The sequence below is a fragment of the Oncorhynchus kisutch genome, linkage group LG30 (assembly GCF_002021735.2).
Source record: "Oncorhynchus kisutch isolate 150728-3 linkage group LG30, Okis_V2, whole genome shotgun sequence".
NCBI classification, from domain to species: domain Eukaryota; kingdom Metazoa; phylum Chordata; class Actinopteri; order Salmoniformes; family Salmonidae; genus Oncorhynchus; species Oncorhynchus kisutch.
The window spans coordinates 21,781,992-21,854,080 of NC_034203.2; the positions used below are offsets into that span (position 1 = coordinate 21,781,992).

The following is a 72,089-nucleotide window of genomic DNA, read 5'->3' on the forward strand; positions in this document are numbered from 1 at the left end:
TGTTTTGACTCCATACTTCAAGGTGTCCCTGCAGTCGACCAGGAGTTGTTCCAGGTTCTCGGGCTGGTCTGGGAGCTCCAGACTGAAGCCCTCCAGGCCCTCTCTGAGTTGGTGAGGGTGGTGGAAGTCCAGGACTTTGGAGCTCCGTCTGAACGACTTGCAGACATAGCTGAGGAGAATGTTCACCAGCTCTTGGAAGAAACTTTTGGTTGTGTCCTCACCACTGAGAGCAGGGAGTAGATCTAACCATAAAGGGACACATTCAGGGCTAATTTTTTCAATGGTAGGAATTGCTCCCAACTTGCAATAGTTTGTAGGAGCACCAGAAAACGAAATTCATTTAAATTGCAGCCAAGTTGTGCATATAGAACATTTCTGGGATTTTTTATTTCAGCTAATGAAACATGGGACCAACACTTTACATGTTGCGTTTATATTTTTGTTCAGTGTGTGTATGTATATATATATATATATATATATACACATACATATAGGGTGCATTCTGAAAGTATTCAGACCCCTTGACCTTTTTTCAAATTTTGTTACGTTACAGCCTTATTCTAAAATGGATTTCATTATTTTCCCCCCTTCAATCGACACACACAATCCCATAATGACAAACCAAAAACAGTTTTAAATTTTTTTAGAACATTTCTTAGAAATAAAAAACAAAAATACCTTATTTATAAAAGTATTTAGACCCTTTGCTATGAGACACGAAATTGAGCTCAGGTGCGGCCTGTTTCAATTGATCATCCTTGAGATGTTTCTACAACTTGATTGTAGTCCACCTGTGGTAAATTCCACCCCTTTATGTTAATGTAGTCATATATGCAAATACTCCCAGTGTATTCATGCAAAAGTAGCAAAAATAATTTTCTTTATTTTAACACAAAATATTTAAAAAAAAGAGCTGATACCATTAGAAAATGTACATATGAGTGCATCCTAAGAAAAAAAGTGAGACTTTACAATATATTGAATACCTGAATTCCCATCAAAATCCCTGAACTCCAGTCATTATATATGTATATGTCAGTAAAATGTTTGTGATATAATTCAGTCAATATTTGATGGATTTTAAAATGTTTACACGTTTGGAGTATCTTCATCCATTGTAAAACTGTTGCATTAATTATAATTGTTTTTTTAAAAATGAACAAACATCATCTCAACAACCTAGTGGTTGATTTCTCCCTAACCATCAAAATAGAGCCTTGAATCTCATAGTGACGTACCTGACTGTCAACATTGGTCATCTAGCTAGCCAGCAGGGTTGCAATTACAGATAGAACAATTAGACAGATATTTCACCACATGTTTGTTTCCACTTACTACCAAATACGGATACTTAACAGAGTAGGCGTTCCCTAACGAAAATATGCGCTAGCTCGTGCTTGGCTCTGCCCACTATGACTCATTTGTTAACGTTTGAAACGACAGGCTGTGGACTATCTTGTTTTTATAAAGATCTTTGGTTGCATCGGTTTCCATTGGATTAGACCAGAGTTTGCTACACTGGCAAACTATATAACGCAGGTTAGGTAGTGAATGACGATGGATACACAAGCAAATGGTACAGAACTCTTAACAAAATCATATTTTGACATTGTAGTGGCTATTTCTGTTTTGTTTTTTTGCTTAGTGACATTTAGAATATCATCTTTGTGGATTTATTTATGTACCGTATTCAGGTTTCAGTATGAGAAATCATTGAAGTCCCACATTCCACTGAGATACTGCGAGGATCTGCGCAGTCGCGGAAACGGAGCCTCACAAATAAAACTTCTGGTCACAGATTAGGAACCACGCAGTATCTCGCGGGAATTTGGGATTTTGTCAGTCATTTTTCATACCGAAACCGGATTAGATACATAAATGCCCACATATGATGTTGGGCTGTTTTTATTTTATTTTTACCTTTGCTGTAGATGCAACTGAAGTCCTTGGTTATGCTGCAGGTGTTATCAATTGCTGTCTGTGGAGGGTTGATGTCAGATGAGCTTCTGTGTTGTTTACTCTCTGCCAAAACCTGCCCACCTGGTTTAGCATGTTCAATTATGCTTTCTGGAACAATTAAACCCGGAGTACATGATGATCCAATACAATATTGACATGTCTATATTGTCATGTGGAATTCTTTGAATTTTAACATTAGGCCTGTATCCAATATATTTTTATTTATTTAACTAGGCAAGTCAGTTAAGAACAAATTTACAATGACAGTCTACACCCCTGGACAAACCTTCCCTTAACGACACTGGGCCAATTGTGCACCGTCCTATGACACTCCCAATCACGGCCAGTTGTGACACAGCCTGGGAACTAACCAGGGTCTGTAGTGATGCCTTAGACCGCTGCGCCACTCGAGTGGTCTATATGTTGGATATGTTTTTTTTTGCATATCATGTGAATCTAACATATTATTCAAAAAGATACGCTACCATTAATAAGTTGTCATACTTACAGTTATCATAAATGAACATTTGCCATGCCATTCAAAATACATGAAGAGTATAGCTAGAAAAAGGAGTTATTTGACATTTTTAGCCCCCCCCCCAACATGACATAACCCATAGAGATACCATACAGATACATCTAAATAATTTATATGCTCATTTGACTCTGACCTGGTAGATGCAAGTAATCCATAATGTGTCCACATATGATTGAGTTCTGGGAGTGAAGTTCGTCCAGTATCTCACTGTTCCACTGCTGCCCCTCCATGAGATGCACCTGGAATGGTTTTGTGGAATATATAACCCCCTGGAGGAACTAGGCGTGGTGGTGGGCGCATTATGACAAAAGGCTATTCAACCTGAATGAAACAATGCTATTCCAAAAACCTTTGAGAATGAGAGCCTCCCCAAAATGTTTCTGACAATCACTAGCTACCACATCAATTCATTATGATCTCTTCTGTCTTTTTTTGTCCTTTTGTGTGTAATTATTTGGCTCAAAATATGTTTGTGTGTGCTACTCAACCCGCATACAGCACTCTGAAGGATCAAAAAAGACTTGTGAATGTTACCTGCATTTGGTCTGAGGACACCTTTGAAATATTTCATTAAAACTGGCAACTGGATTTATAGGACAGCAAAATTGTTATTATTGCTTTGTGAGAATACATGACTCCCTGTCAAAATAAAGGTTAAACAAAATGAGCTCCCACTCCTCCCACATGCTGACCTTTGACATCACCTACTAAGGAAATGACCTTGAAGACAGCATTATTGGCAGTTAAATGCAACAACCTTTCATGGCATTCAGTGTTTACATAGCCTTTAAAGTAGACATTCACTTTTTAACTTCATGATTTAGGCTATACGGTAGTAACGTGTGGCGTCATGTAATATTTTGCTTTCAAATTACAGCTCCATACACTTTTCAGGTGATTATCAACTATATATAACCATTTCAAGTTAGTGGTAAAGCATTATCTTTGCATATGAAAAGTCCAAGGACTGCCTTAGAAAGCTCTAATTTAAGTACATTTTATTTTTGCAAACTTCAGGACTTAGGATAGGCTACTGCAATAACTGTGGAAGGCAGGTTACAGAACTGTATCTACTGCCGCTATGTAGAGGGATAATTTGACTGTGCTCGTGTGTCCTATTTAGACAACCTGGTGAACTGGTTTGGTTGGTATGTCAGTACTTGCAAGAACTTGAAAACGTTTTGTGGGCTGACATGCATTCTGTAACTCACGACTGCTTCTTCAACTAAAAACTTCAACCTGGACTAAGCCCATAAGATTGTCTTAAGATATTTTCAGCAACGTCATGCAGGAACTTCTCCTTAGGCTGCTGAGCGATAAAGATCTAGAGGTCAACATCCTTGCCAGTCCATACCAGATACAGGTTTGCTCATTATCTAAGCTTCGTTATTTTTTTTTGTTCAGTGACAAAAATGGTTTCTTGTACTTTATCCTTATAGTCATACACAGGGTCTTGAAGGACACGGGCACACACAACACACACAGGGCAGGACATGACCAAGTAGTCTTGACTTTTTCAGTATGAGTGATTTAATGAAAATTACTGAATCACACACTGCCTTGACAAATGTCTTCTCTCTAATAGGGTAGATGGTGCCAGACATGGATTTAACTAAGTACAACACAACTGTAAAGAGGAGGGGAGGCGAGACCAAGAGCAGGAAATATCTGTGAGTCTCTCTCTGGATGTGCAATGGTTCCCTAATCTGCATACTCATACTGAGGGAACAAGACGATTTGTGGTTTGACATCTTGTGCCTGTCATTGACACAACAGACCAAACTCATGATTATGGAACCCGTCTCACAACAAAACCTCATGTTAGAATGTCAGATCTGTCTGAACTGCTACAATTTGCGGCACAGGCCCAAGCTCTTGGACTGCCAACACACCTGCTGCTCTGTGTGCTTGACCCAGATGAAGATGAGCCTGAGTGAGCTGCGCTGCCCCTGGTGTCGCTCTGTCACCACCCTGCCACTTGGGGTCTCCGTCTCCCAGCTCCCAGATGACCCCGACATTATGGCCGTCATCTCTGTCCCATCCCCCCCAAAATACACACCTGTCTTCTTCAAACAGCTGCTTAGTAACACCTGCTACCTGTCTATAGACCACCAAGAGAGGGCCACAGTGTCTGGTGAACATTCAGGTAGGCACCTGCAGGCTGGGCAGACAAAGGAGATGTCTCCAGTGCCTGTGTCTGACGAGGGAAGCCCAGGGTTGGGGGAGGAACATGGGGAGAGCGAGCAAGGTTGTTGTAAGAGCTCGTTCACGACCAGGGCAGGCTTAGTGGTTCTTCTGGGTTTTGTCCTACTCTTACTTGTGTACATTGTACTGTACAACATGAAATGCATTTACAAACGGTTCACCATGATATCCTGTGCCTAAAAGACTGGATACTAATAAGCTGTTTGGAATCTTTCTATCTCACTCCCAAAAATGACTGGACATTGTATAGTATTCAGGCTATTTCTTAACCAGAGATAGTGCTGTCTTACTGAGGGAAGAAATGGTTGTTATACTTTGTTTTAGGAATGTGTACAGTTATAATGATGAATTTGGATTTTTCAAAGGATTTTTCATGTTGTTGTGCAATAAAGAGTTAAAACAATATAACCAATCACCATCATTCCAGCTTCTCTATTGTGATTCATTCAAAAAAGAAACACAAAATCCTACTTGTGTTCATTCATATGAAAAACATAAAAACTGACCCATTTTAGAGCTCATGATTGGATTTGTTCAAGTCTTCCCTTTTACCTACAGATGGTAGTGATGGACTTTTTAGTGAAATTTTACTCTGAATTTTAGGCAACACACAATGACGGCAATATGATTAAACACTTTAATAACCCTTCAGTTGATACAATTACTAAATTACAGCGTCAACTGTTGCCTACTCAACACTAATATTTTGAAATGTTTGAAAATATCAAACTTGAGAAATTATATATAAAAAAATTCAGATATACAGTACATTCAGAAAGTATTCAGACCCCTTGACCTTTTCCACATTTTGTTACATTACAGCCTTGTTCTAAAATGGATTCAAATGTTTTGATTCCACATCAATCTACACACAATACCCCGTAATGACAAAGCAAAAACAGGTTGTAGACATTTTAGCAAATGTATTAAAAATAAAAATGGAGCTATCACATTTACATAAGTATTCAGACCCTTTACTCAGTACTTTGTTGAAGCACCTTTGGCAGGGATTACAACCTCAAGTCTTCTTAGGTATGAAGCTACAAGCTTGACACACATGTTTTTAGGTCTCTCCAGAGATGTTCGAGTGGGTTCAAGTCCGGGCTCTGGCTGGGCGACTCAAGGACATTCAGAGACTTTTCCCGAAGCCACTCCTGCGTTGTCGTGGCTGTGTGCTTAGGGTTCTTGTCCTGTTGGAAGGTGAACCTTCACCCCAGTCTGAGGTCCGGAGCGCTCTGGAGCAGGTTTTCCTCAAGCATCTCTCTGTACTTTGCTCCTTTCATCTTTCATCTCCTTCCGTCTGACCACTCTACCATAAAGGCCTAATTGGTGGAGTGCTGCAGAGATGATTGTGCTTCTGGAACGTTCTCCCCTCTCCACAGAGGAACTCTGGAGCTATGTTTGAGTGACCATTGTGTTCTTGGTCACCTTCTTGACCAAGGCCCTTCTCCCCTGATTGCTCAGTTTGGCCTGGCGGCCAGCTCTTGGAAAAGTATTGAGGGTTCCAAACTTCTTCCAATTAAGAATGATGGAGGCCACTGTGTTCTTGGGGACTTTCAATGCTGCAGAAATGTTTTGGTATCCTTCCCCAGAGCTGTGCTACAACACAATCCTGTTTCGGAGCTCTACGGACAATTCCTTCAACCTCATGGCTTGGTTTTTGGCTGACATGTACTGTCAACTGTGGGACCTATATACCTACATGTGTGTGCCTTTCCAAATCATGTCCAATCAATAGAATTTACCACAGGTGGACTCCAATAAAGTTGTAGAGACATCTCAAGCATGATCAATGAAAACAGTATTCACCTGAGCTCAGTTTCGAGTCTCATAGCGAAAGGTCTGAATACTTATGTAAAGAAGGTATTTCTGTTTGTATATTCTCATAAATTTACAAACATTTCTAACAAACTGTTTTTCCTTTGTCATTGTGGGATATTGTGTATAGATTGATGTGGAAAACAATTATTCAATCAGTTTTAGAATAAGGCTGTAACGTAACAAAATGTGAAAAAAGTCAAGGGGTCTGAATACTTTCCAAATGCACTATATAGGCTACAATATTGTTGTACACAAATAAAATGAATGTAGAAATGAACTGGCTACATTATAAAAATTCCCTGATACTCTGGAATAGAAAAATCATATTTGTATATATTTTTACATAAGAAGGACTGTAATTACACAACAAAACATTTAGAGATATATTTAGTTTTCTGATTGTTTTTACCCTTTTCCCTCTAAATGCATGATTTACATTTAATCTGAGCCACAATCTGATTCATAAAGTGGTCTCAAACCTGATTCACAAATCGGTTTCAGTCCTGATGCAGATGTCATGACCAAGAGAAGCGATCTCCTCCAACAGGTAGTCCACATCCTCGGTCTGTGTGGCTGGGTTGGAGAAGACACATCGGAAGAAGTTAACTTTGTCTCCGAGCGGCTGATAGCCAATCATGGCCATCCCCTGCTCCATCATCTTGGCTTTGATCTTTGGTGCCACCTTAGAAACCAAACAGTTATTTAGCTTTATAGAGTATGAACAGAAGTCAATGTGCTGCTGCTAGTAATGAAGGATTACATATACAGTATCTAATGGATAAAGAACCACAAAGGTTGAATTAAGACGCATCTAATATATCACTAACATTAGAGATCCAAGGTGTAGCATTACCTCATGGAGTCTCCTGTTCCTCTCAGGACCTGGTGACATGTTCCTCAGACTTGGTGGGATGTACCAGAAGCACACGTTGCTGTGTTCAGGCTGCATGGGGATGTATCACAGATAAAAGGCTTACAACGATTCACCTCACTGAGGAATTATTCAATAACTACAAGGGACTTTAAAAAACAGACTTACTTCGCTTTTGAAGACCAGTTCAAAGTCTGGTCTTTGTTTGAGATTGTCAAACAAGTGCTCAGCATTTTCCAAACATTTATTGACCTGTGATTCAAAGCCTTCTGAACCCTAAGAAGAGAAATATATATATATAAAGCACTATAAATGTATCAAGGTGGGAATGAAGTTAGTTTTATTTACCAGTTGATAAATAAATATATAAAATCCATATGAGTATGTTACATACCTTGGCCTTCCACATGAGCCAGAGCTTGAAGACATCAACATGCCTGCCACACTGAATGGTCTTGTCTCCGGTGTCATAAGAGGTGTCGTAGTGCTTGTCAGTTTGGAAAAGGTATTCAGCACACATCTGATTGCAGTCTTTCAAGAGGCCCTGTGAGTGAGAAACCACTGACTACATTATGCATGTGTATTTCGGAATGCGTGCAAATTGTAATTCAGGGTGGAATGTTTTGGTAGTCTTGATTTTTTTATATTCATAGCGTTAGACTACACACCCTTTTCTTCACCAGTATGGCTGAGCATTGCAGCGGAGCACCCATCATTTTATGAGGGTTCCAAGTCACAGACCAGGCTCTGTAATAAACAGAATTCAAATAGACCTGCATGTAAGATCCAATCAAGGCAGAACTGTTGAAGGTCAATTCCATTTCAATTGTGAATGGAAACAGTATCCCCAAAATGTAATTGATCCTGGCTGTATGGTAGAGTGAAATTCAGAAATCTATTATCTTTTCGGAGAGCTGTAAATGTTGGGTGTCCTTAAGTCTCTGTTCTCTCTGGTTACAGTACCTACCGTTCAATCCCTTGTAGTTTCACACGGTGCCGCTTGGACATCAACAGTCCTCCGCCCCAGGCTGCCTGTTAAGAAATAAAGAGAATTTTACTCTAACTACAATCTTGTCTTTATATATAACAAATTCTTATGGGGACAGTTTCCCAGACACAAATTATGCTTAGTACTGGACTAAAGCATGCCCAATTAAAATATGTCCGAAATAAGTGTCTAAATGTGTGTCCGGTAAGCCATGATGGATGTTATAAGGTAAATACATCAACATGCAGCCAGAGTCCATGGCTCTCACAGATGTCTGCGATGGCATTGAGAGGATCAAAGGCTCCGTACACAGTGGTGCCTGCTGTGGCATTGACGTAGAATGGGACACAACCCTGAAGAGAGAGAGAGAGAGATGACAAGAATCATGATGAGTGTATTGACCTGTTCCTGTGAAATAGTCCCTGCCAACACATTGGAGTTCTGGTAGCTCCTTTTATGCACCAGCCAATGTTGTTGACTGGTAAATAGAAATTCTGATTTGAGCGTATTCTGTTGGGGGTGTCTGTTTCATCCTAATTTGACTAAATCCATCAATGGCTGAAAATATATGCTTTCATGTATTTAATTCACAGCCCTGTATCCCTCAGTTTGGCAAGAGAAGACTCATTCATCCATTACCTGATCTTTGGCAGTAATGATACTTGACTCCAATTCTGCAGGGATCATTTTTCCCCTTGAATAGTAAAACAAATGACATCACTCATTTAGCTCTGATAATACTGTCAATGTTCACGATCAACAAATGCAAATCACACTCCCCTCCTTGCTTACCGGTCATTACATTTCACCACCACAACATTTTCACTTCCTATCCCAAGGACTGCTGCAGATTTCTTGACTGAATAATGACTCTAGAATAGGGAAAAGGTATATGTCAGTACATGTTTATAGATAATATGAATAAGCATGACCTAACGTGAATACTGGTGATGCGTACATGTGCTGATGTGAAGAGGATTAGCCTGGGCAGAGCAGTCATCCCTTTGGTCTTCACTTCAGGGAAGAAGTGGTATCTGGCCAGTAGTACACTGTACAGATTGGACATGGTCCCACCTAAGGAAATATATACATTTTATTTTTATATGATCTTTATTTAACTAGGCAAGTCAGTTAAGAACAAATTGTTATTTACAATGACAGTCTACCAAAAGGCAAAAGGCCTCCTGTGGGGATGGGGACTGGGATTAAAAATAAAAATTAATTAAATAAAAATATAGGGCAAAACACACATCACGACAAGAGAGACAACACAACATAAAAAGAGACCTAAGACGACAACATGGCAGCAACACATGACAACACAGCATGGTAGCAACACAACATGGTAGCAGCACAAAACAGGGTACAAACATTCTTGGGCACAGACAACAGCACAAAGAGCAAGAAGGTGGAGACAACAATACATCACACAAAGCAGGCACAACTGTCAGTGCCTTTAACAGAATGTGACTGGCAGAACGGGTGTTGTACAGTAGTTCTTCCTGTAAAAGTTGCGCCATACTGCTGCACACCTTGCGGGCTGCCACAGAATTCTATGGCCCGTTTTTTCATTGTCAACTATTGTTGCCATTAATGCTAGTTAGTGCTAGTTTAACCACCATAGGGCATGTTTGAGAAGCATTTGATAGTCTTCAATACTGTCTGTACTAGAGAATTTAACGTGATTGTAATCTGAATAAAAGGCCAAAATAATATTTATAAAGGCCAACATATTTATTTCTGTTTTAGAGGGAGAGAAACCAAAAGCCCAGCGTGCCTATTTTTTGGACAAGGACATCCCGGCCGGCCAAACCCTCCCCTAACCCGGACGACGCTGGGCCAATTGTGCACCGCCCTATGGGACTCCCAATCACGGTCGGATGTGAATGGAGGGTGAGGGCTGCAGTAGATATCTCAGATAGGGGGGAGTGAGGCCTAAGAGGGTTTTATAAATAAGCAACAACCAGTGGGTCTTGCGACTGTTATACAGAGATGACCAGTTTACCGAAGAGTATAGAGTGCAGTGATGTGTCCTATAAGGAGCATTGGTGGCAAATCTGATGGCCAAATGGTAAAGTACATCTTGCCGCTCGAGAGCACCCTTACTTGCCGATCTATGAATTATGTCTCCATAATCTAGCATGGGTAGGATGATCATCTGAATCAGGGTTAGTTTGGCAGCTGGGGTGAAAGAGGAGAAATTACAATAGAGGAAATCAAGTCTAGATTTAATTTTAGCCTGCAGCTTTGATATGTGCTGAGAGGAGGACAGTGTACTGTCTAGCCATACTCCCAAGTACTTGTATGAGGTGACTACCTCAAGATTTAAACCCCCAGAGGTAGTAGTCACACCTGTGGTGAGATTGGCATTCGTCTTACCAAACCACAAGGTTAAGGCCAGAGAAAGCTTGTTGGACACTAAGAAAGCTTTGTTGTAGAGCGATTAACACAATATCTGAGGAGGTTGTAGATTGTATAATCTGCATATAAATAGAGGACTAACCTTGGCTGCCTTCCAAGCAATGGGAACCTCCCCAGAGAGGAGAGAGGTCAGAGATAGGCGTCGCGATTATACGGGGCAGCAATATTAAAAGAAGAAAGGGTCTAAACCATCTGACCCAGATGTTTTTTTGGGGTGAAGTTTAAGGAGCTCATTTAGCACCTCGGACTCAATGACCGCCTGCAGGGAGAAACTTTGTAGCGGGGCAGGGGAAAAAGAGGGAGGAGCATTGGGGCTAGTTGCATTAGTGGGAGATGAGGAAATGTTTGACAGGCAAGGAGGCATGGCTGAGTCAAATACGAATCCGGCCTTAATGAAGTTGTGATTAAAGAGCTCAGCCATGTGCTTCTTGTCAGTAACAACCACATCATCAACTTTAAGGGACATGGGCAGCTGTGAGGAGGAGGGTTTATTCTCCAGGTCTTTAATCGTTTTCCAGAACTTCTTGGGGTTAGAACCACAGAGAGAGAACTGCTCCTTAAAGTAACTAACATTGGCCTTCCGGATAGCCTGAGTGTACTTATTTCTCATTTGCCTGAACGAGAGCCAGTCAGCCTGAGTATGCACGTGCTGAGCCTTTCGTCAAATGCAATTCTTGAGGTGGAGTAACTCTGCAAGATCATGGTCAAACCAGAGGCTGAACCTGTATCTAATTCTCATTTTCTTTATGGGGGAGGTTTTGTTAACAATATCACTGAAGATATCAAAAAAGAAGGTCCAAGCTTCTTCGAACAGAGGGAATAAAGCAGATTCTGTACCAATTTACAAAGGCCAGGTCATGAAGGAAGGCTTGCTCATTAAATATTTTTAGCTAGCGTCTATGACAAATCAGAAGCTTCTAGTGTTAACGTGCAGAAATCCCAGGCTTTTACGAGAGCTGAAATCAGTGAAACATATATCAGAGCACAAGTCAGAATTGTGGCTAGCAACAGTAGATGGGCAAGGGTGTATATGCACATTTCCAGATATCATCAACAGTAATAAAAGTAAGGCACAGAGGACAGGGAAAGCTCTGCAGTGTTGATTTGTGACATTTGAATGTGCGTTAGCAACATGATCATGTTATACAGCAATTTCATCAGGTACCATGAATACAAAGCCGGCGAGAGGTGGCTAGAATAGGATCGGGGCCAAAGGTCTGTGTAACCTACAGAGAGTCATAGAGAGTACTGTATTATAGGTGGATATCTGAGAGATTGTTTTAAGCTTATAATTTAATTGAACTTCATAACAACTAAACAATATATCCAAAATTAAGAGGACACAATGAACCAATTCAGTGAAAATAACAAGGATAAATGTAACAAAGTGTATGTTTGTCATTGGCTACATTGTTTGTATCAATAGCCAGGTCGGAATGTAGCTAACACTGTACCTGGACAGAAAACTCCATCCCCCTCTTCCTCTGACCAACCCACAATCTCCTGCATCTTCTTCAGTAGAATCTCCTCCATCAGAATGAACACCGGGGACACTTCATATGTAAACCTAGAAAAAGTTTTTACACTTTAACTGATATTGCAGAATGACATTTACCAGAGGACAGATCCCACCATGGGCCATACACTCTTTGAAAAAAAGGTGCTACCTTGGACCTAAAAGGGTTATTCGGCTGTCCCCATAGGAGAACCCTTTGAAAAAACATTTTGGTTCGAGGTAGAACCCTTTTGAGTTCCATGTAGAACCTTTAACATAGAGGGTTCTACCTGGAACCAAAAAGGGTTCTCCTATGGGGAGAGCCAAAGAACCCTTTTGGAGCCCTTTATTCTAAGAATGTAGTGTAACCTGGGGCTGTATGTATCAAGCGTATAGGAGTGCTGATATAGGATCAGATTCACCCTGTCCATATTATTTTATTCATTATGATTTAAAACAGCCCCCCCAAACATGCACCCAGAGGGAATGTACTTAAAAAAAAAAAAAAAACATTTCCCCCCTGGGTGCATGTTTGGTTTTTTGCCCTAGCACTACACAGCTGATTCAAATAATTAAAGCTTGATGATTATTTTTTTGGGTTGCTTCCAATTGGTTCATTCATTCCCCCTCCTCTCTCCTGTAACTATTCCCCAGGTCGTTGCTGTAAATGAGAATATGTTCTCAGTCATCTTACCTGGTACAATAAGGGTTAAATAAAAAGGAATGTAAATGTTACATGTTTGTGTTGGCGGTAGACGTCAGCCATTCCCCGGCCAGACCGATGACATCCAGCCCTGATGACAGCTGATTGAAGAAGCGTGGGTGACCTGGGGACAGATGAGGACATTCTGGAACATTCTACTAATCTATAATGTCTATGATGTCTATAATGTCAGCCGTTCCCATGGCCAGAACCAATGACATACTGGTACATGGAGTATGGGGGGTGGTAACTGTACACATATTTTTACTTGACCGTCCGGTACTGGGACTTCGGTTCCCGAATGAATACATAAAAAAAAACACACAAAAAAACACTAAGCCTACAGTATAAGCTTAGAGTAAATCTGAGCTGAAAAAAACCCATTTCAGGCTATTCTGTTAAAACAACTGGAGCCTATGCACATTTTGTTGTATAAATTCAAATCTTAATTGGCAAATTTCATAAAGTCCTTTTGCAGCCAAGAACTAGATCTGTATGATGGCGAGTGGTTGGGTCGATAAACAAGGAGGATTCTACATCATCGTTTAAGAACATTTTGACTTCCCAGTAGATTACAACAGCAATGGACAGAGAGAATATGTCGACACTGATCAACGAGAATAGCCCATGTAGCTGTCAACACCTCAAACATGTTGACACATTAATACAGACACAGACGTAACACTAACCTTAACCCCTAACCCAGCGTTTCCCAAACTCGGTCCTCGGGACCCCAAGGGGTGCATTATTAAAACGTGCACCCCTTGGGGTTTGGAATACCCTGCCCTAACCCTAGCCTAGCTAACGTTATCCACCTAGCTAATGTTAGCATTAGTGACCTAGCTAACCTTAGCCACAACAAATTGGAATTCATAACATATCATACGTTTTTCAAATTTGTGATATATTGTACTCAGTTCGTAACTTATTGTACGAATTGTAATTTGTAACATACAAATTGTAATTCGCAACATATCAATAAAAATGGATGATGGACATCCACAAATTAATACATACCATGAAAGTTAACATATCATACTAATTGGAATGTCCCAGATTTAAATGTAATATGTTACATCTACTCCTGATTCCAGGTTGGCCTACATCACCCACAAAATGAAAAAACAGCACAACTTCGTCTCCACTCTGCAATAGGGGAGAGTTGTCTATCAGTTTTTTTGCTGCTTTGGGGAGGGTTGTGTGATTTTTTTTTATTGGACACAGAGGAGGGTAGTGAGTTTTTTCCCCCCTGGTTTACATTCACTCTTTGTTCTGGCGGTGCTCGGCGGTCGTAGTCACCGGCCTACTAGCCGCCACCGATCCCTTTTTGTTTCTGTTTGTTTTGTCTTATTAGTTGCACCTGTGTCTTTTGTGTTTGCTTGATGGGCTTCCTTATTTATAGCTAGGCTACCCGCCCTTGTTTTGTGCGGGATTACTATTATGTTACGTGTGTATGATTTTGGTGTGCGTGCTCCGGACCTGGTACCCTGTGTGTTTGGGTTGGTCCACATTTTCCGCGCCCTGTGTTGTGGGCATTGTTTTCGGTGCGATATTAAAGTGCACTTGTTCCTGTGGAACTATATGCTCTCTGCACCTGATTCTTCCTCACTCACCTAGTTTCCCGTGACAATATCAAGATGTTTTGATACATCCCTTTTACAATTAGCTTTTCGTGCACTAACTTTCCTTATAAACTGGGTGGTTTGAGCCCTGAACCGATATACCACGGGTATGACAAACAATTACTTTTTACTGTTCTAATTATGTTGGTAACCAGTTTATAATAGCATTAAGGCAACTCTGGGGTTTATGGCGAATATGCTGTACCACGTTGCGTTGTGCTTATGAACAACCCTTAGCCGTGGTATGTTGGCCATATACCATACCCCCTCTGGCCTTATTGTCCAGATCTGCAATAGGCTAACTAGCAATCATAGCACACATAAAAGCATTCAAAGCTGCATCAATTTTCAATATGAATCCACAAGAACAAATGGGAATAGCTGAGGAGAGGCCAAGTGCATCAATGCGCATGAAAGAACAGTGGTAGCCCGATTACCAATGACATTGAGACAGACTACAGGGATGAGGTGAGGGCCCTGGTAGAGTGGTGCCAGGAAAATAATAGCCGGCTACCACCCGGTTACTCTAACATGCACCTTAGAGGCTGTTGCCCTATGTACAGCACATAGTCATGGAACACTGGCACTTTAATAATGTTTGACAGAATACTGCGGACTCAGTTGTTGTGTGTTGTTAGATACTGCTGCATTGTGGAGCTAGGAACACAAGCATTTCGCTACACCCACAATAACATCTGCTAAATATGTGTACGTGACCAATACAATTTGATTTGATCTTGTTTAGGGACAATACAATTATCTTACCTAAACTAGCCTACAACACCACAATGCAACGAATAATTGCATTATTGTTTTCAAGTGAGTACAAAATTCTACTCTTGGCTGCAGTGAACATTTTTTATTTGAATAACGTGCAAAAGCCCTGTGATATGAATGGTTCTTTACGTTTAGCTCAGTTGTGGGTCTACTCTCGACAGTGTATAAGATCTAGAAAGGTATAGTAGCAGGCCAGTCTGGCTGTATTTTTACTTCTGATACTGATATGCGTGATCTGTTGCAGATCATTATTTTCCCAAGTCGTCCTATAATAATGTGGCCATAGAGATGGGTTGGCTGATAATGTCACGAAAACTATGTTCGCTTCCATAGGGGAGAAGTCAGCCTGTTGTTGTGATTCTGTTGTTGTGATTCTGGGTCGCCAGATTACTAGCAAGAATGACAAGAAGCTGCCATGTGGGGAATTGTAAGTGGCTCATTTTCAACTTATTTCAACTTGTGTTTTGACACATTTCACATCAATGCTAATATGGCAAAACATTTGCTAGATAGTTATCCACCAACTGTAACAATGTATTTGAGAGACAACAAGTGGTTATTGTGCAAATGTATGTATGTTTTCAATAAACATTGGAGACAAAATATAGCTTACAACCAGTCAATGTTTTCATCTGATTTGGCTACTTCAAAAGTCTCCTGTAGGCATGTGCAATTTCGTCCAAAATATAATTCCAGCATCCTCAAAATGGCTTGACATTAACCCGGTTTCCATCCATCCTTTTAATGCGAGTAAAGTACATTTCATGACCAGCCTGATGTAAACAGCTAGCTAATTTATTGGTAAACTTTACAAATGTCGACAAAACAAAATAAACTTAACAAGGTGGGATATTTTTGTGTCTGTAAAATTAATTATGCAAGAAATGGCAGTAGAAAAGCTTTAATGCTCAAATATTGATATATATTAGCCATCATATCCAGGGGTTGCGTTAGAGTACAGAAATCTGTATTTTAAACAATTTCACCTGTGCTGTCATAAAGCATTATAACTCATGATCATCTTGAATCAGGAGTACCAATACTTTGTATTTTCTTAAATAAACAAAAAGGAACTACACTAACTGTTGGCATTTCATTTTCTCGCTGTACCTGAACTGAACCCTAACCCCAAAACTGCAATATGTACTGAACCTTGGGCTTGGTGAACCGTTACACCCCTAATGGAGTACGTTTGGCAAAACAGTCAACAGCTCTTACGGTACCTGTTTTGACTCCATACTTCAAGGTGTCCCTGCAGTCGACCAGGAGTTGTTCCAGGTTCTCGGGCTGGTCTGGGAGCTCCAGACTGAAGCCCTCCAGGCCCTCTCTGAGTTGGTGAGGGTGGTGGAAGTCCAGGACTTTGGAGCTCCGTCTGAACGACTTGCAGACATAGCTGAGGAGAATGTTCACCAGCTCTTGGAAGAAACTTTTGGTTGTGTCCTCACCACTGAGAGCAGGGAGTAGATCTAAACATAAAAGGGACACAGTCAGGGCTCTAAATTAACTTTTTAAATTGGTAGTCAGTGCTCATCTTTAAATAATTAAGAGCACCAAAAAGTATTTAGGAGCACCATAAAAAGGTATTGATTTCAATTGATTTAGCCTATAGGCCTGAGAGCACATCCAAGAGCACCTTTCCTTTTTTCCAGTGCCATCTTAAAGCATACTGGTGGTCGCGTTATCAGGTTGTCAGCTATAGGTAACATGACTGGATAAGGTTGTTTGTTATCTAACAGTTAGCGGCCCGCGAGTAGTTTTTAAAAGGTCCAGAACACATTTATTGAAAGAAAAGTTATTTGCTCCTGTAATATGATTCATGTTAGGCTAGCTAATGCTAAAGCGTCCCACAAGACAATACAGGTATTAGTCAAAGCTTTTGAATATGTCCCATTCTTTAATCTTGTCTGGAATATGTATTTTAGTTGACACCCCAATGATGTGTCTGATATACACTGAACAAAAATGTAAAAGCAACATGTAAAGTGTTGGTCCCATGTTCCATTAGCTGAAATAAAAGATCCCAGAAATTAAACTGTAACCCAGTCAAATCTATGAAATTGCTGCATGTTGTATTTATATTTTTGTTCAGTGCATTCGGAAAGTATTCAGACCCCTTCCCCAACAACACAGTGGCCATCATTCTTAAATGGAAGAAGTTTGGAACCACCAAGACTCTTCCTAGAGCTGGCCACTCGGCCAAAATGAGCAATCGGGGAGAAGGGCCTTGGTCAGGGAGGTGACCAAGAACCCAATGGTCCCTCTGACATAGCTCCAGAGTTCCTCTGTGGAGATGGTAGAACCTTCCAGAAGGACAACGATCTCTGCAGCACTCCACCAATCAGGCCTTTATGGTAGAGTAGCCAGACGGAAGCAGTTCTTCAGTAAAAGGCACATGGCCCGCTTGGAGTTTGCTAAAAGGCTAAGGTTCCTTTATAAACAAGATTCTCTGGTCTGATAAAACCAAGACTGAACTCTTTGGCCTGAATGCCAAGCTCCACATCTGGAGGAAAACTGGCACCTATGGCAAAGCACGGTATTGGCAGCATCATGCTGTGGGGATGTTTTTCAGTGGCAGGGACTGGAAGACTAGTCAGGATCGGGGGAAAGATCAATGGAGCAAAGTACAGAGAGATCCTTGATGAAAACCTGCTCCAGAGAGCTCAGGACCTCAGACTGGGGTGAAGCTTCACCTTCCAACAGGACAATAACCCTAAGCACACAGCCAAGACAACGCAGGAGTGATTTCAGGACAAGTCTCTGAATGTCCTTGAGTGGCCCAGCCAGAGCCCGGACTTGAACCCGATCGAAAATCTCTGGAGAGACCTGAAAATAGGTGTGCAGTGACGCTCCCCATCCAACTTGACAGCTTGAGAGAATATGCAGAGAAGAAAGAAGAAACTACTCAAATACAGGTGTGCCAAGCTTGTAGCGTCATACCCCAAAAGACTTAAGGCTATAATCGCTGCCGAAGGTGCTTCGACAAGTACTGAGTAAAGGGTTAACTTATGTAAATGTGATATTTCAGTTTAAATTTTTTTTAAATAAATTTGCTAAAAATATATTTTTTAACTATTTTTGCTTTGTCATTATGGGGCATTGTGTGTAGATTGATGGGGAAAACTATTTAATACATTTTAGAATAAGACGGTAGCAAAATGTTGAAGTCAAGGGGTCTGAATACTTTCCGAATGCAATTTATCAGATTGATAAATATGTGCACTACTTATTAGTATTTCTTTCTAAACCATTAGTCTTTTTCCCCCCATAACCCCTAAACCATAGCCTCGACAATGTTAGCCACCTAGCTAACGTTAGCCACAACAAATTGGAATTTGTAACATATCATACGTATTGGAAATTCATAACATACTGTACAAATTGTAATTTGTAACATATCACAAATTAATACATACCATACTAAATTGAGGGAGACAGATTTACGTTTACGATGTTTTGTCTACTTCAGAGTCCAGGTTGATCTGAACTGCCTCAGTGAATGATGCCCCTCCTGCATGTGTACAGGAACACAATTCCCAGGGAGGATAGACAGTATTACTGATGACTGTATCGGTAATGTGTTTTGTAGTCATATTTTCGCAGGGCAGAAATCTCAGATATCAATTGGTAAACTCTGATTTACCACCACAAAATACCCCCACACATCTCCTTGAGCCTCTACTGGAAGGAAACTACAAGTGTAATTGCTGCACTCAATGCAATGGCACTTACAAATGTAGATCCTTCAAACATCCTCAAACAGGGAAACAGATCACAATCAAAGGTGTTATCACGTGCGTCACTAAGGCAGTTATTTATCTTATAACTTGTCCTTGTGGTAAAAATTATGAGGGCAAAACGAAGCGTGAACTAAAAGTACGAATCTCTGAGCATTGTAGCACCATTGTAATGAACACAATGGGAGACCGAGAGCTGGTTTCAAGTGTAGGGCGCAGCAGGTGTTTATTGTAAAGGACCACAGGAGGCAGGTAGCTGGGTCCAGGGGCAGGCAGAAGGTCATACACAGGGGGTCTAAAAAGGCAACAGTACAGGCAGGGAAAAGGCTAGTAACGTCGTCCGGGAGATCAGGCAGTAGGTAGTTAACAGGAAATCCGATAGGCTAAAGTACAGGCAGGGAATAGGCAAAAGTCTTCGTTAGTGAGGCAGGCAAAAGGCTTCGTTAGTGAGGCAGGCAAAAGGCTTCGGAGGATTAAATTACGGGAAAACCAGCGCTTCGACTAGAAGTGTGTCACAAAACAAACAATACCTCACAATGATGGGGTGCAAAGAACTGAACTAAATAGTGTGTGATACTGACATACAGGTGTGTGAACAGGTGATCAGAATTCAGGTGATTGGGATCTATGTGTTTGAGAGTGTGAGCTGGAAAGTGGGCTGGAAAGTGAGCTGCGTTCAGGGGATCTACGTGTTTGAGAGTATGAGTTGGAAGCAGAAGTTACAAGAATTAGGTGCAACAACTTTATTTTGTCCCTTCATTATATCAGCATTGAACACGTCCCCCTCCCTGGGAGAAGGGATGACCGTGACAATTTATTGTTAAAATGAGAGGCCGTTTGGACCTTTAATTTAATTTGCTATCCATTGTAAATACTGTTTGTAGGCCTATGTAGCCAAATTGTATCTATGATTGTATGTTATCCATTCATGTTTTTTACATGTTCTATTTACAGTATATCTGTAAATAATCAACCAATATAATCAAGCCACAGCCGGCCATGATTACAGACACCTGTGTGTGTCCTTTCTAACCATATAAAACTATTATAAACTGGGTGGTTCGAGCCCTGAATGCTGATTGGCTGACAGCCATGGTACAGCAGACCATATATCGTGGGTATGACAAAACATTTATTTTTACTATTCTAATGACATTGGTAACCAGTTTATAACAGCAATAAGGTACCTTGAGGGTTTGTGGCATTGTGTTGTGCCTAAGAACAGCACTTAACCGTGGTATATTGGCCATATACCACACCCCCATGGGCCTTATTGCTTAAGTGACCTGCAGTGTTTGTCAATAGACCCTGATGAAGACAGCTTGGCTGTCGAAACTTTGGTTATTAAATTATTTCATCTGAGCTCCTAGAGTGTGCGGCTTTCCTTTTTTTTCCAAGTGTTCTACTCCACTAGCCAGTACCTCGCCTAAACAGGTGGACATTTCTTTAACCTTCAGGATAGAAAGCCAGACCATGTTGATCTTGTATGTGTCTTCTGCATCTGCATTGTTTGCTGTTTGGGATTTTAGGCTGGGTTTCTGTATAGCACTTTGTAACATCGGCTGATGTAAAAAAAGGTTTAATAAATACATTTTATTGACATGTGTCCCAAATGGCATCCTAGTCCCCACACTGCTCTACCTTTGACCCTATGGGCCCTAGTCAAAAGTATGGCACTCTATAGGGAAAAAGGTCCCATTTGGGACGAAGACCTTGAGTGCAGTTTAACTGATGAAAAGGCTACCAGCAGTAGCTTTCATCAGCCTCATAATGCAGCTTTTGTTGGCCTGGATTTACCTTTGTTGTATATGCAGCTGAAGTCCTTGGGTATGCAGGTGTTGTCACTTGTCTGTGGAGAGTTGATATTGTCAGAGGAGCTTCTCTGTTTACTCTCTGCCAAAATCTGCCCACCAGGTGTAGATTTTTCTGTGATGCTTTCTGGAACAAATAAACGCAGAGTACATGATGATCCGACACCAATATTAACATATCTGCTGGAAATTGTCATGAAGAATTATTAGAGTTTTGCCTGTAAAGTAGAGACTGAAGATCAAAGGAAAGCGTACTAGTCAGGTGGGTTGTGAGGGCAGGGTGGGAAGAAGCATCTTAGTCACCCGTATATTCTTTGATTGAAACCATGTAAGCAACAGGAATCTCAGGCCATGTAATCAGGAGCAAAGTTTTGTGTGTAACCCAGTCTGCCCGTTTGAAGGATCAAAATGGCCAGTGCCAGGTCAGAGAAATGAACAGACTGTCAAAAGATTGTGAGTCTGGCCTGGAGGGACAATTGTGTGAGTGCAGTTAATAGATACAAACTTAACAATAGTAATTGCAACACATTATTAAAACTAAAAAGTAGTCTGACTTGTTCTTTGTCTCCACTCAACAATATCAAGCAAATACAGAGTTCCCAACCAGATCACATGTTGCATATGTTATTTACATACCATGTGTACCATGTGAGTACAAAATATTGTTCAAATAGATTGATATGCTAACACAAATACGATTTATTATTCATAGATATCATAAGAAACTTTTTTTTTTAAATAGCCTAAAGCTATATCTCAGGGTTTACTGCTTTACCTGAGCGAATGTCTCAAAACACAAACAAAAATCACATCATGACATAACTGACTTAACCCCATGGATATACCATAGAGATACATCTAAATAATTGATATGCGCATTTGACTCAGACCTGGTAGCTGCAAGTAATCCATAATGTGTCCACATATGATTGAGTTCTGGGAGTGACGTTTGTCCAGTATCTCACTGTTCCACTGCTGCCCCTCCATGAGATGCACCTGGAATGGTTTTGTGGAATATATAACCCCCTGGAGGAACTAGGCGTGGTGGTGGGCGCATTATGACACAAGGCTATTCAACCTGAATGAAACAATGCTATTCCAAAAACCTTTGAGAATGAGAGCCTCCCCAAAATGTTTCTGACAATCACTAGCTACCACATCAATTCATTATGATCTCTTCTGTCTTTTTTTGTCCTTTTGTGTGTAATTATTTGGCTCAAAATATGTTCGTGTGTGCTACTCAACCCGCATACAGCACTCTGAAGGATCAAAAAGAGACTGTTGTGAATGTTTCCTTTGATCTGAAGACATGATTGGAATAATATATTAAAACTGGCAACTGGATTTATATGACATTAAAATAATTATTATTGTTTGTGAGAGCATGTTTAAGTGTCTAGCTCAATGTCTTTCTTGATACACATGGTCTTACTCATAGTAATGAATTTCTTACTCTTGAAATGTTGGTAATATTTCTAGATTCTCATCTGAGAAGGGTGTTATATGCAAACAAGACATTATGGCGTTATATATTATAATATGACAAGCAAAAGCTTGAATTATTTTTTGGACAGGGCGCAATTAATATTTAAGATTAATAAAGTTGTTATTAATTTTAGAGGGATTAACACTGTATGTTTTTTCCCTATCTGTAATACACATGATTTCCAGGGTTCTGGTTGTGTGGGTTGATGTTCACTAGACTCAATGCTATATGTTAAACTCATATCTGTTGATAGGGATTGACACCAGACTGGAGGTCCAAGGATCAAGGACACTGTTGTAATTTGTGAAAGACTGATTCTTTAGCAGCTGACAAAGTTGGTTTGACTTCCTGGTGCAGTGTAATTAGGATATAAGGGTGAAGGCCAAGTTAAACATTATTATCTGCTCCTGTGCAGGATACTGTGCTCCCTGTTTGCAAACTTGTATTAAACCATATTGATTTAAGATGGACTATATCCGTAACTGCATTTCTCTTTTGTTCACCTGAAAATTCTCTTTTAAGCTTGGTGACGAGGATGGGATGTGAACAGTCAGGTGAGCGAATGGCTTTGGTCAAAAAATAAGAAAGATAAAGCTGAGAAGGCAGCTGTGTTAATACAGTGTGTATCAACACAGCTGACATACTGTTTAAAAAGCTTTTTGGATCCCCTGTTATCAATACTCCAACACCCTCCACATTGCGAGGATACCGACACTGAGATTGGAGAACACATTGGGAGGGATCTTAGACCATTCCTCCATACAGAATATTTTGAGATCCTCAATATCCTACGTCTGTGCTTATGGACTGCCCAAAACCACAGGTTTTGAATGGGGTTGATGTCTGGAGAATTTGATGTGAGCATGGGGTTATTGTCTTGCTGGAAGATCCATTTGCAGTCAAGTTTCAACCTCCAGGCAGAGGCAACCAGGTTTTTGGTTAAAATGTCCTGGTACTGGGTAATGTTCATGATGCTGTTGACCTTAACAAAGGCCCCAGGACCAGTGGAAGCAAAATAGCCCCATAACACTAAAGATCCAACACCATATTTTATGGGGTTCTTTTCTGCTTATGCATCCTTATTTCGACGAAAAAAATGACACCAACCCACTCTGACTCCATTCGTCCTGTCCACAAGGCTGCTGGCTGCGCTTTGCTATCACCGAAATATCTTGAAGATTGCCCATTATTTTGTTTGTGTAAGGACCCCAAAATGGAGGCAGTGGGGGAACCTATTCAAGTAAGTAAATACATTTTTTAAATATTAAAAAACAATCTAGCTGGCTACAGTAGGCCACTTTACAGGTTAACTCAAGTGAGCTGCTAGATAGCTAGCCAGCTAAATTTACACCGTGTTTAGGTAAGTTAATTAAATGTCATCAGCTATGCCACCAGCTAGCTATCTTCCTATTATCTAGCTATATTGATGTAATCATTCTAAATTAAAAAGACAGTCTCCGAATGCATTAGTGGATAGCAGCCATGGAACATGGTGAAATCGAAGCTTCAGCTGTCGGCAAAGAGAGAATGTAGGCTACTGGATAGGGCAGGTCATTTTGTGGGAGGACATTTTGAAAAGATTCTCCAGTTCCAGTCCCTAGAGAGGGAAACTTTGAAGACTGAGAGAAAATAGGAACATAATATTCAGTGCTGTCTAACTTAAGTCAAATTAAGCCTGTTTTCTGTTCTCAGAAATGGAAAGCTGAGAAAGCCTGTTTGCAGATGAAGAGAGAGGTCCCAATGAATATCTAAGAGACTAGGGATATGTGCTATATGCCGGCAGGTAGCCTAGTGGTTAGAGCATTGGGCCAGTAACCGAAAGGTTGCTACATCGAATCCCTGAGCTGACAAGGTAAAAATCTGTTGTTCTGCCTCTGAACAAGGCAGTTAACCCACTGTTCCTAGGCTGTCATTGTAAATAAGAATGTGTTCTTAACTGACTTGCCTAGTTAAATAAATACAAAAATTGGTTATACTGTATGTGTAGGCCTATCTATCTTAGCAAATGTAGTATACTAAAATACTGTTAAACATCAAACACAATGTATAAACCAATTAAAATTGGAGCAGGTCAACCCTGTTAGGTGTGCAGGATTTTGTTTCAGCTCAGCTGTAACACACCTGATTCAACTGATCAAATCTATTGAGTTGATAATTAAGTGTGCTATTGCTGGGCTGGAATGGAAGTCTCCTCACCCAGTAGATCAGGGATCAGTGGAGCATTGTTGGCCATGCTTTAGTAATAATAGCCTACTTGTGACTACTCAATTGTCTATTGTTGTTTACACTAAGCTATCTAATCCTACTCATATTATGAGTTATCTTATTTCTACATTTTGAAGTGATGAAGTGTTGAATCTTTGAAGTGAAGTGTTTAAACTTGTTTTAACTGTTAAACTATTATTCAAAATGATCTAGTGTCACTGTTGATTAATCATCACAATCCTGCAATAAAGAGGGGTTCTGTCTCTAATGTGTCTGTGTTTCTGTGTTGTATTCTCAAATTAATATTTCCTTTTTGTCCAGTGGTAAGATCTCCAGTTTTATTTGATTGTCAGTATATCAACTATGTGAATACATTTTGCAGCTTATTGCGTGCATCGCGAATGCAGCCATAGGTCTCCAGTATGATGGCATTACTGTTATTATCGGCATCTTCATCAGAAGCAGAGAATAGCTAAACTCACACATTGTTTACATGTTGAGCTATATGTTCTCAAATATACCAGATTTTGTACATGCCTTTTAAATTTAGGTACAGTATGAAAATAAGGAAATGGCAATTAGGCTACAGGAGATAAGCTTTACAGGTAACATTTTACGAGGTTCATTTTATTTAATTTCATTCAATTTATCATTTTTGCTAGCAAAATTATTGCAGTTCCTATAGACAGTACATGGTTGCTCGCATCACTGACCCTGGATAAGCTAGCGACTGGGCTAACACAGCTAAACTTTAAGGTCAATAATATGCTTTTTTTTGTTGTTGGCTTCATAATCATGAGAGAAATTGAAGTAGCTGGTAGCTAGTTAGTTAGTTATACCTAGGTATATTACAAGATTAGTGTTAGGGTTGCATCAATTCGAATCTGGTATCAGGATAAATATGACATTGAGTCACCGATTGTATACTTATGTATTTTTTATTAGCTAAGCAATAAGTGGTAAATGCAATTTTCGTATATACGGGCTCTCTGTCCCACCTCGCAGGGCAAACAGAGAACTGATTTGTTCCTGACAAATTTATTATAATATACTCTGACAGAGGTTGTTCCTGCTTCCGAGCCGGCCTGTCAGAGTAGAGACTGGGAGTGGTTTAAACTCACCCAGCCTATAGTTGATTGTTGGCGCCCGAGCTGGTCCCAGCACCCTGGGCGCTTCAGCGGTCAGTCGTTGTAGTTGTGTAGAATAGACAGTTATCAGGCACCTGGCTCCTGTTATCTAACAAAAGACCGTTTGTTCTTGCAACACTACGCTCTGAATGTGCCCCCCAACTCATTGCACAGTTCCTGTCTTCATGTTATTCTGTATTTTTCCATCATGAGAAAGGCACATGGCCCTGAAACTGTTAACAATGTCTCAAGTCAGCTATGTTGCATAACACATACACCCACACAAGCCAACACCAAATAGTATTCCATCACATATGATATGGTAATGGGCTATAGTGTATAACACAGAACCTCACATTAGCTAACTTCTCAAAACAAACATTGTGGTTAGCTATTTGTCCCTCATGCTAGCCTTTACAGCCAAATACAGTATCATTTCGGAAACGTCAAAAAAGAAATAATTGAGAAGTGCCAGCATTGTGTACCATTTCTCACCTCTTGCTGCAGCTTTAGCTGTTCATCTCGAAATAACAGGGAATTGCTGTGAAAACCAGCGTGTTGCAAACGTTCTAAAATGTTTTGTTACCAGTGCTTGTTTTGTTGACATGTTTAGTCCTCCCTGTTGCTCCTGCAGCATCAATCTGGTGAGCACCTTTAGAACTCCATCCAAGCAACGCATTTGATTGGTTTAACGTTTTGTGAGGTGCCACTGATTTACACCAGGTTCTAACCCCTCTTTAGCTGATTTCTGCCATGGAACTTCCTCAGGCTTCCCGTAACGAGGCTATGGCATAGCTAGTGAACTGGAACTACTCACACATTTTCTTACTTCTCACAAATAAAATAAAATATGGTGAAGTAGGCAAGAATTGACATTCTTTTTCTGCATCATACCTGCCTAATTCTCACATTAAACACTTTTTGTGTGCCTAATTCTGACTTTTTGTGTTTAATAGCCAAAGTTACACATTCTGGTAACATCTGATTCTGGAATGATCTGTTCTCGCAAGTTGACACTTGAGATTTAGATATTGTAATTATCTAGTAGTTTGGATGTAGTGAACTAGTGAATCTAGTGAACTAGTGAAATACTGAACTACTTTTCGAACTTTAGCTTTAGTGTAGAATAACTTCTTCCAGTGTGAAGTAATCGGTAGCTTGGTAAACTATATTTTCAGAGTAGCTTCCCCAACACTGGTATGGGCTGACTTGGCATTGCTGTAGCTCAGCCAAAATAGCCTGCCAGCCTGCTAGATCTCTGGCTACTCTTTTGAATACAGTGTACAACAACAGATAAGCTAGATAAGGTTAGCTAGCTAGATAAGGTTAGCATGCTAGGTAGCTACACTGACAGTGCTCTACTTGTTGTTATTTCTCTACTCCACGTGGAAATCACCACATCGTTCCCACCCTCAATTTGTGAATATGTATTGGGGGCTGCCTATGTCACTTTTGTCTGGAGTCAGTCCTGGTCAGATGACATGAACATAGAGCTTTTGGCCATACATACCGATGGTGAGTTTGGCATCTAAATAATTACATTTTAGTAATTTAGCAGACACTCTTTTTCAGAACAACATACAGTAGTGAGTGCATCCATTTTCATACTTTTTCTTATACTGGTCCCCCATGGGGATCGAACCCACAACCCTGGCGTTACAAGTGCCATACTCTACCAACTGAGCTACACGGGATGCAAAAGGGTGAAAAGGATGCAAAAGCAGAAAATAACCCCATACCTACTGTACAATATGGTGGTGGATCTTTGATAGATGTGGAGCAACTAAACTTCTCTCATGCTGTTGGTGCTTGGGACAATCTGATGAGGCTGAATGTACAGCAGGTGATGGTGGTGACAGCTCAGACTAAAGCTTGTCTGGTTGGGAAATACAATATCCTGGACATCATCAATGGCTTCTATTGTACGTCTGTGAGTTCTGAACTGTAGCATATCTGAATAATTATTTTTGGAACTGCAGGTTGATTGTGGGGGTCTACACACTGTGAAATTTGTAATAATCTTAAACTTAAAAATGCATTGAGATACTGATTGGCCATTGACATGTCACTTTTGATGGATATGTCGAATGACCAAAACGGGGGACTGTAATGGAGAATATTTAAGATGATTAAAGTTCTTATTCATTTTAGAGTGATTAACACAATATGTTTTCTCTTTCTGTGATTTCCAGTGTTCTGGTTGTGCGGGTTGATGGACACTAGATTCAATGCTGTTTGTTAAACTCGTATCTGTTGATAGGGCCGCCAGGAGGTCTGGAGGTCCAAGGACTAAGGGCAGTGATTGTTGTTGTATTCTGTGAAACACTGTGATTCTTTAGCAGCTGACAAATTTGTTTTGACTTTCTGGTGCTGTGGAATTAGGATATAAGGTCAAGTAAGACATTATTCTCTGCCCCTGTGCAGATACTGTGTTCCCTGTTTGCAAATTTATATTAAACCAGTTTGATTTTTGATTGACTATATCCGCAACTGATCTTCTATTTTGTTCACCTGAAAATCCCCTTTACACAGAGCGTATTTGATATTGCTCAATTTATGTTCAAAGCCTGGGGAGAAGTAGACATGTATTGTTTGTATAATGTTACAAAATGGTAGCTGTACTTGCCATGATCATTATGTAGGCTTCCATATTATGTATGCGTGTTAATTGCAAAATGTCATTTTGTTTTGTGTTTTGTGCACATCTTACTTCAAGAAATAGTGTCTTATAAGCACATGTGGGCTTGGCACCAATTGGTGTATGACACTGAAATAAAATTAATCAATCAATCTAACACTTGGAATGTTAGTACATTTTCTAGATTCTAATCTGAGAAGGGCGTTGTTACGGATACAGGTATCCTGTGTGTATTTTGTTTTCTCTCCTTCTGCCCTAGTCACAGGTGGCAGTCATCAGTTGAAAATCATTCGCCAATCAGTTGCCAATCTGAAGACGCACCTACTCCTTTTCCCTTACCCAATCACATCCCCTTTCCCTTGGTTTAAAAGAAACCCAATCAGTTGTCTCTGGAGCTATCTCTCTTTTGTTTTTGCGCCTACATGTCACATTTGTCCGTTATTATGTGAGTATGTATTGTTGTGGTGTATGACTGGTTGTTTGTTGGTGGGAAAAGGGGAAACAAAGCCAAGTTGCCCATGGCCATACGTTACCCGTAGGAAAACGTTGTCTAAGTACCCTAGTTAGAACTGGGAGGATCACCCACTGTATTTGATCGGTTAGTTAGCTAGCTGTTCACGAAGCAGGTGTAATGAAGTGCTATTTTCCTATGCAAATGACCAGCTTACTGCTATTGCATTGCTATAACTGTGACAACACATAGCAACGTATTTTCACCGTAAAACATGGAAGGGCCATACAGAATCTCTCACACACGCACTCACTGAAAAGACACACAGACTTGCCAAGACAGGAACGCACACACACGCAGCCCCTCCCCCTCTGGATGAGCTCTGAAGACAAAGAACTCCGTCGAGAACCAATGGGATACTGACACCAGGCTGGAGGAGACTGTCTATCATCGGCACACAACCTATCAGAAAGCCAGGACTACTAGAATCTACCTACGTCATTTCAATGTATAAAATGAACTGTATGATTGTGACCGGCCTCTTTCTTTTTCTAATGGTTCGCAATAAACGGCCTTTACTATACCGTATCCGCCTTGTCCAGCGTCTCGACTTGGTCTCGTTTCTCATATACCTATTCATCAACACAGGCTAGACTAGCTTAGGTTTTTTGGGGGATATTTATTAGTTCTTTCCTTGGGTCCAGCTCAGCCCCCCTCAGATATGTTACGGGTCTCGTTTCCACCCCCACCCCCCCCTCCCCCCATCACTTGAAGATTTGGAGGTTTATTTCCCCATCAAATGATAAGTCTCATCAGGTCTCTCTTGAAAAAAGAGTGATAACCTCAAGTGGCCTCCAGTTAATAAAGGTTAGACCAATAAACCCTTTGAAAAAGCTATTCTTTCACCACCATTTATTTAGTCATATCCATATATTACCATAGCTGCTGCAGCCATGTACAACTTCTAATTTTGCCTTGTTCATGAGCACACAAAATAGAAAGGCCAGCCCATTTCTTTCACCAGCTGGTCCCAGGACACAGAAACCAACTCCACCTAAATCAAAACAAAGCAGAGACAAAGCATGAATGAGAAACTAACAGAGAAAAAACAAGGATTGTAAAGAGGGATATTTCTATGTACTGTACATGAATGAATGGTTGTTGCTGATGGATTATAGGAAACCTCTGAAATGATCAACCTGTTGATTGTTTAACAGATTCTTGCAAAGATGTCAACTGCCCAAACTGCAATGCAGCCATGGCAACTTCCCAGAATATTTGTGCTAATGGCCTGAGTCAGAAATGTTGTTTTGCTTTAACCCAAGCTATCCCTGAAAAAGACATACATTTGACAAAATACGTACATTTGTAACCAAGTGATTGTGGGTGTACCTGAAGCTATCCTCTATTTAAAACCCACTTAAGGTGGACTACGTCTAGTACATCCTGTTACAGTTAGGGAATACTGAAAACCAACCTGACCCCTACAACAATTGACATAACTGTTTGCAACATGTTCTCACAAACTCACATCGATTCTTGAAGTATTTTAGGACCAAGACACAGTACATCTGATTTGTGGTTAATAATTATAATTTTGTGCCAAGAAATGTTAAGGCCACATTAAATGTGACTATTTTTTCTATTACCATGCTGTCAGGATCCTTTGAGGTGATGTCAGAGTACCACGAGTGTGATCGAAAGTTGTTACAAAGCTGTCAGCAAAACACTGAATGACAGTTTGAAAGAATGTGATGTGTTAATAAGCTAACCTTGAGATTCCTGGATAAATTCAAGTATGACATACTATATCAGATCAGCACCAAACCCTCCCACCTCCTTTTGTTGTTGAGGAGTGAGGATGGAAGATTGCAATGTGAAGAATTGGGCTGCCTGTGTAAACACAGCCATAACGGTGGATCTATAAGTTCAATAGTACACATGGGGACAACTATGAAAAGTATGGATAGTGTACTCCAGAGTTGTGTAGAAATCAAATAATGATAAGTATGCTTTTGACGACAGTATTTTTGATTTGTAAGAAGATCAGCAAATTATATTTAAAGGAATCTCAGTCAAAAAAATATATTTAGAAAAACTAGAAAAGATTTCACCTAATAAATACAAATAGTTATTGTGATGACACAAGCTTTTGGAACAACTTTAGCTTCATTGGCTCATTTACAGACAGTAGCTGACAAGGTAATTCATTGATTTGCTCTCTGTCACTTGGAGTGGATCTATCCTCCAATAGTGTGACTGTTCCACAGGGTGCTGACTGACAAAGGACTTATCTGATTTGGCCCTCTCTGTCTGTACTGACCATTGGCTAATCAGTCAAGCCAATGCCAGTATGAGACAGTGGCAGATTCATTCTCAGAGACAAAAGGATGGATAGAACGCACATTATTAGCCAAAGTGATTATTTTGTGGTTCGGTTCTGTCACGCCCTGACCTAAGAGCCTTTTTATGTCTCTATTTGGTTTGGTCAGGGTGTGATTTGGGTGGGCATTCTATGTGTTGTATTTCTTTGTTTGGCCGAGTGTGGTTCCCAATCAGAGGCAGCTGTCTATCGTTGTCTCTGATTGGGAATCATACTTAGGTAGCCTTTTTTTCCGCCTATGTTGTGGGATCTTGTCCTTCTGTTGTTGCTGTTGAGCCCTACAAGGCTGTACGTTTTGTTGGTTCTCTCTTGTTTTTTTGGTTTTCATTAAAGAATATGATTAACCTACCCCACGCTGCATTTTGGTCTAATTCCACCAACGACAATCGTCACAGCTTCAGCTTTTCAAAAAACATTCCAGACCATGCTTTGATGGCATTGAGAATAGCCTGTAACAATGACTCTATTCTTCTAATATTTATCTGATCAGTCTGCCTTGTATATTCTAATATCCTTGATGACATGACCACTTGGCGATAAAATCATTTGCACATCCATTTGATCTTTATAGATGCCTACTGATGAAAGTGTGGATATGAGCCAATTGAGCCTTATTGATACGTGTTAGCGCGTGACATACCTGTTGAGAGACCTTCCGTTTAGCCTTCTGAGCTCCCTGTATGAGGCTAAGTAGTCCTGACTTACACTGGGTTTTAGGTAAATTGATGGCTTATTCAACACACAATATTTCCGATGCTGCTCTTCTATCATATACTATTTAACTGCGCGACCATGACTATCCACTTTATATTTGTAAATACAGTCATACTTGACATAGCACATTCATAATCTATACTGTATATCCTATTGTGTACATATCAGTTTATTACTTTGCATACTACCTTCTAATTACTTAATATTTTTTTATTTAACTTTTTTATTAATATTGGTTATTGTACTGCAATGTTGAGCGAGCTGGCACACAAGCATTTCACTGCATTTTTCATACATGCTGTAAAACTGTGTACGTGACAAATAACATGTGATTTTATTTTCATTTGATGTTTGTCTGCTTGTGCTTGGTGCATACAGTAACTTCCAACAATATCTCTTATTGATACAGACTGATATAAGACGTGAGGACAAACTGCTCACCTGAACAAAAACATCTGCTTCTTTTCAGCCCAGGGGATGGGGTGATGTCGATTATGTCGTGTCCTAAGCTGGTGTATGTATTTGGTGTGTGTGTGTGCATGCATGTGTGTTTTTCAAACACCTAGAGGTGTGATCAATAGGCCAGGAAGCTAGCCTAAAGCCCTGGGAGGCTTCGACAGTTCCACTAATTCGGTGCTTTTTGAGAAGTGTAAAAAATAAAAGACTATCCACTTGAGGATGAAATACCTAATTTTAACATTCTGTCATAAAGAGCACATGTTCTTCATTATGAACATAAAAAAACACGTCTTCCCATCTCAAGGTTAAATAAAAACATGCCTTTAGTAAGTGCCAAATGAAGTAACAGGGTTGACGATTTAATCATAAATCCTCTCATGACAGGGGGAATAGAAGCTTGTGGGTAACAGGGAGTGGCAATTGAATGCAAAAACAAAAAAATGGAATTGCTAAAACATTTCTAGCCCGTCTATCTATGGGTAACAGGATTGATGTGTTGTGCTTGACCAGCTCAGTTTTCCATGACAAAACACCAGAAAATGGCCAAAAAGAGTAGAACCAGCACATCTACTTTTACACTATGATTAAATGGTCAATGTTTCTATTGAAATATTTAAAAATGAATCACTTCACCAGATTAAAGTGAGAGTTCAGTTCACGTAACAGTGTTCACATTGAAATGAGGGACATACAGTACGTAAATGAATCACTAATCACATTAAATAAGTAATACTCTTCAGAAATGGCTTTGTCAAAGCAACAAAATAACTAGTGCTTTACAATGATGGTGAAATGTTTGGATTAAGTGGATTGAAATCTTCATAGAAGTGACACTTGACACTTCAGCAAGCCTTCTCTCCATGTGGTCTATATTAAAGGGCACGTCATTTAATATAGAGTTTTAAAATATTAAATTGGTGCACAATTTCTACTTAAAATATCAAAGGGATGCAAAAGGAACTCTCTTCGTTGGACGACGCAGGTGTGATTAATTTTAGGACAAATGGGGAGGTTGCAATGTATTCAGCAGCTGGGGATGAATGACAAGGCTACAGAGCATGTCCAGTAGATCTGATTGCTTGAAACATAGTGGTAGATAGGATACAGATCCTAAATGTTATTGATACACTTACGTAAATCATCCCTGTGAATGCTTTTCAAAAGACCTCGATCAAGACTCACATTTCTGACATTTATAAAACCATCAATTAGATTGATTAAATTGGCACATGATACAAGGACAATCTGTATGTGCTGAAGTGAGGTGCAGCAGGACTATTCATACCTCTCTCAGACCAAGAACACACTCCAGATGTGATTCCCACCCTTGTAAGCACTCCCCCATTGGCTGAGAGACGGGGAGGAGTCAGGGATGAGAGTGCTGAGGGTTGTCTATAGGAAAAGTGAGAATGATTCTGTTAAGTGAAGCCCTCGCTGGCTATCTGTGCTTTAATACCTTTTCTTTCAGTTAGTGACTCATTCTCGGGACTCACTCACAGACACACACCCTACATCTATTTTTCACAATTTCTGCCTCTCTCCCTGTCTCTCTCTGTTTCTCTCCCAATCTCCTTCTCTCCCCTCTCGTGTCCACCTCTCTCTCTCACTCTCTCTCTTTCCCTGCTCTCTACGCGCTCTCTTTCTCGGAGACCTCTCTGGCTGAAGCTGTGGTAAATAGATGGCAGTGTGAGACCAGAGGATGATAAGGCTTTCCTGCCTGTAGAGTCAGTGCCAGAAGTAGTCAGACGGGCGCCTGTGGTCACGTATCGAACTTCCTCCCAGTGTTTCAGACTTTACTTCACTGCCCAGGAGCTTGAAGTAAGCAGCTCCTCATTAGGCACAGAAACCCTCTAGACGGATTAAGGGAATAATGAAGAAAGAAGTCAACTGAAGAGTACTGACTGAAGAGTTCCTACAAAAACAATGAATGCCACGCACCAGCATCACCATGGATCATTTCACCTATGGAACCACAGCTCTGGAGCTCCGCCTCTAAGCCATCAACAGCACCAAGCCGGAGCGGAGAGACACCATGGTTCGTCTGGGTGTTACGAACAACTGCTAATCTCCACCGAGGTCTTCCTCACGCTGGGCATCGTCAGCCTGCTGGAGAACATCCTGGTCATCGCCGCCATCATTAAGAACAAGAATCTGCACTCTCCCATGTACTTCTTCATCTGTTCCCTGGCCATGGCCGACATGCTGGTCAGCGTCTCCAATGCCACCGAGACCATTGTTATGGCAATGATCACCGACGGAAATCTGGGGATTGGTGGCGGCGTGATCAAGAGCATGGACAACGTGTTTGACTCCATGATCTGTAGTTCCCTGCTGGCGTCTATCTGGAGCCTGCTGGCCATCGCCGTGGACCGTTACGTGACCATCTTCTACGCGCTGCGCTACCACAACATCATGACCACGCGCCGGGCCGCCGCCATCATCACCAGCATCTGGACCTTCTGCACCGTGTCGGGCATCCTCTTCATCGTCTACTCGGAGAGCACTACCGTCCTCATCTGCCTCATCATCATGTTCTTCAGCATGCTGGTGCTCATGGCCTCGCTGTACGTCCACATGTTCATGCTGGCGCGTCTGCACATGAAGAGGATCGCCATTCTGCCGGGAAACGGCCCCATCTGGCAGGCAGCCAACATGAAGGGGGCCATCACCCTCACCATTCTCTTGGGGGTGTTCATAGTGTGCTGGGCTCCTTTCTTCCTCCACCTCATCCTCATGATCTCCTGCCCTAGGAACCCCTACTGCGTGTGCTTCATGACCCACTTTAACATGTACCTCATCCTCATCATGTGTAACTCTGTCATTGACCCGCTGATCTACGCCTTCAGGAGCCAGGAGATGAGGAAAACCTTCAAGGAGATCTTCTGCTGTTGGTATGGTCTCGCCTCTCTGTGTGTTTCTCTGTGTGAAATGCCCAGCAGATAGTGAATCTTATGGAGATACTGCATGTGAACTGTTTAAGGAGAAGGTGAACAGTTTAAAAGAAACATAATTATATTATTTGTAAATAAGGACATATTTTTGTCTTGCCTCATGATCCAAATAAGAATGGCAAAATTGTTTAACATGCTAAAGTAACTACAGGTAACTGCCAAAATAATGGAAATGCCACCACGACCCACCAGTTGCATTGCGCCTTGGCATCGATTCTACAAGTGTCTGGAACTCTAATGGATGGATGTGACACCATTCTTCCATGAGAAATTCCATAATTTGGTGTTTTGTTGATGGTTTTGGAAAACTGTCTCAGGCTGCGCTCCAGAATCTCCCATAAGTGTTCAATTGGGTTCAGATCTTGATTGAGACGGCCATGGCATATGGTTTACATCGTTTTCATACTCATCAAATCATTCAGTAACCACTTGTACCCTGTGGATGGGGGCATTGTCATCCACTCCTATCAGGATAGAAATGATTCACCACAGGTTGAAGGTAATCACTATTTATTGGCGTTTACCTTGGGTTGAGTGGACCTAAACCATGCCAGGAAAATGCACCCCACGTGATAAGAGTAGCCAGGACCCTCATTTATTCAAGTGTTTCCATTATTTTGGCAGTTTCCTGTACATGTATATAGATTTATCTCACGATCAAACAAATTGTCAACAAATGGTATGGCTATCAGTACATTGAGAGGTTTGGGAATTGTTAGATGCTGTTTGCTCTCTAACACCCTGAGAATATTTAGAAAGACAGAAAGCGATATTGCTATGAAATATTGTTTCCTTGAAATGTGCAAGTACAATGCATCACAGTGCTTTTAAAGGAGTAGTCTTTGCATGTTATTTAGGATAATGCCTTTCCAGATACAGTGAGTATTGGTACAGTGTATTGGGACAGTGTCACCTTTTTTTGTTGTTTTGGATCTGTACTCCAGCACTTTGGATTTTAAATGATACATTGACTTTGAGGTTAAAGTGCAGACTGTTAGCTTTAATTTGAGGGTATTTACACACACATTGGGTGAACTGTTTAGAAACTACTGCACATTTTGTACATAGTCTCCCCATTTTAGGGGACCAAAAGTATTGGGACAAATTCACTTATGAGTATTAAAGTAGTCAAAGGTTTAGTATTTGGTCCCATATTCCTAGCGCTATATCAGCCCACACAGTTACAAGGATGGACCTAATATTGAAGCTTATAGAGATCCCAACTGATGTATAGAATGAAAATGTTTGGTTTAGATACAAGCATCATGAAACCTCTAACACAATACATTCAGTTGACTTGGTGAAAATCATTTTTTTTTGACATGATTACCACTTTTTCCATGTGGTTTCTTCCTTCAGACTTCATAAAATTATGATCTCTTCCTAAATATTTGGTCAAATTATTCATTTTGTGTATGGCTTCCTAGAAACCAAGGGTGACAAGAGCTTCTCTTTGTGGGGTCCAGCAAAATGAAGGCAGTTACACATTTCTAAAAAAAATGATAATACATTCACAGCAGATTTCACAACATAAGTGTGTACCCTCAGGCCCCTACTCTACTACCACATATCTACAACACAACATAAGTGTGTACCCTCAGGCCCCTACTCTACTACCACATATCTACAACACAACATAAGTGTGTACCCTCAGGCCCCTACTCTACTACCTACTCTACTACCACATATCTACAACACAACATAAGTGTGTACCCTCAGGCCCCTACTCTACTACCACATATCTACAACACAACATAAGTGTGTACCCTCAGGCCCCTACTCTACTACCACATATCTACAACACAACATAAGTGTGTACCCTCAGGCCCCTACTCTACTACCACATATCTACAACACAACATAAGTGTGTACCCTCAGGCCCCTACTCTACTACCACATATCTACAACACAACATAAGTGTGTACCCTCAGGCCCCTACTCTACTACCACATATCTACAACACAAAATAAGTGTGTACCCTCAGGCCCCTACTCTACTACCACATATCTACAACACAAAATATGTGTGTGTGTGTATAGTGTGTATGTTATCATGTGTTTGTATGCATGTGTCTGTGCCAATGTTTGTGTTTCACCGTTCCTGCTGTTCCATGAGGTGTGTTTAGTATCTGTTTGTTAAATTACATTTTACTGCTTGCATGAGTTACAGTAGTGACAATGTAAAGACTTGTAGGCATTGTGTAGTTTATGCACTACTCAAGATACACAAGTAGTGTTCAGTAGGAAAACAGTAGTAGTGTTTCTAGTAGTAATCAGGTAGAGATTTTTACTACTTGATGTTAGTAGTAAAAAAACGACAGCTTTTCTACACAAGTTTTTCGCTGCCGCAGGAGACAAAACAGGAAGTAGTTTGGTTGTTAGCTATCTACTGTTTTTGACCATCCTGTGCTCAACTTCCATCCTTCATCATCCTGTCTTTCGTAGCCCTTATGCCGGCACCACCTGTAAGTTTAATTTTCCTTTTATGTTTTATAAATACTTTAATGTAATTTATCTAACTTTTTACCAGATGAAAAAGATTGCTAGCCAAAATGGCCTTGTTTGTTAGCCCCATTGAAATAGACTGTAGCAATGTAGCCTGTGTTTCGTCATGCTAGCTAATTCGTATGTGTGTTTGTATGCAAATGTACAGTATGTTCATTTTGTTCTACTTACCTCTTGACCTGTTGCCAAAGAGACCCTCGACATACTGTAAGAAGACTGGAGGCCATTGTTTGTAAGATTAACATTGTTTATCAAATGTTTTTCTGTGTTTTATGTGACCTTTATTAGCATATGATGAATAATGGCTTATAATTGGTTGTCTCTTTTGCTTGTTTTTATTTTCTAAAAGGTTAAGTGGTGGAGAAATGTGGCTGCAACGCAAAAGAGAATCCGAATGAAGACGAGGTCTCAAAGGGATTAACAAAAGTGTAAATATGTAATTAATTTAAATTAAAAAATGCAATTACGTTTGTATAAGCTTATTTATTGTATGATTATATAACTACAGCTAATAACTTGAGGAAATAGCATGTGCACTAGTCTAGTAACCAGTGGTGTAAAGTACTTAAGTAAAAATACTTTAAAGTACTGCTTAAGTAGTTTTTGGGGTATCTGTACTTTACTTTACTATTTATAATTTTGACAACTTCTACTTTTACTTCACTACATTCCTAAAGAAAATAATGTACTTTTTACTCCATACATTTTCCCTGACACCCAAATGTACTAGTTAGATTTTGACAGGAAAATGGTCCAATTCATGCACTTATCAAGAGAACACCCCTTTTCATCCCTTCTGCCACTGATCTGGTGGACACACTAAACACACATGTTCTGTTTGTAAATTTGTGTTGTAGTGTGCCCCTGGCTATCTGTTTATAAAATAAAAAACAAGATTGTGCTGTCTGGTTTGCATAATATAAGGAATTTATGTACATTTTTAGCAATTCCATTTACTTTTGATACTTAAGTATATTTAGATCCAAATACTTTTAGACTTTTACTCAAGTAGTATTTTGGGTGAGTTTTACTTGAGTAATTTTCTATTAAGGTATCTTTACTTTTACTACAGTATGACTTTTGAGTACTTTTCCCACCGCTGCTAGTGAAAAAAGATGTCAACAGTAATTCAAGGGGTTGAAAGGGGGAAATGAAAAAGATCTGGAGCAATTATGTCGGGATCAATAGTGACACAACACCACATGCACAAATGGCAATATTAATTCAATAGGGATTGAGTAGACATACAGCTGAAATGGGTAGGCATTACATAGTAATTCAATAGTGAATGTGTAGGAATTGTGTAGGTTTTAAGTAGCAGATGCTCAGTTACACAGTAGTCATTAAGGGAGAATTAAGATGTCAATAGGTACAGTGCCTTCAGAAAATATTCACACCCCTTGACATTTTGTTGTGTTACAAAGTGGGATTAAATGGATTTAGTTGTCATTTTTTGTCAATCTACACAAAATACTCTGTCAAAGTGGATTAAAAAAAAATAACATAACATAAAAAAACAAGAATACATCTTGTTTAAATACAGTGGGGCAGAAAAGTATTTAGTCAGCCACCAATTGTGCAAGTTCTCCCACTTAAAAAGATGAGAGGCCTGTAATTTTCATCATAGGTACACTTCAACTATGACAGACAAAATGAGAAAAAAATCTCATTGTAGGATTTTTTATGAATTTATTTGCAAATTATGGTGGAAAATAAGTATTTGGTCACCTACAAACAAGCAAGATTTCTGGCTCTCACAGATCTGTAACTTCTTCTTTAAGAGGCTCCTCTGTCCTCCACTTGTTACCTGTATTAATGGCACCTGTTTGAACTTGTTATCAGTATAAAAGACACCTGTCCACAACCTCAAACAGTCACACTCCAAACTCCACTATGGCCAAGACCAAAGAGCTGTCAAAGGACACCAGAAACAAAATTGTAGACATGCACCAGGCTGGGAAGACTGAATCTGCAATAGGTAAGCAGCTTGGTTTGAAGAAATCAACTGTGGGAGCAATTATTAGGAAATGGAAGACATACAAGACCACTGATAATCTCCCTCGAGCTGGGGCTCCACGCAAGATCTCACCCCGTTGGGTCAAAATGATCACAAGAACGGTGAGCAAAAAGAACCACACGGGGGGACCTAGTGAATGACCTGCAGAGAGCTGGGACCAAAGTAACAAAACCTACCATCAGTAACACACTAAGCCGCCAGGGACTCAAATCCTGCAGTGCCAGACGTGTCCCCCTGTTTAAGCCAGTACATGTCCAGGCCCATCTGAAGTTTGCTAGAGAGCATTTGGATGATCCAGAAGAAGATTGGGAGAATGTCATATGGTCAGATGAAACCAAAATATAACTTTTTGGTAAAAACTAAACTCGTCGTGTTTGGAGGACAAAGAACGCTGAGTTGCATCCAAAGAACACCATACCTACTGTGAAGCATGGGGGTGGAAACATCATGCTTTGGGGCTGTTTTTCTGCAAAGGGACCAGGACGACTGATCCGTGTAAAGGAAAGAATGAATGGGGCCATGTATATTGAGATTTTGAGTGAAAACCTCCTTCCATCAGCAAGGGCATTGAAGATGAAACATGGCTGGGTCTTTCAGCATGACAATGATCCCAAACACACCGCCCGGGCAATGAAGGAGTGGCTTCGAAAGAAGCATTTCAAGGTCCTGGAGTGGCCTAGCCAGTCTCTAGATCTCAACCCCATAGAAAATATTTGGAGGGAGTTGAAAGTCCGTGTTGCCCAGCAACAGCCCTAAAACATCAATGCTCTAGAGGAGATCTGCATGGAGGAATGGGCCAAAATACCAGCAACAGTGTGTGAAAACCTTGTGTAGACTTGCAGAAAACGTTTGACCTCTGTCATTGCCAACAAAGGGTATAGAACAAAATATTGAGATAAACTTTTGTTATTGACCAAATACTTATTTTCCAACATCATTTGCAAATAAATTCATTAAAAATCCTACAATGTGATTTTCTGGATTTTTTTTTCTAATTTTGTCTGTCATAGTTGAAGTGTACCTATGATGAAAATTACAGGCCTCTCTCATCTTTTTAAGTGGGAGAACTTGCACAATTGATGGCTGACTATACTGTAAGTATTCACCCCCCTGAGTCATGTTAAAGTTACATTTGGCAGCGATTACAGCTCTTGAGTCTTTCTGGGTCTCTAAGTGCTTTCCACACCTGGATTGTGCAACATTTATTATTAAAAAAATTTGCTAAACAATAATGTTCAAATCTTGCCTTAGATTTTCAAGTAGATTTAAGTCAACACTGTAACTCGGCCACTCAGGAACATTCACAAGTCTACTCGATAAACATGTGTAGATTTTGCCTTGTGTTTTAGGTTATTGTCCTGCTTAAAGGTGAATTAATCTCCCAGTGTCTGGTGGAAAGCAGACTGAACCAGGTTTTCCTCTAGGATTTTGCCTGTGATTAGCTTTTTTATCCTAAAAAAACTCCCCATTCCTTAACGATTACAAGCATGCCCATAACATGATGCAGCCACCATTTTGCTTGAAAATTGGAGAGTGTTACTAAGTAATATGTTTGGGGCAAATCCAATACAACACTTTATATTCAGGACAAAAAGTGAATTGCTTTGCCAAATTTTTGGCAGTATTACTTTAGTACCTTGTTGCAAACGGGATGCATGTTTTAGAACATGTTTTATTCTGTACAGGCTTCCTTCTTACAGTCTGTCAATTAGGTTAGTATTGTAGAGTAACTACAATGTTGTTGATCCATCCTCAGTTTTCTATCACAGACACTAAACTCTGTTACGGTTTAAAAGCCCCCATTGACCTCATGGTGAATTCCCTGTGCGTTTTCCTTCCTTTCGTTAAAAACACAATTCCACTTTGACATTATTGGGTATTGTGTATAGTCCAGTGACAAATCTTAATTTAATCTATTTTAAATTCAGGATGTAACACAACAAAATGTGGAAAAAGTCAAACTTCTGAAGGCAGAGTATTGTAGTGTTCAGCAGTGAATCCTCCCAATTTATCACTCATTACTACTTCAGTTAATACATAAATCACTACTGGTTTACTACACATCTCAATAGAAATCAAGTAGTAAAACAAGTTTTGTGTTGTAGTGAAGAGTATTATTTAAATAGTAATTCTTCATGAGGGTCAACTTACCCCACTCTCCCCTATCGCCATGTTTTGCCTATTTTAATGTGGAATGAATTGAGGACGATAAAGCAATGTGTTTTGAGGATTAAACCTGTCCAGGTTGCAAATGAAATCTAACCAAGATTTCTACTTGTTCCAAGGTTGTATCTTGCTTGCTAGTACCATAGCGTGGTTACCAATGTCCCAGATGTCTTTTGATACTCTTACCCAATCCATCATCCAGCACAGGGAAACTAAAACAATTCCAAATCTATTCCAATGTTATAGGGGTCATTTCACTTCATGGAATGGTTTAAAATTGAAATTGAAACTGCAAAGCATTGGTCTAGTAGGCTCCTGTAATTTCAGTCAGTTAGCTGTACTGGGAATGTTACAGCAAGAGATACATGTTCTGCTGATCTGTTGCTTTTGATGTTGGTTATTTAGTTGGTTCCTCGTATTGACAATAACACACCACTGAAAACTGTTAGGGAGCCAGGCAGCTCTGTTCTAGGTATCAGCCAGGATAAATGAACAGGTGGCTTTTGACATAATTCCCTTCAGAGCAGGAGCTGAAAGCTACAGTGTCTATTGATGATGTGGAGTTAAGCCCTGGAAAGACATAATGAGCCATGCTTTAACCCTCTACAGTCTAAGCTCTGTCTAAGCCAGGGGAGGGGGGGATCTACTAAGCTATATGGAATTGGTTTAAGAAGGTCATACTAAGGATCATTTAGCTTCATAAAGAGCCATGTTTTAATGGGCCTTGTTGGCCATCCTCGGGCTCTTATTAACAGAACATGTAGGCCTAGGTTTTTTAATCAATCCATTAGCCTATTTAAGTAAATTATTTTTCAATCTTTTATTAATTTATGAAGACATCTCCCCTCATAGATCAAAAAAAAATGGCCCACTGGGCACACACAATACAATTATGTTGAACCAACGTGGAATAGACGTTGAATTGGCGTATGTGCCCAGTGGGGAGGCTCCTATTAGTGCAGTAGTGTGATACATCCTCAGTTTACTTTACATTATTTAACAACAGCTGACAGACTGCACAACATACATGAGAAAAAAAGGAAGTGGGTGTCAGTCAGAATTTTATTTAAAGGCACAAAACAATTATGCTCTTTAAAGTCAACCACAATACCCAACAGCCTTCAGGTGCATTAAAAAAAGGTTACATAACTTTAATATTTGGAGGTCACTGACTCATCTCTGAAGGTTCTCACAGACCTGTTCTGTTGGGGATGCAACTCAAATTAGCTGTTCTAACACAGAAAAGTCTTGTGTACTCTGTTTGCAAAGGATGTTATAACAATTCACACGTTACAAATTTCTAGCACATCTTGGGTCTCAACCCATTTGAGATCCCTTTCTTGCACATAACTACTTTTCATGTTCCACTGACTCCACTCTCCAGACAGTACACTACTTTGCAGGCATCACTGGAGCGTATTCAATAGGTTGGTCAACCTATTTGATTTGGATGGTGAAGCCTCCCTGACCCATCCATGGCAGCCAAGACATGCCAGTCAGATGGAAGGTGTCAAGAGCCAACTGCCTTGGTTTGGGGCATCAGTAGGCTAAGCACGCAGGCCCATCTCAATGCTCGGTCCAACACCATCCTTTACAATGGGATAGCGGTCTGCATACAGGATACAGAACACTGGTCTGAGTCCCGTGGAGGGAGGCATCAAGGTTATGTCTGTGATGGACAATGACCCACTGGGCACACAAACAGTGTACAGGGCACACAAACAGGAAGTATCAGAGTTGATATGGTGGAGAATAAGAATGTGGTTCACTCACTGTGTAGGTTCATTGCAATGGCTTAAGTTGTTGAAATGGTCTTGAATATGACTGCACACAAAATAATATCATAAATATATATAACCAAAAAAGTGTTAAACAAATACAAATATATTTTATATTTGAGATTCTTCAAAGTAGCCACCCTCTGCCTTGATGACAGCTTTGCACACTCTTGGCATTCTCTCAACCAGTTTCATGAGGTAGTCACCTGGAATGCATTGCAATTAATAGGTGTGCCTTGTTAAAAGTACATTTGTGGAATTTCTTTCCTTCTTAATGCATTTGAGCCAATCATTTGCGTGTGACAAGGAAGGGGTGGTATACAGAAGATAGCCCTATTTGGTAAAAGACCAAGTCCATATTATGGCAACAGCAGCTCAAATAAGCAAAGAGAAATGACAGTCCATCATTACTTTAAGACATCAAGGTCAGTTAATCCAGAACATTTCAATAACTTTTTTTGAAAGTTTTTTCAAGTGGAGTTGAAAAACTGCGGTATGATGAAACTGGGTCTCATGAGGACCGCCACAGGAATGGAAGACCCAGAGTTACCTCTGCTGCAGAGGATAAGGTCATTAGAGTTACCAGCCTCAGAAATTGCAGCCCAAATAAATGCTTCACAGAGCTCAAGTAACAGACACATCTCAACATCAAATGTTCAGAGGAGACTGTGTGAATCAGGACTTCATGGTCAAATTTCTGCAAAGAAACCACTACTACAGGATACCTATCAGAATAGGAGACTTGCTTGGACCAAGAAACACAAGCAATGGACATTAGACCGGTGGAAATCTGTCGTTTGGTCTGATGAGTCCAAATTTGAGATTTTTGGTTCCAACCGCTGTGTCTTTGTGAGACGCAGAGTAGGTGAATGGATGATCACCGCATGTGTGGTTCCCACCGTGAAGCACAGGGAAGGAGGTGTGATGGTGCTTTGCTGGTGACACGGTCTGTGATTTATTGAGAATTCTAGGCACACTTAACCAGCATGGCTACGACAGTATTCTGCAGCGATATGCCATCCCATCTGGTTTGCGCTTAGTGGGACTAATATTTGTTTTTCAACAGGACAGTACGCTATTTGACCAAGGAGACCACAAGTTGGACCACAGAGTGAAGGAAAAGCAGCCAACAAGTGCTCAGCATATGTGGGAACTCCTTCAAGTCTGAGGAAAAAGCATTCCAGGTGAAGCTGGTTGAGAGAATGCCAAGTGTGTGCAAAGCTGTCATCAAGGCAAAGTGTGGCTACTTTAAAGAATCTCATATTTTGATTTGTTTATAACTTTTTTGGTTACTACATGATTCCATATGTGTTATTTCATAGTTGTCTTCATTATTATTCTACAATGTAGAAAATAGTAAAAATAAAGAAAAACCCTTGAATGAGTAGGTGTGTCCAAACTTTTGAATGGTACTTTATTAGGACTAAGTTGTGTCAATAGGGCTGCCTGCGTAAAAGCAGCCATTGGATCATCAAATAGCAGAGATTGTGCACACACAGAATGTTCTTGATGTGTGGAATAGGCTACATCATGCTGTGGTATAAATTATTTTGTAAATGGTGGGCTGCAATCCCCAAAATAAAATCATATGATTATGTTTGAGGTGCATCAATGTCCTCTTAATTGAGTCGGTGTGTGTTTCTGTTGTGAATTACCCCGGGCAATATGAAAGGCTGATTCCAATCCTCAGGATGCATGAAGATATCATACGCAAAGCTATGAATATTATAATTGGACAATTTGTCATGGGTGATTTTTTAATTTGATTTAAATGCACCAGCTCTGTACAAAGTAACACAGGCAATATTAAAACAGGACACAAAACAATCCTATTGAGTCTATAATAACCATGGAAAATGTAATAGATTACATTACAACAAATATGGCCTCCTCTGATGGGTATCTTTTATCTTTCTTTGGAAAACGTTCAAAATTAGAACAATATTATGGAGAGCATCTGTAAGAATTAAATGAGAATAACATTAAATTAAGTTTCATATATTCATGTACAACCATGAATAGGTATTCTTGTATATTCAAAATGACAGTGCTGTAGTTGGGACAAATTGTACTCTGCATTGACAGCCAAGGCATTAAAGTTTTGTAACAATATGTAATAGTCTTGACTGAGAGAATAATCTATTTATACATTTGTACAAACAGTGAGATGAAAATGTGAAAGTACTGAATAGAGTTGCTAAGCAACTGGCAATGGGAGCAAACAAACCGAAGTGGGTGGGGTAGGATAGGATCTAAATCACTCATTTGCTGCTTTGAAGTAGAAAAAACGAAATAAAACGAAATAAAGAAAAGAGTCCTCAGCACTTCCTCAGATTGTATTGAAGGGATGCATCTAGGGAAAAGATTTGCAAAATGAGCAAAGGGAAATAGATGTGCACAAAATTAATATTAATTTAAATGAAAAATTCCTACAGATACAGTTGAACAATTTGCCAGTGCATTCACTGCATTTAGTGTAAAATGGCTCCATAGTCAAATTTTCACTTAGTGAATTATGCCTGCATATGAAATTGTCTGGACTGGGCAAGAAAGTATCAAACAAGTAATGGAACACAAATGATAAAAACTGTCCTCATTAAATTGTACAGTATCAGTAACAATGGTCAGGTGACTATAGATATGTTTGACACACCTGCCTACCTGAGGAAAAACTAAAATAACAGGAGCAGGTAGACATGCTATCTTGATTTTCAACCATTAATTCATACTTTAAACTTAAAGCCTTTCAAATAAACTAGTACATGTGTGTATCTTCAGGCTGAATCCTCACACTGACACCAGTGCATGATTTCTGAGTGAAAGTCAGTCATTTGATGGATGCATCACAAATGAGGATGATTTGTATCATGATGCCTTGGGCAGGTTGTCCTCTGGTTTCGTCTCGTACTCCTTATGGACATCCAACGAGCCATATAAAGACTCCAGGACAGCTAGTATCCTACTCTGGATGGAGTTTACCTGTTCAGTTGGGCAGTACTCATCCAGACTGGATCTGCCAAACAAAACACTGAATCAATCAGCTGTCAAATTGTCCAATAACACATTTGGAAATTTGGACAGTTTGCATAACACGATTGAACAGAATCTTGTAATTCAGTCATTCAAAAACAATGTCATCCAGGCAAAGGTGATGCGTCATTATACTTTGTTAAATGGACTGTGCTTTGCATGAAAAACAACAACTTTGCTGAGAATACAATGACTAAGGTGTTTGCGTCAATTGACGTAAGATCTGCATTATTTGAAGATTAGATCAAATTTCTTAGTAGCAGAACAAACGTGTCTATATGCGTCAAGACTATGTTGTTTTCACATCTTTGACATCCGCCTTTGCTAACAAACACTAACTGAATGAGTCAGTACTTCATGAACTTTCCATCTTGCAAATAAATTGATGGCTGTCAACAATAAACTGTTTGCTACATGTCCAATGTCCTTCAGCAAGCTACAAATCCCATTTTCTTTGAATAAGTAAACTGGCTGTTTTCCAGGGAGGGTGAGTGGCGCTGACGTACCTGGAGACAGTGACAAGGGTGGGCTTCGGCAGGGCCTCCAGGACGAGCTCCACTGCCAGGACCAGTCTCTCAACCTCCTCCTCACTACTGATGTGGTGGGGCAGCTCCGAGTAGTCACAGGTCAGCCCCGCCTGGTGCACCTTCATCATCATCATCATAACCATCACATAGGAAGGGAGAGAATGTCAGCCAACCACATAATGAAAGCCAGCTTTTTATCATCATGGTGCCTTTCAGAGTAAAAGGTTGGAAAGAGGCAGGGAGCAAAAAGAAAACCCTTTTAGCCGTTAAGGGGACAGGCTATATTAAGTGATCTAATCGAACTGTTAATTAGTGCTACATTATGTTCTTCCTCATCTTCCCCCTGAAATTAGAAATGTAGAAAAAAAAAACACTAATGGTGATGACTCTGTCGGTGAAAAAAGCTGTTTACCATTTCGTAGTCAGGGGCCTCGTTTCGACTCCGCAGGCTTCCCACCAGTTTGACCAAAGAGGTCATCCTAAAAACAGGAGAGAAAAAAAACCTTCAAAATAAGTTTCTGATATTTTCCACCATGTATCATCACCTCCAGGCACCCTCCAGTACCACGCCTGTACAGTATCTCTCTATCTAAAATGATATCCTAATGTCAGCCTAATCTAATTCAGACTGTGTGAGAGGCAGACAGCAGAGAAGTGATCAACCCCAGAGGACAACTTGGATAAAAGGTATTATATCAGTTGTTCATGGGAAAGACACACTGCAGATATAGAGTAGGCCTAGATCTACAGTGCCTTCAGACAGTATTCATACCCTTAGACTTATACCACATTTTGCTGTGTTCCAGCCTGAATTTTAAAAATTTATCCAATTAATTGTTTTGCTCACCCATTAACACACAATACCCTATAAGGACAAAGTGTTTTGTTGAAATGTTTGCCAATTTATTGAAAATTAAGTACAGAAATATATCACTTCCATAAGTATTCACACTCCTGAGTCAATACGTTAGAATCACCTTTGGCAGAGATTACAGGTGTGAGTCTTTCTGGGCAAGTCTCTAAGAGCTTTGCACACCTGGATTGTACATTATTTGCACATTATTCTTTAAAAAAAATATTCAAGCTCTGTCAAGTTGGTTGTTGATCATTGCTAGACAGCCATTTCCAAGACTTCCCATAGATGTTCAAGACAATTTAAGTCAAAACAGTAACTAGGCCACTCAGGAACATTCAATGTCTTCTTGGTAAGCAACTCCAGTATATATTTGGCCTCCACAGTTGTGTTCTGTGGGTGTCACAGAGTAGACTGATACCCCATTTCATTGCTTCACATTCCAACCTTGTTTAAAATGATCTTGTCTAAATATGGCAAAAATTTTCATTTTGAAGCAAACCGCAAATTCCACTATTGTGCCTAATCCTTATTGTGACTAGGTTCACAACACAAAACCCGGTTCAGTCGAGCCTCATTAGCCAGATGAAGCAAGCTGGCTGCTTATAAAATGAGCTTTGGGCAACAGCGTTAAGTAGCTGGCTAGCCATTTATTTTCATGAACTGAAGTTCAATTTCAATAGGAAGACAACAAGTGGCTACCTAGCTAATACTTACTCACAAGGATTCCTAAATCATTGTTAAGAATAATGAAAATGACTGCAGTTTCTACTGGTCATTGTTTTCAGGCTGGTTGTATTGGTGCTAGCGAAGTAGGATAAAACTAGCTAGCTACCCCAGAAGTTGTGGTCGAACAAACAATGACATATTACTAAAGCAGTATTGTAAGCACATCGTTCGTGTCCAGTGTTTGCAGACGCTTTTTTGTACAGCTTTGACAGTGCTACTGATAGTAGTGGTGGCGCTTGGCTTGCAAATGCAAATTCATCACACAACATTCTATACTAGAACTGTTATTTGACGTGTCAAATGACAAGCTTATTTAATGCGTCAAATTCGTTTTTGACACGTAAAGACCCAAACGGCGTTCCATATTATGTCGTAAAGCTAATAGCAGTGAGGCTATTACTGTGGAACTCCGGTAGTGCAACATGTGTACCGGTGGTCGACCAGTCGGCAAAAGCCAACATCACCCATGACAGAAAACAGTCGATTGTCAAGGGCAATGAATTCCATCATCTTGGTGTTAATGGATTTCGTCTTTGAGTTGTCTCGCTGAAATTGTCTTACTCGTTCAAATGACTGCTAGATTTGTTGACTGCTTGATCCACACCGCAGACATTGTGGGTTAGGTTAGGAATGCTGTGTTGCACGTGTAATGCAACATTTTACGTGGCGTCATCAGCTTTGACATCGGTTTTGCACGTCTGCGTTAAACGAGACATCGGGCCGATACCGATGTTGGCATTTTTAGCTAATATTGGCAGATTCTGATATGTTCACCGATATATTGTGCTTCCCTAATCACAACCCTACAGGAAAGGTGAGAAATCATCATGATCATGTTCCGGCCTCAATTAGAAAAGTCTTACACAGCTAAACCAAAAAGAATGTTTTGGGATTTACAAGCTACAGGCCACTAAGTACCCTGGTTTAAATGAAGATATGGATTTACAAACTACAGGCCACTAAGTCCCCTGGTTTAAATGAAGATATGGATTTACAATCTACAGGCCACTAAGTACCCTGGTTTAAATGAAGATATGGATTTACAAACTACAGGCCACTAAGTACCCTGGTTTAAATGAAGATATGGATTTCTCACCCTTCCTGTAGGGTCGTGATAGGTTCATTTGCTGTCATCTAGTGGACATTTTGCTCCATTGCCCTCAGTTATGTTGTTGTCCATGTTGGCTGTGTTCTAGTGTACTATGGAATAGATGGCTCTCCTATTCTTGGCACTTTGCCCAGTCATATTGAAGGTTAGAACTACCTTTCTAGGCGTTCTGATGCTGATCCATTACCTCTTCAAATCAGGGCTGATTGGAAAAAGCTGTTCAAAATCCTTTCTTTGTACTCCATGACGAAGGCCAAGCAGTCGAAACGCGTCGGAGTTTGTAAACTTTGTTTCCATTGAACATGCTATACAAATAAAGGCATTTCAATTAATTATATGAAGAGTGCCTTGGTCCTCCTTTCTTTTTGATGACCCCTTTTACCAAAGAACACCTTCAGTCTACCAAAATCTACCATTGTGTACCTTAGCAGCGCTTCCCTTCCTCTTTTTTTTCTAGGGGTTGAATACTTATTGACTCAAGACATTTCAGCTTTTCATGTTTAATTAATGTGTAAAAAAATAAATAATCTAAAAACATAATTCAACTTTGACATTATGGGGTATTGTATGTAGACCAGTGACAACATCTCAATTTCATTTATTTTAAATTCAGGCTGTATCACAACAAAATGTGGGAAAAGTCAAGGGGTGTGAATACTTTCTCAAGGGACTATATGTGGGGAAATAATCATAAGTAGATCTCAATCTCATCGAATTTTTCTCCAGTACCAATTTTAAGCTGGCCAGTGCTGAGTGAAGGATTCTAAGGATAGAAGGGTTCTGAGGATTAGGGCTAGTCGGGCTGATGCAGAAATTACTGCCTGGCAGGTACAGAAGATTTACTCAGCAACGCCAGCCCAGATACCATAAGGAAGGTAGAGGGGATTTACCCTACCCAGGGTTGGCAGCCCAGCGCTTGACTGTCTCCTCACTATCATCCTCCACCAGGTCTGCAAATGCTGCCTCCAGATCCTCCAGCTGCCGGATACGTCTCTCCACACACTCTGTCAACTCCTCCTGAAAACAACATGACACAGTTGTAGTGTACAGCAGGGGAGAAACACCACATGCTTCTGATACAGAGACACCTTCCGACACACATAGCACCTTCAGAACAGACGGTATTTTCTCTCACCTCATCTGGGTCTTCTCTAGGTTTCCTGAAACTGTATAGCTCCTGTAGAATATTGTACTCATCCTATGGTATACAGAGGGGGAAGTAAAACTGATGGCGTCAAATCACGAGATGAATGCCAAGGAAAAACCAACATGTCTAAACATCTTACAACACTTCTGCTGATTCTAAGTAAGATATCTGCAACATCTCAGCAGTATATGTTTTCTTGAGAAGGTTCAGCCTCTGGTAACCAATAATTGTCTTTACCTGTGTATACATCTCCTTGAAAGGATTCTTACAAGAGAAAAAATCAAGGTCGATGTCAAGTATGTATGGATCAGTTTGTTTGATAACGGAGAGAAGGCTGTTCACAGCGTAGGTCATTGAACCCTCATCCTTGTCAGTCTTCAAACAAGGCTTTTTGAGTGGTTCCTTTTCCTCTTCTCTGTTGTTGCCATTGCTGCTGCTCCCTGATGTTATACTGCCACCTGGTGGCTGAACACTGTCAGTATAGCTACTAGAGCTGCTTTCAGACTTGGAAACTGAAGCAGAGGGTTGAGCATCATTCAAATCCCCAGCTCCCTTGTTCTCTATCCTGGGTCTTTTGGCAGAGCTCTTCTCAATGTCCCTTCCCATGTCTTCCCTCTGGCAACACACCACAGGGTTCACTAAGACAACACTCAGTCCCAGAGGTTTAGGATTCTCCAGCTGATCCTGAGGAACATACAGGCCGTCACTTAAAAAGTAATCGTCCTTACTTGTAACTCTGAAACAAAATCAAACAAAGTACAAATAAGAAATGTATTTGGGTCAAACCATACCTCCCTGTATAAGAAATCCAGAAAATCAGGAAGTGATTGGCTAACAATTAATTACCTGATGGTGGTTGTGGAGGAGTCTTTTCCCACAGAAAAGGCGTGCTCGCCTTCCTTGATCTGCTGTGCCCAGTAGGGATGGAGCCATGCCACGTGAGACACATGCCCAGCATATACCATGGGCATGATCCAGTTCTCAATGCTCAGCTCACTGCAAAAAACGAACAATACATGATCAGCGAGTGAATGCATGTAATGTATTTGCTAATACTGGTCATGTCATGCCCTATTCATTTAGTGAAGTCTGTGCTGTAGGCTACCTGAAGAGGTATCTTAGCAAACAAAGGTATCAAGGATATATAAAATGTGGGATGATGGCATGTCCGTGTCCATACAGTATGTTTACCGGTACAGTACAGGCCAGTCTCCCTGTGCATCAGTAATCCCACCTGAGCAAGGAGTCCTTGTCAAACACAGTATCTGCAGGCATATTGACAGGTATGAGGAGGTCTGGGTGGGAATCCAGATGGACCATCTTGATGTTCTTCAGCGGCAAGTGCCTTGATGCTATAGCCCGATATATAGGACTTACCACCTGAGGGACACAATTCAAGCAGATAAAAGATAGATACATTCTCAAAATTCATTAAAACAATGCGTCTATGTCAAGCAAGACTGGAGGGGGGGGGGGGGGGGGGGGAATCAGTGGTACCTATCTATATCTAGCCCAGGGTCCTGGACTGGTTGTTCAGGCTTTTTGTTCCAGCACTAAGCTAACAAAAATCATGATCTCCAGTCTGGATAACAAAGTATTGCATTTGATGTGTTGGTGCTGGGATGGAACAAAAACCTGGTTGTTCAAAACCAGAAAGGAGACCTAATCTGGTTACAATTATAGAGTAAGCATGCATGAATCCTTAGTAAAGTAGCTAGCTAACGTTAGCTTGCCAGCTAGCTAAGCAAATGTAATGTGATATCTTAGCCAGCTAAGGAATTTGCTATTTTCAGAAAGTGAGGTAGCATCGCAGATCGCCATTGTAGAGACATTCAAATGGGTAATACATTGTATTTTTTTCAGTGTGCAACTAGCTAGCAAGATAACGTTAGATATTACAAAAATGTAGCTAACTCTAGCTAACTAAATATAGCTACTGCTAGCTAAATGTTCTTACATCACAGTGATCTTCTACGATCCATACGGGCAAATCTGCATAAATCCTTTTCGATGGTGGACAATTCATTTTTCAGTCCGATGTTGTTTTTACTTGTGAACTAGGTAAATTTCAAATAATCTCTGAAATATTAGCTAGGAAGACTCAGGTTTGCATGCGACACCTGTCTGAAAACAAAACCCAAACACGACCGCCTCTCTCTCATATGTCTGACTTTCTATTGGCTGGTATTTGAAAGCCAGCTTGTGATTGGTGTGATAGTGTCCACGGTCTCTTTTACACCGACTGGAAACACGGTCGAATAGCTGGAGCATATGTCATGCATTAAAATGGTCGTTTTTATATTTTACTCTCGATTTGTAACTCATGAAAAACGGTTGTAGGAGCCTTTAGTCAGCCTACAGTACTGGTAGTCTACTATCAGAAAGATTTAAATATATTTGGTACAATTCTGCCCTCTATTGGTCAGTACAAAAAGTGAGGGTCAACATTCAGCTGATGTCTTCAACTTTAGATTTTGTACTCGTAAGGTTTGGATCTTTTCTCTACATTGATCCTCAAAACAACTTTATCTACATCATGGTTAGAGATCAGAGAGACAGCAGCCCTGCCCGCTCTGATGGAGCCGTTTTCCTGCTTGCTTTGATGCCAACATGTATCTTGTATCATCTGCCTCAGAATGATTGATTTGGCTTCATATTGCCTACAGTAGTTAAGTGTACTGCAACAATGTCACTGCAAGCCTATTCCCATGTCCATTTCGATAAAGAATGTTGTAATTGCACAAATCCCTCTTGGCTTTGAAACAAATGGGTTGTGCTCTCTGCCCTGATAAATATCGCCTTATTTCAAAACAAATAGTATTTGTCAAATGCACCGAATACAACAGGTGTAGTGAAATGCTTACTTACAAGCCCCTAACCAACAATGCAGTTTTAAGAAAACACCCCAAAAAATTAAGAGTTAAAAGTAACAAATATTTAACGAGAAGCAGTAAATTATCAATAGCGAGGCTATATACAGGGGGTACCGGTAGAGAGTAAATATGCGGGGGCACCGGTGTCGAGGTAATTGAGGTAATATGTACATGTAGGTAGAGTTATTAAAGTGACTATGCATAGATAATAACAGGGTAGCAGCAGCGTAGAAGAAGGGGGGGGGGGCAAAGCAAATAGTCTGGGTAGGCATTTCATTAGATGTTCAGGAGTCTTATGGCTTGGGGGCAGAAGCTGTTTAGAAGCCTCTTGGACCTAGACTTGGCACTCCGGTATCAATTACTTACATAAAAAAACAATACAGATAGACATATTATGCCTACATGGTATCCCTGTAGGCTAAATACCTTAGGAAGGGTTTCAAATCTCACTTCAAATCTCTCCAACTGTTGCTGATAGCCAGCAGAAACCTTTAGCACATTTGCAATTGGATTGACTTGTGTCAACCTTTTCTGCTAATGGATTGACTTGTATGAACCTTTTTTGAAATGGAGACCACTCAGCAGAGCAGAGATACATGAGGAGAGTGCCAATTCAAAAACTTCCATGACAGTATAGTTTTTTGAATTGGCACTCTGCTCATTTTATTCCTACTCTTGACTGTAAGGACTGAGTAAGACTGGTGAGGTGTGTTATTTTCTTGTCCTTTGAGCAGTATATCTCCTGCACGTTACTCATCTCTCCAGCTCTCACACACTGCCTGTCAAAGAGGTGGCTGGCTCAGAGTTCAAATCAGATTCCTCAAGTCTGGGAGTTTCAAAGCTCTACCCCAAGTTTAAGGTGCTGCAGAGTAATCTTTTGTTGAATTATTCCTCATATTATATGCCTTTCACACCCTCTGAGTCTGTAACTGTTTGAAAAGTCCACCAGAAGGTGAGACAAGAAGATGGTAGAGAGAAACTTTGATACAGTGTTATTCATCTATACTGTAAGCGTCCCACAGTGCTCTATGCCTCATCAGTTTGGAATGGCAGAGAAATATCTCTGTGTTCCTCAGGACACATTGACCACTCTCATTTTGGAATATTAGTTTAGGTTTTGGCGGGGCCTTGTTAAATAAATCATACCTGTCTGATGGATTTCTATGTTCTTCACCAAGGATCTGTCTCTTTTTTGCCCATCATAATGTTCCCTCTTCACCCTCTCTCACTGTGCAGTGTGCAACTTACTGTATTCTACTCTGTATGCTATGTTTGTTTGATTTAGATCTCCCTCTCTCGCTCTCTCTCTCTGTCTCTCTAGCGCTCTTTCATTTTCTTAAATGGGTTTATATATAAACAAGTTTCAACCCCTTTCTTGCTGCCTCGTCTCATATCAGTGATGTATTCATCATCAACCTCCTGTTATTTTTCTCTCCCAAAGTTCCAAATGGAAAGACTCAGCCATTGTGTGTGCACGGCTTATGAGGCTCATCCCACACAGCTGTGGCTTCCCCATCCAGCGCATCTTCCACATGGCCCTGGGCCCTTTGGCTGTCTGATTGGTCGCGGCCCAGTCCGCTGGAGGTGAGTGGGTGGCTGGGTAAGTGGTGGCTGCCTGCATCACGCTAACCGTCGAGGATGAGGAAGTAGTGGGGGTTGGACTTTATTTACAAAAAGGACTGATTTGATTTCCCTGAAATTCCCTCCACTACGATCAGTGCCTCCTGGCCCTCTCTCTTCTTTTTTTCACCTCTTCAACTGCCGTCTCAGATTTCCCTTTGATTTTATTATCTCTTTTTGCCATGATTCTCTTTGTAAGTGCTCAGTCAGATCTGCTTATATGGTTATAAAAACATATTCATTCTGATGTTAAAACTTTTACTTCAGGATTTCTGGTTGTCTGAGTCTCTTCTTATTCAGACGTTAAGAATTTCTCCGCGGATTTTGACAGTTCTTCAAAATACTGTTGAACTTCTAGCAGAAGTATTTGGGAATCACACAATCCAGCTGCTTATTGGAACAAGCCTTTCTGGCACCTATTATGAGCACATGTCATCTCTACAGTATGTTATGAAGGCACACCCACTTCTGTAATTACTGTAAAAAGCATCTCAAAAGTGTTTCCAATGATGCTGCAAATGATATATTTCCTTGCCAATATATTTCCTTGTTACATCATTTTGTACACTTACATATGATCACATACACAAGTGTGTCCTGTTGAGGTGTACAGTATTTATTTCCCAAATCCAGTTGAATCAGGTGTGCTTGTCTGGGACTACAGTACAAATGTGTACTGTTGAGGGTACTTGAGTACTGGAGTTGGGAAACACTATGACTGTCCTAAGTAACCCCTGTATATAGCCCTGCTATTGTTATTTTACTGCTGCTCTTTAATGATCTGTTACTTTTATTTCTTATATTTTTATATTTTTAATTCACTTTTTAAATAATGTTTTTATTTTCTTATTTCTTATTTTCTTTTTAGGTATTTTTCTTAAAACTGCATTGTTGGTTAAGGGCTTGCAAGTAAGCGTTTCACTGTAAGGTCTACCCCTCACCTGTTGTATTCAACTCATGTGACAAATAACATTTGATTTGATTTTAAAGAAGGTGAACCCATTCCTTGATACACCAGCAGAGAGCGCTATTTATCATAACATCCCACAATGTCAATGAAATGAGTCATATTTTATGCAAGGAAATTAGTACCCACAAGCAAGGCAACGCAACGCAGAACTGAAATGATAACGATCTTGTTGGGTTCTAGCTTGTGTTATGTGTTTCGTAACTGTTTCAAGACACAACCTACAGTACTAAACCAGCATCTCACTGGCTAGGATGATGAAGTGATGTGCTTTTTCCGCATTCCAGTCATGATCACTCCAGGATTATGATTGGTGCCTTGCTTCCTGTAGTGTGCTCTGTGTCTCTCATCATGAAGTGTGCCGTGGCCTTTCCACTGTACCGTAGTAATATTTGTGACAGCTTACCATGTTACAGCAGAAACAAGGTTTAGAACATCTGCCCATCCAACAAGACCAAACAGATCATCTTTTTCTTTATCAGTGTTAACGGTTTCGGATGTGTATGAACCTACAACAAATAATACACCAGTTGTTATTGTTAGGATTATGTATCAGATGGATATAATTTCAGATTTCAATATGACTTTATTGTGTGTTGTCCCTGATCCTTAATCAGTTAATACTGTGTGCTTGTCCAAAGCATTGAATCTGATTAGTGATGAGCTCTGACAATCTGTACAAGTGGATGTCCCATGTCATGATGTTGCGATGTCATCCACTACATGCCATGCATGTTTACATAGAGTGAACACAATTGTTGACTTAAAACAAATCAAAAATGTATATTTGCGGGACTAGGATATGGTAATTTCGAGTAAACCTTGTGTTTTGAGTCTCAGTCTGAAAGGGGCCCAAGCTTGGCTGTCCTCTTGTTTTAGTTATCTGAAAAGTTTATTGTCTTCTCACCACCACTTTTCTTGGATGGTTGAACTCTTTTCATCATAGCGTGATGGGGATGTTTTGTCACATATTCAGTTCCATCGATGCCCTTTCATCACCCCAGCCAACCGACCAGGCACTCAGGCAGGACACTGAAACTCTGATGCATCTTATCTCTGTCTTCAGGTTTCATGAATAATAAACAGACACAGAATACTAGAGCTAAGGACATGGCCAGAATGGTGCTCCCTCTGGAAAGCGAAGGCCCCAGTCGCACTGAGCTTTCTGGATCAGTGACGTGGAAATAGATGTGCTTTTCTGATATTCTGGTTTGTCATCTCTCCCCGACCGTGGATAAAAGTGGCTCAATGTTTCCCACAGCCTGGGAGCTTGATAAGGTAATATACATTTTAGTATACATTTTAGTGATACCGTGGGATGTGAAATAGATGGAGTGTTTGAATAGGGTGCCATGCAATATACATATATATGTATATATAAATAATAATTTCATACGGTGGACATCTAGATTTTAGCACTAAATGTATCAGGGCCTTTACATGCAATGCCCTGATACATTTAGTGCTCAAATGTCTGATAGCTGAACCGTGATGTGGACAATTATTGTTTAGGAAAGTAGCCGAAATCCCCTCCAAAAAATGGCTATGAAGTTTGTCATATGCTATACACGTACATTGAAACGTAAGGAATAGTGCTTTTGTAATTTGTTATAGGCTGTTTTTAAGGACACGTAAATGTGTCTAATTTGGCCAGCATCACTCGTTTATTGATGGCGCTGTCTGCTCCAGGTTGGATCTGAATGCATGTGCATGTCCATTACATTTCTCAAATGTCCGGTAAATGAATATCTTCCATGTCATGCTGTCCGGCGCCAAATTTTCCTAAAGGAAACTCTGAAATTGTATATATTTTTCATGAAGATTATAGAATATTCACATGAAAATCTGTCACCAATTGGATGGAAACCTAGCTATAGACACCCTAAATACTGGCAAGTGCACTGTAGGGACCCTGTGTTTATAAACGTGGATATCAACTTTGCCACTTCAGCATGATTTTGTGGCACATTAGATGCCGTGCAGGGCTACAGGCCAGAAGGTTGAGGGTTCGCCATCCACCACATACGAGCTCAGAGTTTCAGAGTTTCCTTTAGGGAAGGATGCATTTTCTGTTTGTCGAGATTGATATAGTCTATTTATTGTGGTGTTGAAAATGTAAAAATGATATTGAAGTGCCCAAAGTCTGTATGCTTTGTTTATTGGTTGTGTGGTGCATTGGCACAGAAACCAAATGGTGGAAAACGTGTTGCATATATTTTCTATAATTATAAATATGCCATCAAAATGTTGAACATCTGATTTCCCCCAACTGATCATTATCTGCAGCCATTGCTGATCGTAGTGTAATAAAACAGGCAGAGAGAGTGAGCTCGTATGTGGTGGATGGCGAACCCTCAACCTTCTGGCCTGTAGCCCTGCGCGGCATCTAATGTGCCACAAAATCATGCTGAAGTGGCAAAGTTGATATCCACGTTTATAAACACAGGGTCCCTACAGTTATCGTTATTTGTGGTCATTAACATTATTTTGAGTTCATTCTATGAGGGGGGAGGGTGTTGCATTTATTTTACAGTACAAGAAAAGGGTCATGTGAAAATATGTTTTACTTTGGGGAGGGGGGTGACACATTGAGTTGGATCAGCCCCTTCCCCCCATTACATTTCGATCTGTCCCTTAGGCATAGGCTATTTCAGCAATTCAGCTTGCAATTTCAGCTAGCGGTTGCTGTGTAAAGAGAACCAAAACATGGATTACTGTTTCTCTTGGCCCATAGACCAACGTGAGGAACCATCTAACATTAAAGTTGTAAAATAAAGTTGTAAAATACTTCCCCTTCAACATTAAATTCATATAACAGAGGACTCTGCGAGGACTCTGTGTCTCCTCTCATCATCCCTACAGTCTCAGCACCATTCCTGCTGAAGGGTATTATTCAGAGAGGCAAATCTAAATGTGAGACAGTGTTCATCAACTTCTCATGGCACTGAGGAGCTCTCTCTAGGGGGTCCGTTTTCTTTTATGCTCGAACGCTTTCTCCTCTGCACCTGTGACTGAACTACTGAACCTTTTATAGACCTTTTGTTCATTCTACTCTACTAAGTCATTCATTTTAATTTCTCTCTAGAACATGAAAGAGGGAGGAAGTCAATTCTTGTCCCATCTTTATGTCCCTAATTTCCATATGAGCTTGATGTATGGATAATGGTCTGCTAGCTGCTCTCGTGCAGCAGATGGTGGTGTACTGTGTGCCATTCTAAGCTTTTCTCTGATAAAGAGACCAGAAAAAGGATTATCTTTGATTCACTGAATGTTATTATTTTCTCAGAGGGTGTTCAATGCTGTGAACGTCGATTGGCTGTGTGGTGGACTTACGGCATACGTTTATCAGAGAGTGGATAAAATGCTCGAGTTTCACAGTACAGTCATGTCCATTCTCCTGGACTCAATTGTTGGACTCAATTGTTGAAATATCGGTGTGCAGAATTGTACTTGGGTCATCCTTGGTGGGTAGTTCTGACAGGATACAGCAGCACAGAACATTCAATAATCTCTCCACCAAAGAAAATGTAATTATCTGCTGAAGGACACTCTTGGTGGGGACACATCCTAGTTTAGTAAACCCTCACAAACACAATGCATCCAACTTTGTCATCATGCTGTGTGTTGAGGACATTTAAATACTACAAGTATATGAAATGAATATATTAGTTACGGCCCAACTGCCTTTAACGATAGGCCTATTCAAAGCAACAGTAGGTGGTTGTGATGGTGGGACAAATTAGAAAATACTATTTCAACATCACTGTATGCAAAACTAATAAAAGGCTTATATGGCACGACATTTTTGTGAAATTAAGATAGTTAGAAAACAACAGAATTAAATCACTGCGTTGACCTGCCATAGCCTGAGTATTTGGAGAATATCAAAGAGGTTAATTCAATTTGACGTGGACAAATGTGACCTGAGATGCTCCTTCCACTGTATTGTACAGTATCACCACTGGCAATCACATCCATATTTCATAATACAGTATCTGTATGTGCAGGGGAAGGGTTAGCCTGCAATCTCAACCTCTCCAATTTGGGGAAGAGTGGAGAGGTCGTGCTCTTCTTCCAAACAGCTGTTTAGCCTCTGCCCACATCACCCTTGGCTGACTGCTGTGGTGGAAGCCATTTCTATTCTCTGTATGTACAGACAACTAAACTGTTGAATTCTCCTCTTTTTGCTCCTGCTGTAGCCTAGGCAACATTATTCATTTTCAAATAGACTCTCAGGAACAGAAGCAAGTGCTTTAGATGGTATTTGTACTACACAAGATGGGGTAGATGGGGTATATTTTTGACCAAGTGGACTCTTATTCATTCCAAGTTAGCTTAGGCCTATTATGATCTAGTGCTCTTTAGTGATCTCTCTGGCTAAGAGCTCAATATAGTCATCTGTCGAGATCGTCTATAGGAAATATTAATATTCTATCATATTTCTTAAACAGCACAACAATTCTGGAATGGTTGTACCAAGTTAATACAGTATCTACTGTATGATAATGTCCTTCAACAACATATTTTTTAATCAAGATAGCTGCCCTTTATCATTTTGTCTCAGGAGTTTGCAGTAGCCTACCCTCCCTCAACTACACATAAAAGTTCACATCACCATTTCTCTCACCTACCTGCTGCTAAGCCAGCTGCTTCCATGCGGTGCATTAGAGTGATGAGATGATCGATTGTAAAAAGATGAAAACAGTTGAGCATGCTGCCTGGTGACAGTTTGGTCTCTGAGGGACGCTGGGCGGCACAGCGAAATACCACACATAGACAGGTGGTGATTTATGACATATTGGAGTGGACGTATAGGTAGCTATATATATGTGTGTGTGTGTGTGTGTGTGTGTGTGTGTGTGTGTGTGTGTGTGTGTGTGTGTGTGTGTGTGTGTGTGTGTGTGTGTGTGTGTGTGTGTGTGTGTGTGTGTGTGTGTGTGTGCGCGTGTGTGTGTGTCTGTCATAGTCTTTGTGTGTGTTCTGCGCTGCATGTGTACAGTAGAACTGTAAGATGCATTGTTATTAGCTGCAAGCCCTACCCACCTCCCTCCCAACTCACTGAAGATTGATAGATACCTATAGCTGGCCAGCTGGAGCATATACACCCCCTGCTCTGATAAAGTGACAGAGCCAATACATAACACACAGGACATAATTTACATTTACAGCATTGGTCATGCAGTTCAGACCCATCAGATTCCCCTGAAGCATAATTAAGGTATTCAAAGACTAGGGCAGGGCTATCACAGGGAACAGCTGGGTGGTAATCTGCGTTTGGTCTCTCTCCCTAACCTAATCTGGTGGAATCTCTTTTTTTCTATTTTCCTCTCTCTCTCTCTCTCTCTCTCTCTCTCTCTCTCTCTCTCTCTCTCTCTCTCTCTCTCTCTCTCTCTCCCTCTCTTGCCTTTTAATTATCTCTCTCTCTTTTTCTCCCCCTCAGTACCATGTTGTTGGCTCCGAGACAATTAGATTTGTCCCACTCTTCCACAAGTTCCTAGAATTTGAATAAACCTGCTTTACTCTCCATACCCCATGTTGTGAGCTCCCTGTGGAGCTCTTCTCTGTATCGTCACTCAAATATTCCATACTAATCTTTAGACCCTCGACAGACAGGATTTAAACACAGCAATTTTTCATTTCTTCACTGCCTACCAAACAATATGAAATCTATTTTTGTCACTGGGTGGGGTTCAGTTTAAAGGTATCTGAGGACCAAAATCAGACATACTGTACTTCTAGCCTTTCTTCTAATACAGACAGTCATGGTCAGAAGGAAAGCAAGTCTGTGATTGACTATAATACATTCTGCCTTACAAGGTCCTTATAGTCAACTAAAACTTTTTGAAAAACTAAAACTATACTGGAACTATTATATTTGACTCCAAAACAAAAATAAAATAAAAACCATCATGGTTTTCAAACTTTATTTTCTAATGAGGTTTTCAAGCTTCTGAATTTGGCCGGGCATGTTGAGATAAAAAAATAAAAAAATGTAATGAATCTTTATTTAACTTGACTTGAGATTGACTTGATAATTTAAAGGTACACTCCGTGAGACAATGTTGCCCTGAGCAGCACCTCAAATATCGGGTGTGTCTGAGTGCTAAGGCTAAAGCAACCAACAATAGACGAAAGTTGAGGAGTGAAGTCAGTGGAGGTTCATATGCAGCAGCCAAAAGTCAGACAGGAATGTGGTTTTCCCACAGCAAGGCTCAGATCAACATGGCAGTGTTGACATGGTTTATAAAAGGTTTCCTTTATAATGTTGAAATAAACATGTATCTATATCACACTCACAAACTGTGTGTACACATTGTAAAATCTATTAGTGAGAGAGCCTCAAATATCACCTTTATTTATATCTCTATATGTATATATATATATATATAGGAACATCTCAAGGATATATATATATACACATATCCACGGTACACATAAATCACAAAACATTGGCTCCTGTTTCAGTCATGTCTATGGTTAAACGTAACCTTTTAACTAGGCAAGTCAGTTAACTGCAGAAACTTGAAGTTAACTGCAATCAAAACTTCACAACCTGTGATCACATGATATTCGTAGTTCATGCAGTCGACATGTAGGTACAAGTCGGACTATTTTTATCTCCAGAATCAGGGGTTGGAACCGGTTCAGGGAACAAAACAGAAAACTTGTGATCGACCGACTCGATTTGGTCTTACAGTATGTCGCAAAATGTGTATTTTTTTCTTTGAATAAAAGCAGAGACTCAGAGCTATAAAACGGTATACCATGCACTACAGTTGAGGAACAATGGAAAAGTAATTCTGCTTTGAAAGTTGATCAAATTGTAATCTCACTTTTGAGTAAATGCGATTGGATGTTTTGTTACACCTAGTGGAGAGGTCTTCCTTGTCTACAACCATCCACCCTCGTTCAAACCAACTTAAGCCTTAGCCCCACCCATCTCTTTAAGGATTCACATGTGAGGCCATGTGCTAAACAGAGTGAGTACGGTAGTGTACTAAACAACCAAAGATTTCAAGACTGAAGGCTGGTTTATGCTATGTCTATCCACATGCCTGTAGACAGTTGATGCAGTGACATCATGAACATTCTATTGCTATTGTCATCCAATATCAAACTTGTCGTTGTGAAAAAGTATAAACACAAAAACGACAGGCTGCACGACATTAGCAGCCTGCTGGTCCAAAATAGCATAACTGGTGTATTTTAACACCAATAACCCAACCCGTTTAAAAATGTATTAGGTATATGTCAATCTAGCAAACCAGATAACTAAAATAAACTGACTAAACAATGTTTTGGTTTGTTTCTAGCTTGTTAGCTTACGAACAAACTTTAGGTTAGCTGGTAGCTTGTTCAAATACTGACCATATCATAGCAGTGCATTCGGAAAGTATTCAGACCCTTTCCCTTTATCCACATTTTGTTACATTACAACCATATTCTAAAATTGACTAAATACATTTTTTTCTAAACACAATATCCCATAACGACAAAGCAATGTTTGCAAATGTATTAAAAATAAAAAACAGAAATACCTTATTTACTTAAGTATTCAGACTCTTTGCTATGAGACTTGAAATTGAGCTCAGGTGCATTCTGTTTTCATTGATCATCCTTGAGATGTTCCTACAACTTGTTTGGAGTCCACCTATGGTCAATTCAACTGACTGGACATGATTTTGAAAGGCACAAACCTGTCTATATAAGGTCCCACAGTTGACAGTATATGTCAGAGCAAAAACAAAGCCATGGGATCAAAGGAATTGTCCGTAGAGCTCCGAGATAGGATTGTGTCCAGGCCGAGATCTGGGGAAGGGTGCCAAAAAATGTCTGCAGCATTGAAGGTCCCCAAGAACACAGTGGCCTTCATCATTCTTAAATGGATGAAGTTTGGAACCTCCAAGACTCTTCCTAGAGCTGGCTGCCCGGCCAAACTGAGAAATCATGGGAGAAGGACCTTGGTCAGGGAGGTGACCATGAACCCGATAGTCACTCTGACAGAGCTCCAGAGTTCTTCTGTGGAGATGGGAGAACCTTCCAGAATGACAAACATCTCTGCAGACCTCCATCAATCAGGCCAGGGGCCAGACGGAAGCCACTCCACAGTAAGAGGCAGATGACAGCCTGCTTGGAGATTGCTTTCATGACTCTCTCCTGGGTGAGGATCAAAGGCGCCAGATCAGCTTGGCATATGGCTGATCGATAGCCAGACCTAGCCAGAGGAGAGGGGGAAGTTGTACAGGTTTGGTACACCTTAACACCCGGTCATGCATTGTGTGTTGCAAAAGAGCCTTTCTTGCCCCACAGTATTGGGAAAGGAATGTGCTTTGGGTAGAGAGAGACTCTTGCCGCCAAAAGCTTTTTCTCCAAGAGAATGAACTTTGGAACAATATTCATAAGATAGGAATGTTAAGAATGGTCCATGGGAACAATCGTGTCATATTGTTTATTATTTAGTGATCTTGGTCTTTCATTCAAAATATTCACCAAAAATCTAACCATTAATTGAAGTAAAATGATTGGAAAAAATAAATGTAAAGTAAATTAAATCTATATTTTTCTCCAAAACATGTGTGCTACAATTCATCTAACTGAAGTATTTTCCCAGTCATATTTTACATTTTTAAGATCACCTGAGTGATTAGGAATCCTTAAGTGGTAAGCCATGACTTCCTGTTTCACTGGGGTATAAATATGAGCTGACATACAGGCCAAGTTCCCATAGTCATCCATCACTATGGGAAAGACCAGAGAACTTTCAATAGGACCGGGTTCTATGGTCAGATGAGACCAAAATAGAGCTTTTTGGAAACAAACACCAGAGGTTGGTTTGGCATAGACAGAAAGATATCCATGCAGAAAAGTACCTACCTGTGAAGTATGGTGGTGGATCTTTGACATTGTGGTCCTGTTTTTCTTCCAAAGGCCCTGGACAACTGCCTCTGCTAGGACGGTTAAACTGGGCCGTGGTTGGATCTTCCAGCAGGACAATGAACCAAAGCACACCTCAAAATCAACACAAAAATGGTTCACTGACCACAGAATCAAGGTTTTTCCATGCCATCCCTGTCCCCTGGCCTAAATCCCATAGAAAACTTGTGGGATGAGCTGAAGAGGAGAGTCCATAAGCGTAGATCTAGGAATCTGAAGGCTCTGGGAAAGATTCTGTATGGAAGAATGGTCTCAGATCCATCCATGTGTTCTCCAACCTCATTACGCATTACAGAAGACTCAGAGATGTTATCTTGGCAAAGGGAGATTCTACAAAGTATTGAATGAAGGGGTGCCAATAATTGTGGCACACATATATTTGAGATTTTTTTCTTTCAATTATTTTACTTGAATTAAAAGTTAGATTTTTGTGAATATTTTGAATGAAAGACAGAGAGGATAAACAATGAAAAAGAAATGTACAGCCTGTTTTGCTCATATTTACCATGGGTGCCAATATTAGTGGCAGGCATAATACATCATTAAATATGAGAACACTTGAGATAATTGTTTTGAGATAATTGTTTTTCATATAAACCCAGTCAGTAACAACGCCCAAGTGAGGACAGACATTGTGTCGGCATGATAAAAGCCTTGGTAACGAAATGTACATTAGACCAAGCAGACGTACGGTGTGAGCCAGACGTTACGAATGGTTGAAAAGTGGTCGGATGCTGAACCCTGAATAATCAACCGTTGAGACCAAAAGACGTGAGACCGTGGTCCACACGTTGAAATGGTTAGAAACTCTGAAGCTCTCAACCTCTACACAAGAATATGAACTCACTAGACCTTGTCATATCATTCTGTAGCTGGCATGTAGAGTACTTTAGAACATTTGACTAAAGACCCAAGGTGGCAAGGTCAATCCCATCTCAGACAACCGTTGGTCCATCTGAAGTATTTGTTCTAACAAACACTTCACTGTCAGAGAAGCTCAACAACTAAGAAGGACATTGTGACCTCTGGTGGACAACCAGAGCCATACACCCATCCAGCCCCGTCCTCATAGAAGGCTTGATTGGTTTCAACAGAGAGATGGCAGAGAAAGTAATCTACGAGTAAATATATACATTACATTTATTTTCAGAATGAGCGGTGGTTCATGCGCAAAATTGTACTATTCCTTTATAGCGTAGGTTCCAAATGTAACAATGACCAGTTGTATCTTTTTGTTTCTCCCTTTCCCTCTCTTTCTATTGACCCCTCCCTTTTATAACCAAGCAGTCATGCTGTTGTTAGTCCAGGGACCTGTTTCATGTTGTTAGTCCAGGAACCCAGGGACCTGTTTCATGTTGTTAGTCCAGGGACCCAGGGACCTGTTTCATTGTATTACGACTAATCAATAACTATAACGTGTGTGTGTGTTTATGTATTCTGTGTTATTATTTAGTTAGTTAGTAAATAAATAATTAAGCCAATTTGTGTATTGCTGATTCATCAACAAGGTTAGGGTTCTTGCGGATTCAAGTGGTCTACAACGTTCAGAATGAGACTGATATTAGGTAATGATTATAAAGTGACTTTTATCAATATAATTTCTATATCTTCGAGTTTAATTCAGGAGATGGTAACTCATTAAACAACTTATTTTGTGGGGCCCCAAATTCCTAATGAGTTAATTGTTACATGATTAATTTAATCGAGTAACAATTAAACATAGTTAGTTTATAAGATAAATAGTCATCCCGTTAATGATGGTCACAACATGACAATCCTTACGGTGAAGCATGGTGGCGGCAGCCTCATGCTGTGGGGATGATTTTCAGTAGCAGGGATTAGGAGACTAGTCAGGATTGAGAGAAAGATGAACGGAGAACAGAGAGATCCTTGATGAAAACCTGCTCCAGAGCACTCAGGACCTCAGATTGGGGTGAAGGTTCATCTTCCAACAGGACAACACCCCTAAGCACACAGCCAAGACAACACAGGAGTAGCTTTGGGACAAGTCTTTGAATGTCCTTGAGTGGCCGAGCCAGAGCCCAGACTCGAACCCAATCGAACATCTCTGGAGGGACCTGAAAATAGCTATGCCACGACGTTCCCCATCCAACCTGACAGAGCTTGAGAGGATCTGCATAGAAGGGAGAAAGTCTCCAAAAACAGGTGTGCCAAGCTTGTAGCATCTTACCCAAGAATACTCGAGTCTGTAATCACTGCCAAAAGTGCTTCAACAAAGTACTGAGTAAAGGGTCTGAATACTTACACTACCGTTCAAAAGTTTGTGGTCACTTAGAAATGTCCTTGTTTTTGAAAGAAAAGCACATTTTCTGTCTATTAAAATAACATAAACTTGATTAGAAATACAGTGTAGACATTATTAATGTTATAAATGACTATTGTAGGTGGAAACGGCAGATTTTTTATGGAATATCTACATAGGCACACAGAGGCCCATTATCAGCAACCATCACTCCTGTGTTCCAATGGCACAACGTGTTAGCTAATCCAAGTTTATCATTTTATAAGGCTAATTGATCATTAGAAAACCCTTTTGCAATCATTTTAGCACAGCTGAAAACTGTTGTTCTGATTAAAGAAACAATAAAACTGGCCTTCTTTAGACTAGTTGAGTATCTGGAGCATCACTATTTGTGGGTTCAATTACATGCTCAAAATGGCTAGAAATAAAGAACTTTCTTCTGAAACTCGTCAGTCTATTCTTGTTCTGAGAAATGAAGGCTATGCCATGCGAGAAATTGCCAAGAAACTGAAGATCTCGTACAAAGCTGTGTACCACTCCCTTCACAGAACAGCGCAAGCTGGCCCTAACCAGAATAGAAAGAGAAGTGAGAGGCCCCAGTGCACAACTGAGCAAGAGGACAAGTACAGTTGAAGTCGGAAGTTTACATACACTTTGGTTGGAGTCATTAAAACATGTAGTGGAAGGCCAGCATCCTGGAGTCGCTTCTTCACTGTTGATGTTGAGACTGGTGTTTTGCAGGTACTTAATGTAGCTGCTAGTTGAGGACTTGTGAGGCATCTGTTTCTCAAACTAGATACTCTAATGAACTTGTCCTCTTGCTCAGTTGTGCACCAGGGCCTCCTGCCTCCTTTTTCTATTCCAGTTAGAGCCAGTTTGCGCTGAGTGGCTCGATTGTGGGCGTACTGGCAGGATATTACAGAATCTTTGGTTGTGCGTCAAGAATTTATTCAATATATGACATTCCTGGCAGTGTGTAAACTTACACTTTTTATTACCATAGCATTTTTGTTCTCTATAGTCACGTACTTGAAAATGTATCAATTGACCATTTCGGCACATTTGTGCAAACTCCTGGCAGACTTTTTTGTGTGTTGATGTATTTCTTCACTGGATCAGTCTGAAACTTTGCAAAACTCTAAATTACATCTAGACTCCTATTTGAATGTATGGCCTTTCTCTTGCATTTCAAAGATGACGGAACAAAAAAATAAATAGAAAACACTTGTTTTTTTTGTTGGTATTATCTTTTACCAGATCTAATGTGTTATATTCTCCTACATTAATTTCACATTTCCACAAACTTCAAAGTGTTTCCTTTCAAATGGTATCAGGAATATGCATATCCTTGCTTCAGGTCCTGAGCTACAGGCCGATCTGGGTATGTCATTTTAGGCAAAAGTGAGAAAAAGGGTCCGATCCTTTAACCCTAAGCTAACATACAGTGCCTTCAGAAATGATTCATAACCCTTGACTTATTCCACATTTTGTTGTATTACAGCTTGAATTCAAAATGTATTAAATCGTTTCCCCCCCATCTACACACAATACCCCATAATGACAAAGTGAAAACATTTGCACATTTATTGAAAATTAAGTACCGAAATATCTCATTTACATACGTATTCACACTCCTGAGTCAATACTTTGTAGAATAACCTTTGGCAGCGATTACAGCTGTGACTCTTTCTGGGTAAGTCTCTAAGAGCTTTTCACACCTGGATTGCGCAACATTTGTCCATTATTATTTTCAAAATTCTTCAAGCTCAGTCAAATTGGTTGTTTATCATTGCTAGACAACCATTTTCAATTAGATATAAGTCAAAACTGTAACTCGGCCTTAGGAACACTCATTGTCTTCTTGGTAAGCAACTCCAGTGTAGATTTGGCCTTCTGTTTTAGGTTATTGTCCTGCAGAAAGGTGAATTTATCTCTCATTTTCTGGTGGAAAGCAGACTTAATCAGGTTTTCCTCTCGATCTTGCCTGTACATTGCCCCATTCTGTCTATTTTTTATCCTGAAAAACTCCCCAGTCGTTAACGATTACAAGCATACACATAACATGATGCAGGCACCACTATGCTTGAACATATGGAGAGGGATACTTTGTAATGTGTTGTATTGGATTTGCCCCAAACATAACCCTTAGTATTCAGGACAAAAAGTGAATTGCTTTGACACATTTTTGCATTATTAATATAGCGGAGGGCTTTCCAACCCTGTTCCTGGTGTCACGTCCTGACCTTAGTTCCTTTTGTATGTTTCTATTTTAGGTTGATCAGGGCATGAGTTGGGGTGGGGCATTCTATGTTTTGTTCTTGTGTTTATATTTCTATGTGTTTGGCCTGGTATGGCTCCCAATCAGAAGCAGCTGTCAATCGTTGTCTCTGATTGAGAACCATACTTAGGTAGCCTGTTTTCCCACTCTTGTTTGTGGGTGGTTGTTTTCTGTTTAGTGTATGTCACCTTGCAGAACTGTTTCATTTCTTCCATTCACTTTGTTATTTTGTTTTTGTGTGTTCAGTTAATAAATTAACATGGACACTTACACCCTTACCAAGGTGGCATAGCAGTTCAGACGTCTTTTGTCCTCGTCTTGTCGTGTCCTGTATATATATATATTTACAACTTTTTCACATACATTTTATTTTTATTTTCCATCAACTCATCTTCAAAACACTCTCCTGCAACCCGCCTCACCAATGTATATTTATAAAAAAGTATTATTTACCTCAGATCTGTAATCCTCCAAGAAGCTAGCCAGAAACTCCAGGAGGCTGGCCTGAAACTAGCCAGAAGCTAATCCAGAAGCTAGTTCAGAAGCTAGTTGGCTCCTTTACCGGTAAGTCGTTGGTGTTCAGCTAACCACGGTTTGTGGTCATCGGCTATCCTTTGGCTCGAAAGTCTATCGCCAGTTCTGTACGGCGCAGCGCGGCTCGAAGCGGAGCATACCGGACCAATTTTTCTCTCCATGTCCCTGGATTTCGACTGCTCTCTGGACATTCATGCCCGGATCTCACAGCTAGCTAGCTGCTATCCGTGTGACTATCGGCCTTCGTCGATTCCGGAGCAAACATCAATTGTTCCGGAGCTAGCAAGCTCCGTCAATCACTCCTGAGTTCCATCAATCGCACCTGGGCTGCAGTCGCCTATCCGGACCCGTTTTGCTGCCTTCGCGGAGCCCCACCGGGCCTTCACAACTGGACTGCCGACGTTATCTACCCGAAGGGGTTATTCGGCTGGCTCCTCCGTCGCGACGTTACCTGAACGCCCATCTGCGGCCTGCTAACCGTTAGCTGTCTTACCGGCTGCTATCTGAATAGACAATCGGACCATTTTTTTTATATTTTTATTTTTATTTTTTATTATTATTATTATGTTTTCTTCTTGGGCCTCTATAACTATATCTATTGTTTTTATTTTTGTTGTTGTTGTGTGATTTGGATTGATCCCCTCTACCACACGGAACCCCACTAATCTACTGACGGAGCGCAGGAGGTGGCTAACAACAGACCTCCATCCTATGCTAGCTTGCTACCGATGCCCTGGCTAGCTGTCTAAATCACCAACCAACCTCTCCACTCACCGGACCCTTTTGATCACTCGACTAAGCATGCCTCTCCTTAATGTCAATATGTCTTGTCCATTTCTGTTCTGGTTAGTGTTTATTGGCTTATTTCACTGTAGAGCCTCTAGTCCTGCTCACTATACCTTATCCAACCTATTAGTTCCACCACCCACACATGCAATGACATCTCCTGGTTTCAACGATGTTTCTAGAGACAATATCTCTCTCTTCATCACTCAATACCTAGGTTTACCTCCACTGTATTCACATCCTACCATACATTTGTCTGTACATTATACCTTGATGCTATTTTATCGCCCCCAGAAACCTCCTTTTACTCTATGTTCCAGACGTTCTAGACGACCAATTCTCATAGCTTTTAGCCGTACCCTTATTCTACTCCTCCTATGTTCCTCTGGCGATGTAGAGGTGAATCCAGGCCCTGCAGTGCCTAGCTCCACTCCTATTCCCCAGGCGCTCTCTTTTGACGACTTCTGTAACCGTAATAGCCTTGGTTTCATGCATGTTAACATTAGAAGCCTCCTCCCTAAGTTTGTTCTATTCACTGCTTTAGCACACTCTGCCAACCCGGATGTTCTAGCTGTGTCTGAATCCTGGCTTAGGAAGACCACCAAAAACTCAGACA

General features: G+C 40.4%; 4 protein-coding genes across 4 annotated transcripts in view; 1 reads left to right on the forward strand and 3 right to left on the reverse strand.

The window, feature by feature from the left end:
- The window catches only part of LOC109874694 (glutamate decarboxylase 1-like), an 8,055-nt gene extending 5,018 nt beyond the window's left edge, over positions 1–3,037 (reverse strand). The window contains exons 1-3 of the mRNA XM_031809689.1: positions 3,032–3,037; positions 1,921–1,978; positions 1–242 (exon numbers count right to left, since the gene is read on the reverse strand). The exon at positions 1–242 is cut by the window's left edge and continues 1 nt beyond it. Of these exons, the coding sequence (XP_031665549.1) occupies positions 1–242; positions 1,921–1,978; positions 3,032–3,037 (306 nt within the window). The remainder of the gene's footprint in view (positions 243–1,920; positions 1,979–3,031) is intronic.
- A 3,685-nt stretch (positions 3,038–6,722) lies between these two features.
- LOC109874695 (glutamate decarboxylase 1) lies at positions 6,723–24,664 on the reverse strand. Its single transcript, XM_031809690.1, has 15 exons — positions 24,628–24,664; positions 20,932–21,072; positions 16,624–16,866; positions 13,035–13,125; positions 12,258–12,370; positions 9,341–9,456; positions 9,175–9,254; positions 9,022–9,076; positions 8,619–8,735; positions 8,362–8,426; positions 8,063–8,141; positions 7,789–7,938; positions 7,563–7,670; positions 7,377–7,466; positions 6,723–7,205 (listed from the first exon to the last, which is right to left on the reverse strand). Exons 1-15 carry the CDS (start codon positions 24,662–24,664, stop codon positions 7,008–7,010), a joined length of 1,683 nt encoding a protein of 560 aa, XP_031665550.1. The 3' UTR covers positions 6,723–7,007.
- A 9,454-nt stretch (positions 24,665–34,118) lies between these two features.
- Positions 34,119–36,627, forward strand: LOC109874696 (melanocortin receptor 4-like). Its single transcript, XM_020466723.2, has one exon. It carries the CDS (start codon positions 34,332–34,334, stop codon positions 35,349–35,351), a length of 1,020 nt encoding a protein of 339 aa, XP_020322312.1. The 5' UTR covers positions 34,119–34,331; the 3' UTR covers positions 35,352–36,627.
- An 8,582-nt stretch (positions 36,628–45,209) lies between these two features.
- lg30h5orf22 (linkage group 30 C5orf22 homolog) lies at positions 45,210–53,380 on the reverse strand. The gene is made up of 9 exons (XM_020467033.2): positions 53,176–53,380; positions 52,453–52,598; positions 52,065–52,214; positions 51,456–51,954; positions 51,207–51,269; positions 50,967–51,088; positions 47,794–47,860; positions 47,361–47,500; positions 45,210–46,837 (listed from the first exon to the last, which is right to left on the reverse strand). The coding sequence occupies exons 1-9, from the start codon at positions 53,242–53,244 to the stop codon at positions 46,690–46,692; spliced, it is 1,404 nt and encodes a 467-aa protein (XP_020322622.1). The 5' UTR covers positions 53,245–53,380; the 3' UTR covers positions 45,210–46,689.
- Positions 53,381–72,089: the final 18,709 nt, after the last annotated feature.

Coding starts and splice junctions, on each gene's coding strand:
- LOC109874695 (XM_031809690.1), bottom strand. CDS start 24,664: ATGGCCAACAATGCTCCACTGATCCCTGATCTACTGG. Junction 16,867..20,931: donor CAGCTGCATATACAACAAAG/GTAAATCCAGGC, acceptor TTTTATGTTTAG/ATCTACTCCCTGCTCTCAGT. Junction 8,736..9,021: donor TCATTACTGCCAAAGATCAG/GTAATGGATGAA, acceptor CTCTCTCTTCAG/GGTTGTGTCCCATTCTACGT.
- LOC109874696 (XM_020466723.2), top strand. CDS start 34,332: ATGAATGCCACGCACCAGCATCACCATGGATCATTTCACCTATGGAAC.
- lg30h5orf22 (XM_020467033.2), bottom strand. CDS start 53,244: ATGAATTGTCCACCATCGAAAAGGATTTATGCAGATTTGCCCGTATGG. Junction 52,215..52,452: donor GACAAGGACTCCTTGCTCAG/GTGGGATTACTG, acceptor CGTTTTTTGCAG/TGAGCTGAGCATTGAGAACT. Junction 47,501..47,793: donor AGGCCCCTGACTACGAAATG/GTAAACAGCTTT, acceptor ATGATGATGAAG/GTGCACCAGGCGGGGCTGAC.